Consider the following 72,089-nt stretch of genomic DNA (forward strand, 5'->3'; position numbering starts at 1 on the left):
AATGTGAAATGCAGTTGGAAGCTTCAGATATTGTAAGTAGACTGCTTATGTTTTTATGTTGGTAACGCCACGTAGCGCTCTGTATGAAAATCACTGACTGTGCTGTTTGCAGTCTGTGGCTGGTTGGACTCATTGTTGCAATAGTCGCTTGTGAAGTGTTGGGCAGTTGGATGTGAACAGCACGTAGCGTTGTGCAGTTGGAGGTGAGACGCCAGCAGTGGTGGATGTGGAGAGAGAGATGCCAGAGTTTTGAGCGGACAATCTGGACGTGTGTCTGTCAGAAAAAGGAAATTTGTTTATTGGATGTCACAAAATTATATATATATTGACTTTTGAACGCTATTAAGGTAAATACATTGTTTGTTCTCTATCAAAACCTTTCATTTGCTAACTATGCCTATCAGTAGTTAGTGCCTTCAGTAGTTAGAATATTCTTTTATTTAGATGGCAGTACTGGCGCTCGCTGTATTGCAGTAGTTTGAGTAACGAAGATTTTTGTGCGGTAAGTGATTCATGAAAGGTATAGGTTATTGTTAGTCAGGGCCATTTTTCTGTAGGGATTATGGAAAGTCAGATTGCATTGCGCTAAAAAAATATTGTCTGTCAGTTTGGTGATGATCGGAATAAGTAAAGAGAGAACTGTCTGAGTACGTTCAGTTTTACTCAGCTGTCTTTGTATCAAGTAACGTAGAAGTTCACCATCACAGTAATTCATAATTTTTCTAAGGGGACGTTTCATATGTCGATCCTTAGCCGAGGATACCTGACTGGAATCTTCTGATTTTTTCTTGTAGTTTGTGTAATTAGTGTAGGTATTGTTGATTGCTAGCGCGTAATTGTTGAGAGAATGTCCTTTGTAGCTGTAGTTCTTCGTTGTTGTACCGTAAAATAGTTGTGGCATGCATGTAGATTTGCACCAAGCATTTCGCAGTCACGCTTCCAGTTAATTGGATATTATTTTCAGTGCTATTTTAATGTGTTTTCTTATTTTCCTCTTCAAATTGTGCTTTTCTGTGTTATCGTGTGAAATATTGTGAAAATTATGGCGTGTGAAAAACGTAATACTAGGCTCCAAAGTAAACTGAGAAATCACAGTGAAGACGAGAGTAGTGTGTTAGCGCCACCGTGTAATGAATTAACAAATATTCAGAATAGTGACTCAAATGGCTCTGAGCACTATGGGACTTAACATCTGAGGTCATCAGTCCCCCAGAACTTAGAACTACTTAAAACTAACTAACCTAAGGACATCATACACATTCATGCCTGAGGCAGGATTCGAACCTGCGACTGTAGAGATTGCGTGGTTCCAGACTGAAGCGCCTAGAACCGCTTGGCCACTCCGGCCGGCTCAGAATAGTAATTTGGTAACTGTGCATAGGGAAATGGACCAGGCAACAAATATCGTGTAGGCAGTGAAACAGCTAGTGAACAGGGTAGTATTGTCTATCCATCGGTCGGTAACAGCTCGCCCCAGGGACCAGAAATGACAGGACACAATCTTGCAAATACCGTAGATTCAGGTTTTGTGTCATCACCTTTTTCTTAATTAAATCAAGACACATTTTCTGCTTTTCGAAATACGAATGCTGCCGGTCCAAATACACTGCCAATACACACAAAGAAACACGTTCCAGACACTAATACATTATTAATGCAATTAATGCAACAAATGAAACAAAATCAGAAACAAATGGAACAAAATCAAAAACAATCACAGCAACAAATGGAACAAAATCAGAAACAAATTAAAGAAACACTTCAACATACACGTGAAGGTTTAACTGCTGAGTTGCTTAAAATCGAATCGAAATGTCAAAAAGTCTGTAATGACGTAAAAACATAAATCTGTGAGCATTTTCAACCTATTTTTTCGCGGCATGAAAATGCATTACAGAACCACGAAGCAGCCATAAAAGAACTCCAATTGCACAACGCTACGTGCTGTTGACATCCAACTCCCCAACACTACACAAGCTAAAATTGACTCAGTTGCATCTACCGATTTGGTTATGCAACTTGCAAAAACTCAGGAAAACCTAAAGGACACAGTAGATACCCTGAAACTTGGTTCAGAAAGACACAAGGAGGAAATCAGTTCATTATCAGAGAAAATAGTCGAACAGTCGGATCAGCTAAATAATTTGTCTACGAAGGTAGACGATAATCTGACTGACACAAGACTGGTAGTCTTTACTGACACAGAAGAGTACGAACAAATTAGGAAATAACAAAATCAGAATCAAATTAATATGCAACACAGAAGAGAAATCCGGGAAGTACAAGATCAGTTGGCACAAATAATACAAGAATTACATATTTCAGAGGACACTCGCGCTCCAATATGCGAAGAGGGACTTAGAAATACGGAAAAACCACAAAATAATAACAAAGGGCATTTCGGAAATTATGAAAGAAATTGGCAAGGTGGACCGAATTTTGAGATGTAACAGCGGACACGACGTAACAATGACCGATATGCGAATCGCCGACATGATGATTTTGACTATAAGCTGTTAATTACTACATATAAATTCAAAAATTTAAGAATTCTGGTAACGACATTCATCCACAAGCGTAACTTCATCAATTCTCTCATTGTTTTCCTCTCAACTGGTCATTAGAACACAGATTAGAATTTATGTGTGGATACTTAGAGAACCAGCTGTAAGAATGCGATCGGTCATTCACGATTGTCACAGTGAGGGAGAATTTTATCATACCTTCCTATCAGCATATTGGTCTCAAGCTACTCAAGATCGCGTAAAACATAGCATCATAATGATGAAACACTTTGAACATCCTGCATTCTCTAGTCACGTCAAATATTTTGAAGACATATTGCACAAGAATCAGTATCTGTCAAACCCATACAGCCCCACAGAATTTATTCGCATTTGCTTAATCAAATTGCCTCAACATTTGGCAGGACGTTGCAAAGACGACGTCGAAGGTTTCAGAGGCTTTTACAAGAAATAGAAATTGATACAGACAGTCGGGGGATGCGAAAACAGGAAAACAATCATTACAGGTCACGTCTGTCACAGTTCCGCGACGACAGAAATAATAACTGGACACGACAAGTCTATTCTTACAACGCAAATCGTGACCAAAACTGACACCACCCGTATGACAACCGTTGGCAGAGTAATAATAATTACAGGGAAAGCTCACCTCTCCGCAGTAATGACTATGACAGAGACAATCATAAAAACAGACAATATAGGAACCATAACTATTATTATCAAGGGATTCAGAACAATTTCATACGCAACAGCCCACCGCACAGTTACGACTCAGGGAGAAATTCTCCACCACGTGACCGACAAGAAAGAAATTTCAGAAACTACCGACAAGACGACAGACGATATAATCTTAACAACAGACCAGAATTTAATCAGAACTGTCGGGATTCAAACAGGGCAGGTCCCTCTCGGCAAGGTGAATTTGTAGAAGTTAGGTCTCCTGGGCAAACCTACATTTCTAGCATTTGTAGACTTAGAGAAAGCTTTTGACAATGTTGACTGGAATACTCTCTTTCAAATTCTGAAGGTGGCAGGGGTAAAATACAGGGAGCGAAAGGCTATATACAATTTGTGCAGAAACCAGATGGCAGTTATAAGAGTCGAGGGGCATGAAAGGGAAGCAGTGGTTGCGAAAGGAGTGAGACAGGGTTGTAGCCTCTCCCCGATGTTATTCAATCTGTATAGTGAGCAAGCAGTAAAGGAAACAAAAGAAAAATTCGGAGTAGGTATTAAAATTCATGGAGAAGAAGTAAAAACTTCGAGGTTCGCCGATGACATTGTAATTCTGTCAGAGACAGCAAAGGACTTGGAAGAGCAGTTGAACGGAATGGACAGTGTCTTGAAAGGAGGATATAAGATGAACATCAACAAAAGCAAAGCGAGGATAATGGAATGGAGTCAAATTAAGTCGGGTGATCCTGAGGGAATTAGATTAGGAAATGAGACACTTAAAGTAGTAAGGGAGTTTTGCTACTTAGGGAGTAAAATAACCGTCGAAGTAGAGAGGATATAAAATGTAGACTGGCAATGGCAAGGAAAGCGTTTCTCAAGAAGAGAAATTTGTTAACATCGAGTATAGATTTAAGTGTCAGGAAGTCGTTTCTGAAAGTATTTGTATGGAGTGTAGCCATGTATGGAAGTGAAACATGGACGATAACTAGTTTGGACAAGAAGAGAATAGAAGCTTTTGAAATGTGGTGCTACAGAAGAATGCTGAAGATAAGATGGGTAAATCACGTAACTAATGAGGAGCTATTGAATAGGATTGGGGAGAAGAGGAGTTTGTGGCACAACTTGACTAGAAGAAGGGATCGGTTGGTAGGACATGTTTTGAGGCATCAAGGGATCACAAATTTAGCATTGGAGGGCAGCGTGGAGGGTAAATATAGTAGAGGGAGACCAAGAGATGACAACACTAAGCAGATTCAGAAGGATGTAGGTTGCAGTAGGTACTGGGAGATGAAGAAGCTTGCACAGGATAGAGTAGCATGGAGAGCTGCATCAAACCAGTCTCAGGACTGAAGACCACAACAACAACCACAAGGTCTCCTAATCCCAATAACGACACCCGCCAACAAAGAGACAGTAGACAATGACTGGCACCGCAGGCAGCCATGTTCGCCGGCTGGCTGAGAGAAAAATAACATAGACGCTAAACCTGAGAAAAATTTGAGCATTCTTTACCGATGTATACCACATGGTAATTGCGTCGAAGCTGAAGCTCTGCGTACTAGGAAGAGTAAAGGTTTACACCACATTTCACATGTAAAACCCGTTTATTGAGAGATAATCTGCCTTTTAACTTAGTCTTTGCCACAAAAATTTTCAATTCACGTTGCTAGTATGTTTTATCACACTTAGAAACTGTTAACATGCGACAATGTTACAGAGTCAACTATTCAGCTAGGAACCTAGGGAACTTATTTAGACAGTAATTACGAATGCATTTTTGTAGTGAACAGACGACACAGTGTTATTGTGTGTACATCCTTGCTTGTTCGTTGCACGATTACGTAACGACAATAAGGCTTACATACTTAGAACACATACTGCTAATGAGATTTTAATGCAACATTTTGGTTTACTTGAAAAGATATTCTGGATTTAAAGTACTTTCTGAGGGATACCAGATGACACAGTGATTACTTTATTTGACAGCTACACGATTATACCACGACGCTATTAATGAGTAACAATTTACATTATTGCTTTTGCGCTGTATCTGTTTTATATCTGCACAGTTTTTCTCTATTATTCTGGGAAGTAAAACATGTTTTAGTAGTAACTTTTGTGGTTTAGCTACAACGAGATAGGTATTTTTCGTTACACAAGAATACGTTACAGTACAGTACTTCCTTGGTCACGGTAATGTACGTAAAAACTACGATATATATACGCATAGCATTTCACTTTTTTTTATGACGAGGTAAGTACATTTACTTTTGCAGAACTTTCCTTAAGGAGGACGATAATTACGACACTTGGCACATTTTTACTGTTAAATAATGACAGAAATTATCCTACAGCAAGACATACAGTTTAGCGCTACAGGACACTCATTTGAGTGATCAATTTTTTACCTAAAATATTTTTTAAAGATTTTTGATTTACAAAGATACAAAGAAGGTTTTCTGTGTCAATATGTCGTTGAAAATGACCACGGTTGAAGTTGGACAATTGCACTGATAATAAAAATAATACAACCTACTTGGACCATGTTTTCATTCTCAAAGGTATAAAACATATTAAACGTAGAAAATATAACGTGAAAACAAACTTGTGTCCTAATTATGCACAAAAACGGATCTTACGATCCAAGTTTTTGACAAACACACGCGCACACACACTGACACTACACCATTGCACTCAGTCAACTATTACGAGATGTTTGATGTGCATGAGCGAACATGTCGTGTAGACATTAAATTTGGTGGTTCGTTCTCATGCTTGTCTTGAAACTGGCGTAATAGTCGAAACTGGCCAGTAGTGGAAAATAAATATCAATTACTGTCAAAAGCGGAAAATTTAATTTCAGAAATTGATCTGACACTGGCATTTTCTCTAAAAAAAGTAATAATATGGTGAGAGTCAAGATTACTGGGTGCGGTAGAGAAGTGTCAGTTGGTGTGTATGTGTGTGTGTCTAGATTACGCAAAACTCACTAAGTCAGATAAAAAAAATTCAGGTATCATGTACAAAACTATAAATTTGTAATTATGCACGAATCTATGTACCTTCACGCCTGCATGAACGTATTCATTTACAATATACTGTACAACAGAGCACAAGACTATTACACTAGCTGATAAACAATACGGCACTGCAACAGAAAAACAGCCAAAGTCGCAAATTTCGCTTCAGTTACTTGATGAATAGTTTCAGGTCGGAACTCACTTTCAAATCAACCAGTCAGTCTGAATGGTATTTACCAGACTAGAAGAAATATGTTTCGATAGCAAAAATATACGCATAAAAATTGCAAATGAACAGTTACAGAGCAAATAAAGTGAAGTTTGTAACTTTGCCTGTTTTTCCGTTGTACTGATTAACGTAAGTTGCTGCCCTGTAATTACTCCAGCACACTAGAAGGTTGTAACCAATACTGCATTCCTGTATTTTTACTCTAAGTTCAAATTCGTTTATTGTTGTATGCACATACATATTATTCCCGTGTTCATTTGCTTTGCCTTTAACTATTCGCCACATACCAAGGAAGGATACATGTTTGAATTTCGTGTTCAAAATTTTTTTGTACTGAACAATAGTTCCAACTTGAGAATATTTATAAGCACTGCAGATTGCATAACATTGTTTATGCGTGCAATATCTTCTTCAGATGCGTTAATTTTTCTAGGGACGTCATTTCGCTCCTCTTCTTCTTCCTTTGTTTCTTCCTTATTATCTTCTCTGTTGCAGACTTCCGTAAACTCTGTTGCTGAAGTGAAAGGGGACTGCGTTGACAGAAGATCATCAATCCGAATGTAGTCTACATGAAATGTTTGCATTTTGATTACTTCAGTAAGTGCTGCTGCATTTTCTTGAGCTTCGATGACCACAGAATCGTCTTGTTCTTGACCTCCAAATCCCACTTTGCTGAAGCACTTGGTAACGGACTAGTATATTCTTTCCTTTACTGCCAAGCCAATCCAATTTGCTGCACTCAGAACAGAAACTGACTGTGAAAGGGCAAATGCACTTCTGACTTCTTCAACACTGAGAATACGAAAGTTCGCCAATAATCGCATATAATGGGACTTTTTAAGGTAGCCCTTAATTGTTTATAAGAGTAAATTTTACTTTATTTCCAATTTTGCTGTTTCACATACGTGAAGTAAATGTATCAGGGCTGCAGTACGTAAGGAGTAACGAAAGAGCGTTAAGTTCCCACACTGGCTAGCAGAGGCGGTTGGCCATCTGGCGTTTACAGAGCCAGTGGGAAGAGGCGCCGATGCAGAAATCGCTCGTGAAGTCAACAAAGAGATACGTAGGGAAAGTACATTTATTCAAGCGCGATTCAAGTAATTGCGATTAATAAATATTTGCCAAAAAAGCTGCTTTTGCCACTCAGATATTAGGAGACATCTAGAATCAAATAATTATTATTTATAAATATTTCCTAACAAAAGTTTCCATTTGCCACTCAGACATTAGAAGGAATCTAAAGGTCGTAAATACGATTTTGCACTAATTTTTACAATGCTAGCAAACGCTGACATTAATAAACGTATTAATAACATTGGCATAGCAGAAGACGTACAATCTTAAATGAACTATACCGATTGTACGCTAAAGTTACAGACTGTGCGCCGTGGTCGGCAGTCGTCGATAGGATGCCCTTCGATCTAGTCCTGTGGTAGACCATGCTCTCAATTTGTTAACAGTTAGCATATAACCAGTGTAAGTTCATTTTACGGTGTTTCATAACTAAACGCACCTTAAAGGCATCTCATGTAAAAATTATTTCCACAAAAAATGTCTTCCTGCTTCATTAAATAAAACACAGAAAGTAGTATTGCACTTTCAGAATTAGCCGGTGCTGCTATGGCTCTGCAAGGGGGTATAAAACCACTAGAGCAGCTCCATAGACCAGGTGGGAAGAATTCCTACGCGCCGGCTTACTAAGTCAGCTCAAGGACGGAGCGGCTTAATCACCGCAAAACTCAGTTGGGAAAGCGTGCCTAGTTATCCTGTACGCCCCTTATACCATCATCTACCGGCTACACTGAGACATTTCTGGAGGTATAGTACGAGTGGGTGGTTCTTCCAACTTACATGTGTAAATAACCCCTTTGTTCACGCGCTATGTGGCTGGCTAAACCTGGTGGGAACCAAGCCAATTTCAAGCTTTATAACCCGACTTTCGGGTGCCGTTTGCATTATCTAAGAAAAGGAGAATTTGACGGTTTACTTTTTTTTTTTTTATTGTGGCACTGAAAGAGCCCTGGTATTCTTCCATACGACCACTTACCATCCACGCCTTTTTATTGCTTTGCTATGTGACTGGAAGCTTACTGATCTGCATGTTTTTGAAACAACGCAGTTTTGCTGCCTATCCAATCACCAGTGACTTCTCCATTTCACCTAACATGTTTCCGCACAGCAGTACGGCGAATATTTCCTCGGCCATTTTTCCACCCCACGCCCGGGTTCCCGGGTTCGATTCCCGGCGGGGTCAGGGATTTTCTCTGCCTCGTGATGGCTGGGTGTTGTGTGCTGTCCATAGGTTAGTTAGGTTTAAGTAGTTCTAAGTTCTAGGGGACTGATGACCATCGATGTTAAGTCCCATAGTGCTCAGAGCCAGCCAGCCAGCCATTTTTCCACCGGCGTACTCTAGGCGCGCAACAATGTTACATTGTGAGCCCACGCCCATCAATAATAAAGGAAAGCGAGAAATGACGACAAGCAGAGCGCCCACGAAAGAACCAGTTTCTTTGATGTACCGACATTGCACGTAACTTGTTCGCTGTTGTACAGAACGAAGCGGTTTGATGTCGACACCCGCAGCGCCGAACCTACGTATTTTCTCGGCATTGTCAGAAATGTATGGTCCTTGTGTTAAAAGCAGTCATGAATAAGTAATGTATACTGCAATACAGTTGTAGCGTATAAACTCTTTCCGGCATTATACAATGAATTATTAATTAAGTCTTACAATTAGCATTCCGTTTCCGCGTTTGGAACGTTCCGCTTTAAACAAAAAAATTTACGTATAAAAGTGTATTGAATGAGTCAAGACTGAAATACTAGTACGTTTGGGCTGATTTCCGAATTATACACGTTCCGCTTTGATCAAGTTTAACCATGGTGAAGAACCAAAGAAACTGGTACACCTGCCTAATATCGTATAGGGCCCCGCGAGCACGCAGAAGTACCGCAACACGACGTGGCATGGACTCGACTAATGTCTGAAGTAGTGCTGGAGGGAACTGACAACGTGAATCCTGCAGAGCTGTCCATAAATCCGTTAGAGTATGAGGGGATGGAGGTCTCTTCTGAACAATACGTTGCAAGGCGTCCCAGATATTCTCAATAATAATCCTGCAGAGCTGACCATAAATCCGTTAGAGTATGAGGGGATGGAGGTCTCTTCTGAACAATACGTTGCAAGGCGTCCCAGATATTCTCAGTCTCAGATATTCTCAATAATTTCCATGTTTGGAAGTCTGGTGGCCAGTGGAAGTGTTTCAACTCAGAAGAGTGTTCCTGGAGCCACTGTAGCAATTCTGGACGTGTAGGGTGTCGCATTGTCCGGCTAGAACAGCCCAAGTCCGCCGGAATGCACAATGGCCATCAATGAATGCAGGTGATCAGACAGTATGCTTAGGTACGTGTCACCTGTCAGAGTTCTATCTAGACGTATCACGGGCCCCATATCACTCCAGCTGCACGCCCCTCACACCGTTACAGAGACTCCACCCAGGCGAGACTTAAAGCTTTGTGTCGTGCAGCCATCAAGGGTACAAGAGTCGTCCTTCGGCTCCGAAATCCCATATCGCTGATGTTTCATTCAATGGTTCCCACGCTGACACTTGTTGTTGGCGCAGCATTGAAATCTGTAGCAATTTGCATGACGTTGGACGATTCTCTTCAGTCGTCGTTGGTCCCGTTCTTGCAGGATCTTTTTCTGGCCGCAGCGTTGATGTTTTACCGGATTCCTGATATTCACGGTACACTCGTGAAATGGTCGTAAATGAAAATCCCCACTTCATCGCTACCTCGGAGTAGCAGTAACCGATCTAACAACTGCGCTAGACACTTGTTCTCAGCCGGCCGGGGTGGCCGAGCGGTTCTAGGCGCTACATCTGGTTCCGCGCGACCGCTACGGTCGCAGGTTCGAATCCTGCCTCGGGCATGGATGTGTATGATGTCCTTAGGTTAGTTGGGTTTAAGTAGTTCTAAGTTCTAGGGGACTGATGACCTCAGAAGTTAAGTCCCATAGCGCTCAGAGCCATTTGAACTTGTTCTCATATAAGCGTTGTAGACCCCAGCGCTATATTCTGCATATTTACGTATCTGTGTATTTCAGTAAGGATGCCTATAATAGTTTCTTTGGCGCTTCAGTGTCCATAACCTGCATCACCCTTACAAGCTTTTTAGACAAAGCTCTGAAAGATCTAAGTCGAAACAAAGTGCCAGGAGTAGACGATATTCCGTCAGAATTACTTATATCCTTGGGAGAGCCAGCCATGACAAAACTTTTCCATCTGGTCTGCAAGATGTGTGAGACAGGCGAAATACCATCAGACTTCAAGAAGAATGTAGTAATTCCAATTCCAAAGAATGCATTTACCGACAGGTGTGGACGTTACTGAGCAATCAGTTTAGTAAGTTATGGTTGCAAAATATTAACAAGAATTCTCTACAGAATATAGGAAAAATTGGATGAAGATGACCTTGGTGAAGATCAGTTTGGATTCTGGAGAAATGTAGGGACACGCAGGGTAATACTGATTCTCCGACTTATCTTAGAAGGTAGGTTAAGGAAAGGCAAACCTACATTTATAGCATCTGGGGGCTCAGAGAAAGCTATTGACGGTGTTGACTGGAATACTCTCTTTGAAATTCTGAAGGTAGCAAGAGTAAAATACAGAGAGCGAAACGCTATTTACAACTTGTACAGAAACCAGACAGCAGTTATAAGAGTCGAGGGTCATGAAAAGGAAGCAGTGATTGAGAAGGGAGTGAGACGGGGCTATAGCCTATCACCTATGTTATTCAGTATGCACACTGAACAAGCACAAAAGGAAACCAAAGAAAATTTTGGAATTAAAGTTCTGGGAGGAGAAATGAAAACTTTGAGGTTTGCCGATGACGCTGGTAATTCTGTCAGAGACAGCAAAGGAGTTGGGAAGAGCAGTTGAATGGAATGGACAGTATCTTGAAAGGATGACATAAGATGAACATCAACAAAAGCAAAACAAGGGTAATGGAATGTAATCGATTTAACTGAGGTGATGCTAAGGGTATAATATTAGGAAACGAGACTCTTAAAGTAGTAGATGAGTTTTGCTATTTGGGGAACAAAATAACTGATGAAGGCCGAAGTAGAGAGGACCCAAATGCATATTGGTAATAGCAAGAAAAGCTTCCCTGAAGAAGAGAAGTTTGCTAACATCGAATATAGTTTTAAGTGTCAGGAAGTCATTTCTGAAACTACTTGTCTGGAGTGTAGACATGTGTGGCAGTGAAACATGGACGATAAACAGCTTGGATAAAAAGAGAATAGAAGCTTTCGAAATGCAGTGTTACATAAGAATACTGAAAATTATATGGGTGATCACATAAGCAATGAGGAGGTACTGAATAGGATTGGGGAGACAAGAAATTTATTGCACGTCTTATTAGGACACATTCTGAGACATCAAGAGATCTCCAATTTAGTGCTGGAGGGAAGTGTGGGTGGTAAAAGTCGTATAGTAAGACCAAGAGATGAATACTCTAGTACCTGACGCCACGGAAGTCGAACACGCGCCAGAACAAATGGACGTGGTCAGCCCATAGAGGGCTCCGCGTCCGCAACGGCTGTTCCGCGCAACGAGGGCGCTACCGCTACGCCACGTGCAGACAGCGGCCAATAGCCGCTCCCTCCGGTTTCGTATATAGGGACCCTCTCTGCCCTAGTCCAGCCCCATCAGAGGGTTGGATCCCCTCATTCGAAGGCGTCAGATGGCAAAGCCTGGGCTACTCTCAGGTTGGAATCTCCGTCTTCGAAGATTGTGTCCGTCTGTCTGTCTGTCTGCGCGCCGCTTCCTGCTGTAGCTGTTCGTCCGTCCGTCCGTCCGTCCGCCTGCCTGCTCGCTGTCCGTCACCGCCGTTACCGCTGCTGCCTGCTGTCCGTCCGTCCGTCCGTCTGCTCGCCGCCGCAGCCGCCGCCGCCTGGTCGCCGCCAGCCGGTGCTCGCCGCCGCCGCTGCCGCCGCCGCCGCCGTCGCCGTCGCCGTCCGTCCCTGGTCGCCGCCGCCGTCGCCGTCCGTCCCTGGTCTTTGGCCGTCTTCGTCTTCCTCCGTCCCCGTCCTCCTCCGTCCTTTCCTTTTCGTTCTGTGCGTTATTGTTTCTCCCTGACGTCATGTCCACCCCCACCACCACCACCACCACCGCTACCACCACCGCCATAGTTTACACTTCCCCTTCCGCCGCCTCCACCACTATAACGTGGTGTGCCCAGTCCCACCCCCTTCCTTCCATCCCACCTCTTCTCACTCTACCTTCGCCCTCGCTCTTTGTCGCCTCCTCTCCAGCTTCTTCCTCCCGTTCCTCTGGCTCTGATCCTTTCCCCCCACTCCCCCAGCCTGTCACTGCAGCTCCGGCTAGGGTGGTGGCCCGTCGGGCCACTGTCCTTGCCCAGCTCTCGCCGTCGCCGTCACCGTCGCCGTCACTATCTCCGGCGCTGACTGCTGCGTCCACGCCGGGACCTGTCCCTTCCCACCACCTCCCTATAGCTCCCGTCCCTCTTGTCACCACCCGCCCTTCTGCCGCCGTTAAGCGCCCTAGTGGCACCACCACCTCCTCCGCCCCCAAAAAGGCCCCGCCTCGTCCTCCTTCGCCCCCCACAGGGTGCCATGGATGTCTCCCCACCTGGCCCTGCTCCCCCCACCTCTTCCTCCTCCTCCTCCTTCCCCCCCTCTCTCTACAAATACCTCGTCTCCCGTCCCGATCCTTCCCTTCTTGAGGCCCGGAATCTCTCCCTCCTTCTCCGCCAACACTTCCCTGGTGCACCTATCTCTCTCCTCACTCCCAGACGGGATTCCGTTCTCATCTCCTCCCCCAGGCCCACCCTCCATACTGACATCCTCTCCCGCTTCCCCATCACCCGTTTTGGCCCCAATGCCGGCCTCACCCTGCTCCTTCCCCATCTCCTACCCACCAACCCCAACCCCCACCTCGCCCGCCGACCCTCACCGCCGTGATCACTCGGCTCAGTCCGTCGATCACGGAGGAGGTGGTGTTGGCGGAACTCAAGGCGCATCCCATGCTGGAGGTGCGGGCGGTCCGCCGCATTTTCAACTCGGCCGGCCCCACCCGCCTTATGCGGGTCTTCTCTGAGGACGCCCCCTCCATTGACCGTCTCCAGAAGGAGGGTGCCCTCCTCTTCAACCAGCGTTACAGGGTCGACCCCTCCCGTTCCCCTCCTCAATCCCTGCACTGCCAGAGGTGTCTGTGCTATAACGCGCACCCCACAGCTGAGTGCCGCAAGGCCCCCACCTGCCCACATTGTAGGCAAGCGCACTTCCTCAGGCAGTGCCCTAACCTCCAATCCCCTCCTTCCTGTAATACCTGCCATCTTCCCCATCCCACCTACTCCCAAAAGTGTAAAGCCCGACTCCCTCCGACCACTCCTGAACTCACCATCCCTGTCCGTCCTCTGGACGCCCCCACCCCTCCTGGAAATTCCCTTCGTCCCCCCCCCCCATCGCTGAGGACATCATCCGGTTCCTCACCATCGTCCTCCAGAATGTCCATCCCTTTCAGCGCCCCACACCCTCCAGCAGATCTCCCTCGCCACCCGTTCCATCTTCCAACTCAAGATGTATGCCACCTACTCCAACAACCAGGCCCATTTCACCTTCTCCCGCCTTGACACCCTCGTCTAAATCCCTGTCATGGCGCGACAGCAACGTATCCTTTTCAGCAACATCCGCTCCCTTCCCGCCAACAAGAACCTCTTCCTGCACATCCTTGCCACCCACCGCGTGGATGCCTTCCTCCTTAATGAAACCTTCCTCCAACCCCACCACACAATCCACACTTCGCCCTATCTCCTCCACTGCTCTGATAATCCCCACCCAATTGCGTGTGGCAGAGTTGCTATTGGTCACCGCCGCCAGATCCCCGTTCGGCTCCAACCTCTCCTTCCCGACCCCACCGAACACCTGATCCTTAGTCTCTTCTTCCCCGGCCTTACCGTTACCTGCGCCACCATCTATGTCCGCCCCAACGCTCCTCTTCCCTTCGACTTCCTCTCCCACGTCGACCGTACCTTCTCCTCCTACATGATCGCCGCCAACCTCAACATCCATAGTCGTTCCCCTGCCCAGTTACGGTGGTGGCATCAGTTCCTCTCCACCCTTCAAGGCGACCTCGTCCCCATCCCCCAGCACACCCGTCCCAAATCCAGCTCCACTCCCGATGTTATTCTCTCCTCCCCCAACCTCCTTGGTCGCATAACGGTGGATGTCCTGGAGCCTATTGGTAGTGACCATCTCCCTGTCCTCATCACCATTTCAGGTGGACGTCGCCCCCGACCCGACCTTCGTAATGCCCCTCCCCCTAAGTACGTCCATGACTATTCCCGTGCCAACTGGAATGCCTACCGGGATACCCTCTCCACCCAGGTCGATAGCCACCCTTTCACCTACCACCACCCCGATGATGTCACCCATGCTGCCTCCTTTCTCCAGCAGACTTGTCTGAGGCCATGGAGGCCCACGTCCCTACTGTCGCCATCCACCCCCACCGTCCTACCTTACCCCCACAGGCTGTCCTCCTCCTCCATGAATCCCGCCGTCTCTACAGTGCCTTCCTCCACACGCGTGACCCGGACACACTACGACGCCACCAGCAACTCCAACGACACATTCGTAATTTGCTCGCAGCTAAGAGACGCCGGGACTGGCGACAGACATGCACCCATTTAAATGCTACCCTACCAATCAACTCGTCCAAGTTCTGGTCGGCCTTCCATCGCCTTACCGGAACTAAACCCTCCCCCTATTATCCTCTTCTCCATGATGATCACCCTTTCCCTGACCCCATTAGTAAGGCCAATCACTTTGCCTCCTACCTCTCTGATGTATTTTCCATCCCCGATGATCCCCAGTTCGATTACTCCCTCTTCCCGGATATCCGCGATCGAACTGACACCTCTTCCCCTCCCCTCGCTCCTGGTTTCTAGTACTTGGACAACATTGCACACACGGAACTCAATGCCCCTATCACTACACAGGATCTCTTTGCTACACTCCGCACAAAACGCAACACCACTCCTAGTCACGATCGTGTCACCTACCGTCACCTTCGTGAAGCTCCTGTCTCTTTCCTCTCCACCCTGGCCAGGGTCTACAATGTAGTCCTGTCCACCGGTTACTACCCCGACCTGTGGAAAACCTCCCGTATCCTCATGTTCCTTAAACCCAGCAAACCACCGTCCGCCGTCTCCTCCTACCGCCCCATCAGCCTTACCTCGGTCTTCAGCAAGGTCCTGGATTCTATCCTCACCCGCCGCATCCACCAGCATCTCCGCCAGCACCGCCTCCTTCCCGTCACCCAGTGCGGCTTTCGGCCGTCCTTCTCTTCCGACGACCTTCTCCTTCACCTCACTCATCTCCTTTCCGAACAGCTTAATTCCCGTCGCTCCGCAATCATCCTCTCCCTGGACCTCGAACGTGCCTATGACCGCGTATGGCATTCCAGTCTCCTCTTCAAGCTCCAAACCTTCGCCCTTCCCATTAACTACGTCCGTCTGATCGGCTCCTTTCTCTCCCGCCGTCCTTCCTATGTCACCGTCCATAACTCAGATTCCTACACCTTTTTCCCCTCTGCCGGTGTGCCCCAAGGCTCCGTCCTCTCCCCCCTTCTGTACCTTTTGTACACAGCGGACATGCCGCCGCCGTCAGCCCCCATCCACCTTCTCCAGTTTGCCGATGACACCACCATCCTTGCCCTTGCCCCCACCCTACAGCGCTCCCATCTTGACCGGTTCACCGCCTGGTGCAACCAGTGGTTGCTCAAGGTCAATCCCTCCAAAACCCAGGCGATCATTGTAGGCAAAACCACCCCTTCCTTCCGCCTCCTTGATTTCTACATCACCATCTATGGCCGTCCTATCGCCCTCACTCCCACCCTTAAGTACCTTGGCATCACCCTCGACCGTCGCCTCTCCTGGACTCCCCACCTCCGGACAATCCAAGCCAAGGTACGCTCCCGACTCAGTCTCCTCAAGCTCCTCTCCGGCCGTACATGGGGTCTGGACCCCTCCACCATCCTCCACACCTATAAATCCCTCATCCGCCCTATCCTTTGTTATGCCCATCCGGCTTGGATCTCCGCCCCCCCCCCTCCCTTTTATAAATCCCTCCAAATCCTTGAACGCCATGCTCTCCGCCTCACCTATCACATCCGTCTCCCCTCCCCCATGCGGATCCTGTATGATCTCATCCCCTTCCCCCACCTCCTCCTTTTCCTTGAAAGGATACGGATCCTGTACACCTCCCGTAAACTCGACCCTCCTCACCTGCTCGTCTCCCCGATCCTCAACTACCCCCGCCCGCTGCCGCGCCTGTATTCCCATGTCCCACCCGGTCTCCATCTCTCAACCCTCCTTACCCTCTACCAAGGTGGCTTCCGCCAGCTCCCCCTCCCTGATGATGTTCTCCTCCCCCGCATCTACCCCTCCTATCAACTTTGATCCTCCCCCCACCTCCTGTGTCCTTTCCTTTAGGCACCCTCCCTCCCCCCCTTTCCCTTCCCTACTCTTTCCTTTCCCCCCTCCCTCCTACCCTCTCCCCCAGGCTTCCCCTCCCCCTTCCTCCCTCCGCCTCTCTTCTTTGCCCATGGCATCTCTGCTCTCCCCTCTCCCATTTCCCCTTCCTCCTCCTCCACCTCCTCTCTTGGCAGGTCCCCGGACTCGTACACGCTCAGTGAACATTCGCGCGCCGGAGATCATCGCCATCAGTGTTTCGTGTGTGTGCATCGTTTTGTGTTTCGTGCAGTTACAACTCAACTGTTCACATGTGCCGTCGCCGTTCTCCGTGTTTTGTGCGCCGTGTCTCCAAGTGTTGGTGTTTTTTTCGTCCCACGTGAACGGCTTCTTGTTTATTGTTTTTTTGTATCTCCATTTTTTGCCCGCCGTTTTTTGTATTGTATATATCACCTCTCTGTCATGTTTATTGTTCCACTTAAGGCTGAAGAGCAGCGTACTATGCTGCTGACAGCCCGCCTGTATAGGTGTTTAAAATTACAATAAAGGAAAAAAAAAAACAAAAAGCCCTAGTCCAGTCAGTCTGGTACTCGCTCTGGATTGAGTTTCTATCTCGGCAGTACTGCATTCTTGTAGTTGCTCGTTGTTGTCTTTTGCCTGGCTCTGGTTCCGAGTGAATTTACTTTTGGTGTTTGATGTTGTGGTTTCTACAAACCTCCGTTGTTTATCTCTTCCTTGTTGTGTCGGTCATAGTCGGTTGTCGTCGCTTGTCGTCGGTTGTCGTTGGTCTGTCGTCCGACTCGTCCTTGTGTTTACCCAGTGGTGCATGCTCCACCGTCGGCGGCTTCCCCGCCTGGAGGCTCCGATCCGCAGTCCAAGGCGTTCCTGCAGTTGGTTGTGGTTACTACATTGGCGACGAGGTAAACAGAACATAGGAGTATGGAAGAGAAATTACTGAGTCTCTTAGAGTAACAGCAGCAGCTCATGCGACAGCAGCAGCAGCAGTTGGAGGTCTTACAGACGTCAGTGCAGTTGCTCTCGGACAGGGTCAATAAGTGGGATTCCCTCCCACCTCTTCTCCCAGGTGCCCCGCTTTCAGACACGTTCCCACGTCCGCCGTCGTTCCCACCGTTCAACGACGCAAAAGAGGATTGGGAAACGTACCTGCATCGTCTGAAGCAACATTTCACGGCCTTTCAGGTGTCGGATGACTATCTGCAGCGGTCGTTATTCTTGTCTTGGGCCTCATAGAACACGTTTTTCTCGCTCCGCAAATTGGCACCGTTGGCCGACCCCGTGGCTCTCTGCGTTCACGAGATCTGTGTGTTGCTAACTAACTATTATTCCCAGCAATACCACGTGATTGCGTCTCGCTTGGAATTCCATCAATACCACAAGCAGCCGGGTCAGTCCTACCGTTCCTGGGTGACGGATTTGCAAGGCCTCAGCCGCAAGTGCAACTTCACGTGCACCAATCAGCAGTGCAAGGCGTCATATGCAGGTTCGTTAATTCGGGATGTGGTCGTTCAACTGGCGCCCGATCCAGAGGTCCGCACTGCGGCGTTAAAGTTGGACAACCCCTCGTTGGAAGACATTCTGCGTATTGCCCATTCCTTCGAAATTACTCAGGTGGCGAACGAACGTCTCATGGCGCGGCCCCAGGTGGCAGCGGTCGAGTCCACTTCCCGATCCACTCCTTCCCGCCGTCGACGGGGCGCAGTCTCCAGAGGGCACCGCCGTCGAGATTGCTCGCTGTCTGACGTCTCTATGGCGTCCGAACCGCCGGGCGCCCCTCGACGTCGGCCGCGTGGCCCCCTCCCGTCGTGCCCCCAGTGCTTCTCGGCCCACACTCGAGCTGACTGTCCCCATCGCTGGAAGACCTGAGAAAGAGGGCCACCTTCGATCAGTCTGTCGTAGCCGCTCGACCCGCCCTCGTTCTGTACCGCCCCTGCAGGCCAGCAGGAGGCCGTCCATGCCTTACACGCAGTCGCCTCTCGGACCGACACATTGGCTCAAAAGTTATTCCTCACCCTACGCATCTTTAACGAGGACGTCCGTTTCCAGGTCGATACGGGGGCCACAGTCTCTTTGGTCAATCTGACGACGTATGCACGTCTCGGGTCTCCAGAATTGTCCCCACCCTCTCGGAGGTTGGTCGCCTACGGCCACGGTTCCATCCCTCTCCGTGGGCAGTTTTCTGTTATGGCCATCTACAAAAACGTTCCCCGGCCCCTTCCCCTATTTGTGGTGGACCACCCGTCGGCTTCGGACATTTTTGGAATAGATGCATTTACACGGTTTGGCTTTTCCATCCAAGACGAAGTGCAGTTCGTTTCAACTACGGTTCCGTTTCAGGACCTCGACGATCTGTGCTCGTCATTTTCCTCCCTGTTTTCGGCAGACCTGCGCTGCGCTTCCGGTTTCCAGGCACACATCACTTTACTGCCGAACGCGTGTCCTCGCTTCTGTCGGGCTCGGCCTATTCCGGTAGCTTTGCGTGCGGCCGTCAAACAGGAACTCGATCGGCTCCAGGCTGCGGGGGGTTATCGAGCCAGTACATTCGAGTGCCTGTGCAACACCATTAGTGGTCATCAAGAAACCCAATGGATCGTTTCGTCTTTGTGGGGATTTTGGGGCTACAGTCAATGCTCAGTGTTTGGTCGAAACTTATCCCATTCCTCGACAGGAAGACCTTCTCGCTAAACTGGCAGGTGGCGAGTACTTTTCTAAGAGTGATCTGGCAGAAGCCTATCACCAATTGCCGTTGGATGAGGCATCGCAGGCCATCGTCGTCATCAACACGCCTTTCGGTCTCTCTAAATACAAAGCGTCTTCCGTTTGGCATTTCCTCTGCCCCTGCGATTTTCCAGCGGTATCTCGAGCAACTTACGTAACCAATACCGGCTTGTGTCAATTACCTCGATGATATCTTAGTGATGGGGCGCACGCGCCAGGAACATCTGGGTAACCTCAGTACCTTATTTCACGCCCTGCAGGCTGCGGGTTTACGTTGTCGCCTGGAGAAGTGCAGTTTTTTTTTTTTTTCAACCGGAAGTGGAATGCTTAGGACATTGGCTCAGTAAAGATGGCATTCGCCCTTTGGACCGCAATGTCGCAGCTATCGATGCCCTTCCCCGTCCACAAAACTTATCCAAACTCCAGGTATTTTTGGGGAAAGTCAATTATTACTTGAAGTTCTTACCCCAAGCCGCCCACGTCGTGCATCCCCTAAATCGCCTGCGTCGCAAAGGGGTCCCTTACACGTGGACTTCTGCCTGCGATCAGGCTTTCACCCGCCTGAAGACGATGCTGAAATCTGCCCCTTGCCTTACGCCTTTCTCTCCAGATCGTCCCTTTGTTGTGGCGGCCGATGCCTCGGCATACGGGATTGGGGCAGTCCTGGCACACAGGAATGAGGATGGGTCGGAACAACCTGTGGCATATTCATCCAAGACGTTAACCCCTGCGCAAAGGAATTACTCTCAGATCGAAAAGGAGGCTCTTGCCATTATTTTTGCAGTTCAGAAATTTCACATTTACCTGTTTGGGGCGCAGCTCACCCTCCTCACGGATCACAAGCCCTTAGTGTCGCTTTTCGGGCCCCATTCGCACCTCCCAGAATGGACGGCTCAGTGTCTTCCGCGCTGGGCATTGTTCTTGCGTAATTACACTTACACCATCCGCTATAAGCCCACCAGTCAACACACTAATGCAGATGCCCTGTCACGTCTCTCAGCAGGACCCGATCCGGCGTTCGACCAGCAGAAAGTCCTGTGCTTCCACATCGACTCTGCCTGCCAGGAGACTCTCGATTGATTTCCTCTGACGGCTACGCAAATCGCCGCTTCCACGCGCAGGGACCCCATTCTGCGGCAAGTTCTCCGTTATGTGACCCGTGGTTGGCCTCCCTACCTTACCTGACGTTTGCAAACTGACTTCAGCCCGTGGCGTCACGTCTCACACAGACTTTTGGTGATGGACGTCCTCCTGTTGTCAACGGACTCGGACGCAATCGGGTCATCATCCCTCCGGACTTACGCCACCGAGTCCTACACTTATTACACCGCGGACACTGGGGAATGTCTCGCATGAAGGCGTTGGCTCGACGACATGTCTATTGGCCAGGGATCGATGGAGACATTGAGCACCTGGTTCATAGTTGCACAGTGTGTGTGCGTCATCAGGCTAGTCCTCCACAATCTTTCACGCCCTGGCCAACACCCAGCCAACCCTGGGATAGGATCCATCTAGATTTTGCAGGCCCCTTCTCAGGCTCCATGTGGCTCCTCATCATTGATGCATATTCCAAATACCCACATGTGGTCCGCATGGCGTCCACCACCACTGACGCCACCCTCACCGCCTTGGCCCAGGTGTGGCCATTGAAGGCCTTTGTCACACGTTGGTCGCAGATAACGGGCCCCAATTCACAGCGTCCTCGTTCCAGAACTTCTGCTCCACTAACGGTATCAACCACATTTGCTCTCCCCCCTTCCATCCTTCATCCAATGGTGTGGCAGAACGCCTGGTCCGCACTTTCAAACAGCAGCTGATGAAATCAGTGGAGCTGTCGGCTGCCACCTCTGCCCTCACGTTTCTAAGCACCTACCACACTACACCGGTGGCCGGTCATAGTCCTGCCGAACTCCTTCGCGGGCGACAACCTCGGACCCTCCTCCACCTGTTTACACCATCCCCTTCTTGGCCCCACTCTCGCCCCTCCCAGCGCTACGCCCCGGGCATGGCCGTGTGGGCCTGCTCCTATGACAGCACACCTGCATGGACGCCCGCTACGGTGACGGCGGCTCATGGGCGGCGTGTGACGACCGTACAGACACGCAGGGGGCTCGAGCGTCGCCACCATAACCAACTCCGCCCTCGGGCCCCTGCCTTGATTCCTCCCCCACCACCTGCCCTGCTTCCTGGTGCAGACATATCCCTTGAGGTGGAGCCCTCCCCTTCCACCTTCATCTCCTCGCCGGCTCTGCAGACATCCCTTCCCCCTCGGCAGGGTATAGAGACGCCCTCTGACCCCCTGCCGTCTGGTGACACCTTGATGGATGCCGCAGACAGTCTGCCCTCCCCTCCCCCAGTGGTCCCTCCGGACATCTCACAACCCGTGCCCCCGTTCCGCCCGCCTCGGCATCGTCCGGGACATTTCCGCCCACATGCACCAATTTTGGGGGGGAGGGATCTAGTACCTCACGCCGCGGAAGCCGAACACGCGCCAGAACAAATGGACGTGGTCAGCCCACAGAGGGCTCCGCGTTCGCAGTGACTGTTCCGCGCTGCGAGGGCGCCACCGCTACGCCACGTGCAGACAGCGGCCAATAGCCACTCCCTCCGGTTTCGTATATAGGGACCCTCTCTGCCCTAGTCCAGTCAGTCTGGTACTCGCTCTGGATTGAGTTTCTATCTCGGTGGTACTGCGTTCTTGTAGTTGCTCGTTGTTGACTTTTGCTTGGATCTGGTTCCGAGTGGATTTACTTTTGGTGTTTGGTGTTGTGGTTTCTACAAACCTCCGTTGTTTCTCTCTTCCTTGTGATGTCGGTCATAGTCGGCCGTGGTCGGTTGTTGTCGGTTGTCGTCTGTCTGTTGTCCGACTCAGCCTTGTGTTTACCCGGTGGTGTGTGCTCCACCGCCGGCGGCTTCCCAGCCTCGCGGCTCCGATCCGCAGCCCAAGGCGTTCCCACAGTCGGTTATGGTTACTACAAATACAGTAAGCAGATTCAGAAAGGTGTAGTTTGTCGTAGTTATTCAGAGATGAAGAGACTCGCACAAGTTAGAGTAGCATGGAGAGCTGCATCAAACCAGGCTTTGGACTGAAGACTACAACAACAATATTTCCAGCTTAGTGAAAATGTTTCTGCGTGATTTGCTACTGCTTACCCCTTTCATTATCTTTATTGAATGTCTTTTAATTTTAATTTTCTTTTTTCTTTCGCTTCGCCAGAACCTCGAGCCAAAACATTTTGTTGCATACGCATATTTGAATTTTAAGCAGACATAACAATATTTCCTAAGCATTCTTAAGATATAATAGTATTTACTTTACTTCTTGTTCAGTAGTTTAACACGTTTTCCCATTTCCCGTGATCGTCTAATCCAGTTCTTCGAAACTTTGCGAAAGGTACGTGTTCAATGCTACAGCGCGAAAACTCTAGGATTATATTGTTTCCGACTTTTGTTCTTATGTTTCTAAAGCTCAGTCATACCATTTCTTTCTGATCTACCATCTACCATCTTGCAATTGTCTCTAAACCGTCTTTCTGCTTCTTCTGTTACCACAGAGTGCTTCTGCTGTTAAGAAGTCCATTGTGTTCTTTGTAATAAGGTTAGCACTATTTGAAGAATAAAAGTGGCAGCATTCCAGAAATGGGAATCAGTCGGGTAACAGTTACGTTGAGAAGTCGAATGTGCTGAGTGGCTATTGCACGAGAAAAGTAGTTTCTTTCAAGCAATGCAATCACCTTAGTGGTATATATGGTACTTATAAAGCTTTAACACACCACGATTCTGAACCTCTGACATATCTCAGGAAGTAGATTTTAAAAGGAAAAACCTACATTTGCAGCGTTCGTAGAGTTGGAGAAAGCTTTCGAAAATGTTTACTGGAATACAGTCTTTGGATACTGTGGATAGCAAGCATAAAATACGTGGTGCGAAACCGGACTGTAGCTATGAGAGTCAAAGGACATAAAGTAAAAGCAGTAATTGATCGGGGAATGAAACAGCGTTGTAACCTAACACCCATGTTACTCAGTCTATTCATCGAGCACAAAATAAAGGATATCAAAGAGAAATTTGGATTAAGGTTCAAGGACAACAGTTAAAAACTTTTGAGATTTGTAATTCTGTCAGAGGTGGAGAAAGACTTCGATGATCAGTTTGAAAATAAGTTCTACGTTGGATTGAAGGCGAAGTGTAATTAAAACTGGTGATGCTGAGAGAATCAGACTGGCAAAAGAGAGACTAAAAGCAGTGGAAGAGTTATCATATTTGTACAACAAAATATCTGACGATAGCGGAGGCACAGAGGATATGAAATGCAACCTGGCAGCAACAAGAAAGGCATTTCTAAAAAAGACGAACTTGTCAACGTATGATTTAAATTTAAATGTTAGGAAGTCTTTTCTGAACGTATTTGTAGAATGAAGCCTTTTACGAGAGTAAAACTTGGACAATATGCAGTACGAAGAAGAAAAGAACAGCAGCTTTTGAGATGTTGTACTACAGAAGAATGCTGAACATTAGATGGGTAGATCAAATACGAGATACTAAATGGAACTGGAGAGAATAGAAATTTATTGCAAAACATGGGCAAATGGAAGGAACTGTGTGTGTGTGTGTGTGTGTGTGTGTGTGTGTGTGTGTGTCTGAAGAGAGGTCTGGGGTAAAAACGTGAAGGGAAACAAAGGCCTCAATAGATTGACCATGTTCAGATGTGGGTTGTAGCTGTTATTCATGGATGAGGAGACTTGCACAGGATGGACTGTCGTCCAGAGCTTCATCAGAGCAGTCTCCAGACTGAAGAGCACAACAACAAACCAAGTATTCAAGAACATGTTCTACTAATTCTTTATCACGTTATTTATGGTTACAGATAAAGAAAGCAAAACGCCTTCAGTCACAAATTTTGCATTTCGATCCGTAGCGGCTCATCTTCAGGTGCTTAATCACTCTACATTACTTCATGAATTTAGGCTACTGCTGCTCCTGTCAAGAGTACACAGATGTATTACAACGCGGCACATTATGACCACAACTTTTCTAAAACTAAGACAAACCCGAAAAGTTAATAACTGTTTCCAGCAGTGGTTACATAGTTTTTAAGTACGGTATGAGTAGACATATCTACACACATATACACAACTTTCGTCTCACGTTTATAAATAATATCAAAACAAGTCAAGGAATATCCAGATGTGAACATGTTATATTTCCACATATAGACAGGTGTCGCTATTTCTAGATCTAAGCTTTTAATAGAACTCTTACCACAACCAAAATACGTCAATATACGAGTTCCTGAGGGTACTATGATATAAGGGCCAGTAGACTCTGAAGTTCCTGGCATACATCAATGACTTTCCCAATGCGTTACTCACGTGGAAAAATTTCTCTTTGCTGGCTTCAGCAATATTATAACAGAGGAAACAAATAATACTCATAAGGAAATTTATAATTAGTCAACATGCAATAGAGTGAAATTGAACACAAGGAATACAAATGCCACGAATTTCGGTTAGAAGAGAGAAAATAACACTGTTGAATTAAATGTTGATGGCACCTCTATAGACTTCGAAATAAAAACAAAATTTTTCGGAATGAATATCAATTCTCAGTGGAAGTGGTGGAACACACAAAGATACTTGCAAACAGAATGTAATCAGCGTGTTATGCCCTTAGAGGCCTGTCATTAGTGCGTAACAGCCAGTATCTTTTAGTTACATACTATTCGCATATTCTCTCAGAACCCTCTGTTGGTCGGGTGGATGACATTCGTCATCCAAATTACTTTCCCGCTGAATTCTGTCTGACAGGGATGGACTGAGTTCGCGCCATTTTCAGTACCTTTCAGTTAAGTCTCCGGCTGTTAGCTCCAGAGGTTTTCAGTAACATAAGATACTGTTTGTGAAACATTATTATAATCTGGAGGACACTGGTCATCAGCGCGAGCTCTGCTGCCAAAATCTGAAACAAAGTAAGTCTAAATTACTTTATTGCTTTCCTAGACTCAATCGATCATTCATGCACGTAAATTTAGGAATATTGAAACTGATAGCAACTGCCTTCCGTATTGCCTAGTATTCTCTTTATTTTTATATTCTGGAATACATGTCAAAGGCGAGAAAACCTCAGACAGAGTTTGGTAGAGATCCTAATGTGTGGTTGGAATGGTTCAATGAGCTGAGTGATGAAGATAGCGCTGACTCAGGACTTGAGGGTTGTGTTCATGAAAGCGATCATAATTCACGAACAGAACAAGAAGCGTCGGAAAAAAAAGCTCATATGAAAAAGACACAAATAGAAATTCTGAATTTGTTCTTGGATGAAACCATAATAAGCATCACCCAGCATGCGCTAATATTTACATCAATTAAGTTCGTGGTAACTTCTTTAGGGAAAGGGAAGCTAAAGAAACAGATGCGATAGTGATCAGAGCTTTCATTGGTTTGTTATATCTGTGTGGATCTTTGAGATGTTCTAGAAAGAGTATATCGCAATTGTGGGATAACTCAAAGGGAAACGGAATTCAATCATGTTATTTATGTATGAGTGAAACCCGATTCAGGTTTATGTTGAGATGTCTGAGGTTTGATAATATCTGTGGTAGAGGTGCTCGCAGAGAGACTGACAAGTTGGCTGCTATCAGAGAGATACTTGAAATATTCACGAGCAATTGCCAAAAGTATTTTTCACCTAGTGAATATCTTACTGTTGACGAACAGCTTTTGGCTTTAGTGAAACTGCCCGTTCAGGCAATATATTCCTAGCAAACTTGCAAAGTATCGGTTAAAAGTGTTGCTTTGGTTGATGTAAAATTAACACTTTAAATATAGAACCGTACGTCGTTAAGCAACCAGAGGGACCATATGATGCCACTAATTCAGGTAAATATATTGTTCTTCGAATGGTCGAGCCAGTACAAGGTACAAGCAGAAACATTACTGATAGCAACTGGTTTACCAGTTTGTCTCTAGTCAATAAACATCAGGCGAAGAAACTGACATACGTCGGAAGAGTACGAAAAAACAAAAGAGGGATGCCGAAAGAATTTCTATCAAAAAGAGAAAGGGAGCCAGAATCATCTATCTTAGGATTTCAACAAGATTGTACATTGGTCTCATACTATCCAAAGAAAAATAGAACAGTGCTGGTGTTGTCAAGCATGTATTTCGATGACGCTATATAGCGTTCAACATGGGAACAAAATATACCTGAAATGATTACTTATGATTACTTTCTATAACATGTCAAAAGTGGGGGTGGATCTTGTAGATCAGCTTTTTCGGAAGAATAACGTGTCACGTAATGCAAGAAGGTGGCCTATGGGAGTGTTTTACAATATTTTGAACATTGCAGCCTTAAATGCTTTATGCATATGTAAATACCACTGAATGGCTTCAAAGCAGGTTTAAAAAGCGTTAATGTTACAGAAAAAATCAGCTGGGAACTAATAAAACCTCAGACAGGGTGAAGTTCCCTTATTGAATGCCTTCCATATGAAATTTGGAGGAGGGCTAAATTACTGTTAGGCAGTCAATAAATTGTGGAACAGTCAGAAAAATCAACTGGATCACGTGGAATGTGTTATATATGTGGACGAAATAAGACAACTCGTAGATGGTGCTCTACATTCAGCATCTGGACATGTGTAGATCATCTGTAAGACTCATGTGTAAACTGTGTTGTCAAATAATGTGTTCTTTATTTCAGTATTGTTTGCACTTTGTCACTAAATTACTGTTTGTATATGCTTATTAGTTAGGTCGTTGTTTTGAAATTAACAATATCATGTTCTTTTGATAAGTAGTTGCATTGTTACACGCACCACAATGCTTACTTGGAAAACAGATGCAAATTTGTCATTTTGAAATGTTCAAAAATGGTTCAAATGGCTCTAAGCACTATGGGACTTAACATCTGAGGTCATCAGTCCCCTAGACTTAGAACTACTTAAACCTAACTAACCTAAGGACATCACATACATCCATGCCCGAGGCAGGATTCGAACCTGCGACCGCAGCAGCCGCGTGGTTCCGGACTGAAAGGCCTAGAACCTCTCGCCAGAGCGGCCGGCATTGAAATGTAACCTTATTATATTATTGCACAAACTGTTTCAAACGTTAGAATATATTATACTGTGTACGAATTTTAAATGTATTATGTTTAGATTTAATAAAAAAATCAGAAAATCAGTCATAAAGACCGTTTTAAGTATACAAATAGATCACTCGCTTTGTGGATGACGCCTGTCATCCGCGCGACTGACCCCTCCGTAGCGCAGCGGTAACGTTACCACCTAACACGCAAGGGGGCCCGTGTTCGATTCTTGGCACGAGACTGGGTGTTGTCTGTCCTTCATCATCATTTTCATCATCATTGACACTCAAGTCGCCGAAGTGACGTCAACTAAAAAGACTTGCAATAAGGCGGCCGAAAACCGAAGGGGATATCCCGGTCAATAAATTCCATACGATCATTTCAATACGATCTCACGAATTTTCGCGCGAGTAACAGAGTGTTAACTGAGCGAGGTGGCGCAGTCGTTAGCACACTGCACTCGCATTCGGAAGGGCGACGGTTCAAACCCGTGTCCGGCCATCCTGATTTAGGTTTTCCGTGATTTCCCTTAATCGCTCCAGGCAAATTCCGGGATGGTTCCTCTGAAAGGGCACGGCCGACTTCCTTCTCCGTCCTTCCCTAATCCGATGGGACGATGGCCTCGCTGTTTGGCCCCCTCCCCCAGACCAACCAACCAACCACTCATTTCTTAGTACGGAATTCTTTTCTGGGGAACAAATGTACAAAATATGAATTCAGTTTTCAGACTATATAAATCGGCCATAAGAAAAATAATCAAAAATAGTGGACGAGCTCATTAAAACATCTATTCAAAATACTAGGAATTTTAACAACACCATATGAGCCCATATTAAAAATAACATTGATAACTGCTGCACAAACAGTTCCGCTCATGACAGTGGAGGAAGAGCGAGACTATACTTACATTTACCAAGAAAAAACAAACATAAAACGAATGAGATAGCACTTCTTCAGATACACTGACCATGTATTCAGGAGGGTGGAGGCTCCATCCTGATTTACGTCGTCCATACTTTCTCTAAACTACTTCAGGCGAACACCAAGATGGTTCCCACTATAAGACAACGGCTGGCTAACTGCATTAAAGACACACAATTTGTTTCCATAGGACATGTATCCTGTAATTGAAAAAGAGTCATGATGATATCGCCGTTGGCAAAAGATTCCGGATAAGTCTCCCATTCTGATCTCTGGGTGAGGGTTGCCAAGGGGTGGAGACAATGAGAAACAGATTAAATAGCCTACGAAAGGACAACGTTCTACGAGTCGGCGCGTGGATTGTCAAAAGTCTGAACTTGGTAGGAAAGTTAGAAAACCTGAAGGAAGGAAAATCCTAAAGTTCAGTCCAGATATAGTGGAGGTCAGTGACGTGAAATGGGAAGAAGACAAAGACTTCCGGTCAGACGAGTTCAGGGTAATATTAACAGCAGAGGAAAACGGTATAATCGTAGGATTCGTTATAAATAGGAAGGCAAGGCAGAGACTGAGTTTCACACAATCTGCTTAACGGCTCATGCATCCGAGCTATTGACAAGAACAATATACAGAAGAATAGAAAACTGCAGGTGTGTTAGATGACGATCAGTTTGGCTTTAGGAAAGGTAAAGCCACCAGAGCCCCAGCTGTGACGTTGCCGTTGATAAAGGAAGCACGGCTAAAGAAAAGTCAAGACACGTTCATTGGATTTGTGAACCTGCGAAAAGCTTTCGACAATGTCAAGTGGTGCAAGATGTTCGAAATCCTGAGGACTAAAGAGGTAAGCTGTAGGGAGACGGGTAAAGTACAACATGTACAAGAGTCAAGAGGGAATAATAAGCATGGAAGACCAAGAACGAAGTACTCGGATTAAAAAGGGTGTAAGGCAGGGACGTAGTATTTCGCACCTACTGTTCAGTCTATATATCGAAGAAGCAGTGCTGGAAAAAAGAAGAAAGGTACGAGAGCGGAATTAAAATCCAAGGTGAAAGGATATCAATAATAAGATTCCCTGATGATATTACTATCCTCGGTGGAAGTGAAAAAGAAATACAGGATTTTCTGAATGGACTGCACAGTCTATTGAGTACAGAATATGGATTGAGAGTAACTCGAAGAAAGACGAAAGTAATTAAAAGTAGCAGGGACTTAACATTCGAAATGACGGTCATCAAGTAGACGAAGCTAAAAAATTCTTCTGCCAAGGCAGCAAATTAACCGATGACGGCCGGTGCAAGGAGGACGTCAAAAGCAGACAAGCACTGTCAAGAAGTTCACCCCTACCTAAGAGATGTGTAACAGTGTCAAACGTAGGCCTTAATTTGAGAAAGAAATTTCTGAGAATGTATGTATGGTAGTGAAAGTGTGGGAAAACCGGAGCAGAAGAGAAGTGAAGCATTTGAGATGAGATGCTACAGATCGAAGTTGAAAATTAGGTGGGCTGATAAGGTAAGGAATGAGAAGTTTCTCTGAATATTTGGCGAGGAAAGAAATATACAGTGTGGTCCATTGATAGTGACCGGGCCAAATATCTCACGAAATAAGCATCAAACTAAAAAACTACAAAGAACGAAACTCGTCTTGCTTGAAGGGGGAAACCAGGTAGCGCTATGGTTGGCCCGCTAGATGGCGCTGCCATAGGTCAAACAGATATCAACTTGGTTTTTTTAAATAGGAACCTCCATTTTTATTACATATTCGTGTAGTGCGTAAAGAAATATGAATGTTTTAGTTGGACCACTATTTTCGGTTTGTGATAGATGGCGCTGTAATAGTCACAAACGTATAAGTACGTGGTATCACGTAACATTCCGCCAGTGCGGACGGTATTTGCTTCATGATACATTACCCGTGTTAAAATGGACCGTTTACCAATTGCGGAAAAGGTCGATATCGTGTTGATGTATGGCTATTGTGGTCAAAATGCCCAACGGGAGTGTGCTATGTGTGATGCTCGGTATCCTGGACGACATCATCCAAGTGTCCGGACCGTTCGCCGGATAGTTGTTATTTAAGGAAATTATTTAAGGAAACAGGAAGTGTTCAGCCACGTGTGAAATGTCAACCACAACTTGCAACAAATGATGATGCCCAAGTAGGAGTTTAAGCTGCTGTCGCGGCTAATCCGCACATCAGTAGCGCGAAAATCGGGAATCTCAAAAACGTCGGTGTTGAGAATGCTACATCACCATCGATTGCACCCGCACCATATTTCTATGCACCAGGAATTGCATGGCGACGACTTTGAAAGTCGTGTACAGTTCTGCCACTGGGCACAAGAGAAATTACGGGCCGATGACAGATTTTGTGCATGCGTTCTATTTAGCGGCGAAGCGTCATTCACCAACAGCGGTAACGTAAACCAACATAATATGCACTATTGGGCAACGGAAAATCCATGATGGCTGCGACAAGTGGAACATCAGCGACCTTGCCGGGTTAATTTATGGTGCGGCATTGTAGGGGGAAGGCTAATTGGCCCCCATTTTATCGATGGCAATCTAAATGGTGCAATGTATGCTGGTTTCCTACGTAATGTTCTACCGATGTTACTACAAGATGTTTCACTGCATGACAGATTGGCGATGTACTTCCAACAAGATGGATGTCCGGCACATTGCTCACGTGCGGTTGAAGCGGTTTTGAATAGCATGTTTCATGACAGGTGGATTGGTCGTCGAAGCACTAAACCATGGCCCTCACGTTCACCGGATCTGACGTCCCCGGATTTCTTTCTGTGGGGAAGGTTGAAGGATATTTTCTATCGTGATCCACCGACAACGCCTGACGACATGCGTCAGCGCATTGTAATGTCTGTGCGAACATTACGGAAGGCGAACTACTCGCTGTTGAGAGGAATGCCAAAGGCATTGAGGTTGCCGGACATCGTTTTGAGCATTTATTGCATTAATGTGGTATTTATAGTTAATCACGCTGTAAGAGCATGCGTTCTCAGAAATGATAAGTTCACAAAGGTATATGTATCACATTGGAAGAACCGAAATAAAATGCTCAAACGTACCTACGTTCTGTGTTTTAATTTAAAAAACCTACCTGTTACCAACTGTTCGTCTAAAATTGTGAGCCATATGTTTGTGACTATTACAGCGCCATCTATCACAAAGCGAAAAAAGTGCTCCAACTAAAACTTTCATATTTCTTTATGTACTACACTAATATGTAATAAAAAATGGGAGTTCCTATTTAAAAAAAACGGAGTTGATTTCCGTTTGACCTATGGCAGCGCCATACGAGGTGCGGCTAGAAAAAAACCGGACTGATGCTGGAAAAAACATTCATTTACAATTATTTAGAATTTCATGTTATCTCCTTCAATGTACTCTCCTCCTCGGTCTCTACACCGCTCCATACGAATTTTCCACTGTTCATAGCAATGCTGCAGGTCATTTTCGGTAAGTCCATACATTACTTCCGTCGCTTTTTCTTTTACTGCTTCAACAGTCTCAAATCTAGTTCCTTTCAAAGCTGACTTGACTTTAGGGAAAAGAAAAAAGTCACAGGGGGCCAAATCAGGTGAGTAGGATGGATGATCTAAGATGGGAATGTTGTGTTTTGCCAAAAACGTCTTCACTGACAACGCACTGTGAGCTGGGGCATTGTCTTGGTGAAGGATCCATGACTTTTTTCTCCACAAATCGTCCGTTTTCTCCGTACTCGCTCACGTAGGGTAACCAGGACGCTAATGTAGTAATGCTGATTCACTGTTTGTCCCTCTGGTACCCAATCAATGTGCACAATCCCTTTGATGTCAAAAAAAAAACAATCATCATTGCCTTAATTTCGATTTTGAAATTCGTGCTTTTTTTGTCGTGGAGAACCAGGAGTTTTCCAATGCATCGATTGGCGTTTAGTTTCGGGATCGTAAGTAAAAAACCACAATTCATCGCAAGTAATAACATTTTGTAAGAAGGTGGGATCACTTTCAATGTTTTCCAGGATGTCAGAACAAATCATTCTTCGGCGTTCCTTCTGTTCAATTGTGAGACACTTTGGAACCATTTTTTAACACACTTTGTTCATGTTGAAACTTTCATGAAGAATCTGCCTAACACTTTCCTTGTCAACTCCTGTTAACTCAGACACTGCTCTGATTGTTAAACGGCGATCTTGTCGAACAAGTTTACCGATTTTTTCAATGTTTGCATCAGTTTTTGCTGACAATGGTCTGCCAGTGCGAGTGTCATCACTGGTGTCTTCGCGGCCATCTTTAAATCGTTTAAACCACTCAAACACTTGTGTTCGCGATAAACAATCATCGCCGTACACTTGTTGTAACATTACAAACGTTTCACTTGCAGATTTTCCTAGTTTGAAACAAAATTTGATGTTAACACGCTGTTCTTTCTGTACACTCAACATTTTCCGACGCACAGACAAAACGTCAACTACTTAAAACAGACGCCACGGGCAGACTGAGCGCAGGAGGCAGATGTAACTCGAGCAGTAGGCGGAGCGAGAGTCACGTGACAGGCCACGCGACTTTCAGCCTTATTGCATTCGTTTTATTGTTTCACCAGTACTAGTCCGGTTTTTTTCTAGCCACACCTCTTATAGCGGGCCAACCATAGCGCCATCTGGTTTCCCCCTTCAAGCTAGACAAGTTTCGTTCTTTGTAGTTTTTTGTTTGACGCTTATTTCGTGAGATATTTGGCCCGGTCACGATCAATGGACCACCCTGTATAAGGAAAATACTGACAAGAAGAAGGGACAGGATGGTATGACATATGTTAAAGCATCATGGAGTAACTTCCATGGTACTAGAGGGAGCTGTAGAGGGTAAAAGCTGTAGATGAAGACAGAGATAGGAATACATTCAGCAAATAATTGATGACGTAGGCTGCAAGTGCTACAGTGAGGTGAAAAATTTGGCACAGGAGAGGAATACGAGCCGGGCTCCATCAAACCAGCCAGAAGACTGATGACTTAAAAAAAAAAAAAATGTGCAACCGCTATCCAGTGACTTTGGCACCTCAGTGTATTCGTGTCTCGCAGAGGGAGAGGAAAGAAGCAGCGGCTCTGCTGGAGCGGCTCGTCGAGGCGGCAGGTAACCCAGAAAGGGCCAGACGGCAGCCGGCAGTGAAAGCGGCGAGTATTTCGAGAGCTGCGGCTGGGGCTATTTGTGCGCCGCGCCTCCCGGGACAGGCAGCGGCCGCGCCTCCGCTGGGCCAGGCGGAGCGACAGCCGCGCGGTCAAGTGCAGCTACCTTCCGCCAGCCACCGGCTGCTACCGCTACGCCGGCTCTCACCGGGCGTGTTTCGCAACCGCGCGTAGGGCACCCAGCGCCGCCTCTACCGGTTCCGGCAGTCCCTTCCTCCTCTCCTCGTCCCACTGGCGCTGCACACCGTATCTAGATCTACTGACACCTGCGATGCGAACTCAACCTGGTGCAATTTCCGTGGTAATTAAATCGCAGAAACAGCATTTGAGAGCAATTTTCGAATTAAAAACCTACAACGGAGCATTTCATGCTTATTACGTTAATCATAATATTTTAATGAACAATTTATTATTCAATTAATTGATCGCATTGAAAAACGAAAAGAATTTTCTTTTGGTACTTGTTGTGGTCTTCAGTCCAGAAACTAGTTTGATGCAGCTCTCCATACTACTCTATTCTGTGCAAGCCTCTTCAGCACCGAATAACTACTGCAACCTACAGCCTTCTGAATCTGCTTACTGTATTCATTTCTTGGTCTCCCTCTTCGATTTTTACCCACGACACATCCCTCCTCTATTAAACTAGCGATCCGTTGATATTTCGGAGTATATTAACCGATCCCTTCTGGTCAGTTTGTGCCAGAGATCTCTTGTCTCCCCAATTCTATTCAGTACCTTCTCGCCGACCTGGGTGGCCGAGAGGTTCAAGCCGGCACGGTAACTCAGCGTGTTCGGTCAGAGGGTTAGCTGCCCTCTGCAATAAAAAAACTGAGTTAATAGATCTTCGACGAACTGAAACGGGTGTCTTGCGACGTTCGCACCGAGCAGATGAAACGAACGGAAACGAACAAAATGAGATTTAAAAAAAAAGAGGTTCTAGGCGCTACAGTCTGGAACCGCGCGACCGCTACGGTCGCAGCTTCGAATCCTGCCTCGGGCATGGATCTGTGTGATGTCCTTAGGTTAGTTAGGTTTAAGTAGTTCTAAGTTCTAGGGGACTGATGACCTTGGAAGTTAAATCCCATAGTGCTCCGAGCCATTTTAACCATTTTTTTTTCAGTACCTCCTCATTAGTTACTTCATCACCCTGCTAATCTTCAGCATTCTGTAGCAGCACATTTCGAAAGCTTCTATTGTCTTTTTATCTAAACTGTTTATCATTCATTTTTCATGCCACACATGCCTACACTCCAGACAGATACCTTCAGAAAATACTTCATAACACTTAAACTTACATTCGTTGTTTACAAATTTCTCTTGGTAAGAAACGTTTTTCTTGCCTTGGCGGTCTACATTTTATATCCTACATACTTCTGCCGTCTTCAGTTATTTTGCTGCCCAAATAGCAAAACTCATCTACTGGTTTAAGTGTCTCCTTTCCTAATCTAATTCCCTCAGCATCTACTGATTTAATTCGTCTATATTTCATTATCCTTGTTTTGCTTTCGTTGATGTTCACCTTACATCCTTTCAAGACATTTCCCATTCCATTCAAGAGCTCTCCCAAGTCTTTTGCTGCCTCTGACAGAATTATCTCAAACTTCGTATTTATTTATTCTCCCTAACTTTAATTCGTTCTCCAATTTTTTCTTTGATTTCCTTTACTGCTTGTGCTATGACCCTGCCTCATTCGCTTCTCAACCACTGCTCCCGTTTCATGCCCCTCGACTTTTATAATGGAACTGCTTCTGCTGAATGATGTCACTTGTTGGTGTCTGCACCTGTTCAACATTGCTGGGTGTCATTAATGGAACTTCTTCTACTGACATAATGTCACTTGTTGGTGTCTGCACCTGTTCAACATTGCTGGGTGCAACTGATGGAACTGCTTCTATTGAAATGATGTCACTTGTCGGTGTCTGCACCTACTCAACATTGCTGGGTACCACTGTTGGAACTGTTTCTACTGAAATGATGTTACTTCTTGCTGTTTACACCTGTTGACCATTGCTGGGTGCTACTGCTGGAACTATCAACTACTTGTTTTGTTTGAATCATTGAAAGCATTTTATGTGAACATTTGTATAAACTGATTTTTTGTGTATTGTGTAAACTATTATGTAAAGTCACATGTATGAAGGAATTTGTATTGCTTACTGTATTTTATATATTAGGTTATTGAAAGGTCAGTGCAAAGCCAAAATTTTATCTAATTATGTGATATTTACGTATTAATATTATCTTTTATTTTTGTCTGTATTTTTGTGGACGAATTTGGTGGTGTTTTCACCACCAATGCTGGCAAAAATACCATCAAATTCTGGCCCGTGGAGGAAGGGCATATGAAAGGTGGCTACACTGAGCCACAGCGCCAGAGATTGCGCCAAAGAGTTTTATTCCGCCGCCTCCACTGGCAGTGCTTGTCGAGATGTGGCAGTAGTCAGTGCTTGTTGAGAAGTAGTAGGAGTCAAGTCGTTGTTGAGATGTCGTCGTAGTGAGTGGTTGTGCATATCTTGCTGAGAGGATATTGATAGCTGTACTATTTGAGCCCATGTTTTATGCAGTTGTTTGATGGGCTAGACAGCAGATGTTGTTCGAATGGAGATATTGTAATGATCAGAGTGCTTTTCGTCAATATATATGAAGGTAAAAAAATTCCCTTTTTTTTCATTATTTCAATGTCTTAAATAATGCGACATTACAGGTTCAGTCAACAAAGCATCTGGCTCGTGTTCTTGTATTAGAGTGTAATTCTGGTTTTCTTGCGCAATTATAGTATTTCTATTCTTTTTAATTACTTCAGTATAAATGGTGTTTAAAATTTCTTGTCTTATTGAAGAAGAACCGTGCCAGATGTGTACGTTGAATCACACTTCCACACACAGAACAGCTACACTTGTGTTTTGTTGTTTCCTAGGTTTTATAGTTGCTGGGGACTTAATTAAATAATTGTGTTAACGGAAATTTTCTTTCATTCTTTGTTGTTGTTCTATGCAGTCAGATTGCGTACTAAAACTAGTCAGGGCCCACCGTTTACGAGACAGCGTAACCGAACAGACAGCTACTAAATCAAAAAATTAAAAGTATTTGCATTTGATATTTATTTAATTAAGCCCCCATGCACCAGTCATCACGAGGCAGAGAAAATCCCTGACCCCGCCGGGAATCGAACCCGGGAACCCGGGCGCGGGAAGCGAGAACGCTACCACACGACCACGAGCTGCGGACGCCGGTGTTTGTCTTTCCCCTAATGGAATATGCTTCTAAATCCTTACACTTGTTCTCTAGCCACTCCTGTTTCGCTATTTTGCACTTCACGTCAATCTCACTTTCTTGACATTTTTATTCCCTTTCACCTGCTTCATTTGCTGCATTTTTATATTTCCTCCTTTCCTAAATTAGATTCATTTTATCCCTCGTTAGCCAATGATATCTACTAGGCCTTCTCTTTTTACCTTTTCGATCATCTGCTATCTTCATAATTTCATTTCTGAAAGCTATCCATTCGTCTTCTACTGCATTCCTTTTGCCTGATCTTGTCAATGGTCGCCTAATGCTCTCTCTGAAACTTACAACAAACTCTGGTTCTTTCAACTTACCCAGGTCCAATCTCCTTAATTTGCGACCTTTTTGCAATTTCTTCAGTTTTAATCTACAGTCCATAACCAATAAATCGTGGTCGGAATCCACATAAGCACATGCAAATTTCTTACAATTTAAAATCTGGTTCCGAAATTTCTGTCTCGCAATTACATAATCAACCTGAAACATACTGGCATCTCCGGCTCTCTTCCACGTATACATGATTCTTAAACCAAGTGTTAGCGACGATTAAATTACGCTTTGTGCAAAATTCTACGAGGCTGCTTCTTCTTTCAATCCTTCCCCACCCCCCCTCCCACCCCCGCTCCCCGGTCACTGCTGACCTGCTGTTTTTTCTTCCCTTCCTTTTCCTACTATCGAATGCAGTCCCCCATCATCATTAAAATTTCGTCTCCCTTAGCTATCTGAAAAATTTCTTGTATCTTATCATATATTTCTACAATCTCTTCATTATCTGCGGAGCTAGTTGGCGTATAAACTTGTAATACTGTGGTGGGTGTAGGTTGCATGTCTTTCTTGGCTGCGATAATGCATTCACTATGCTGTTCATAGTAGTTTACCAGCGTTCCTACTTTCTTGTTCATTACCGTATTTGTTTTTGTATTTATAACCCTTTATTCACCTGACCAGAAGTCCTGTTTCTCCTGACACCGAAATTCACTAATTCCTGACATATCCAACTTAAACGTATCAATTTCCCTACTATATTTTCTAACGCACTTGTCCGATTAAGGGATCGAACATGACACGCTCCGTCCCGTAGGATGCCACGTTCGAATCTCCTGATGACGACATCCTCCTGAATAGTCCCCGCCCGGAGTTCCGAATAGGGCACTCTTTTACCTCCAGAATAATCACTGGACTATATAGAAGAGCTGTATGCCGTCGGTAAAAATTACGGCTGTAGCTTCCCCTTGCTTTTAGCTGTTCGCAGTACCAGCACAATAAGGGCGTTTTGGTTCACGTAAAAAGGGCCAGATTATTCAATCATTCAAACTGTTGCCTCCGCATCTACTGAAAAGCCTGACGCCCCTCTTCAGGAATCACGTATTCGTCTGGCCTCTCAACAGATGTACCTGTGTTATGATTGCACCTACGGTACGGCTATCTGTATCTCTGCGGCACGCAAGCCACCCCACCGACTGGAAGGTCCATGGTTCATGGGGAATTGAAACTTCTGATTTTAAATTCTTCTTTCTTTTTATGGCGATTAGTTTCTACCAGTAAATCCACCCTCTCCCGATACTTTAAAGAATCCAGGGCCCACGTATAAAACAGCTACAAACGTCTCTGATTACTTTACGAATCATTTAATCTGTTAAATATTTGACGTTAACCTTTTCCTGCCCGACGGAACCTAAAAGACCCGTTCAGTTTCTACATTCATGAAACACTAGGGATCAAATGAAACTATTTGTTTCCAGAGACCTTCTTGAGGTCTCATGTCTGTGACGTATATACGCGGATTGAATGGCTCTGAGAACTATGGGACTGAACTTCTGAGGCCATAAGTCCCCTAGAACTTAGAACTAATTAAACCTAACTAACCTAAGGACATCACACACATCCATGCCCGAGGCAGGATTCGAACATGCGACCGTAGCGGCCGCTCGGCTCCAGACTGTAGCGCCTAGAACCGCTCGGCCACTCCGGCCGCGGACTGAATGGACGAAAATAAATTTGTACCAAGGACAATATTCGAATCCAGGATTCCTGCTCATTGGACAGATGCACGTGCCGGCCGGAGTTGCCGAGCAGTTGTAGGCGCTTCAGTCTGGAACCGCGCGACCGCTGCTGTCGCAGGTTCGAATCCTGCCTCGGGGATGGATGTGCGTGATGTCCTTAGGTTAGTTAGGTTTAAGTAGTTCTAAGTTCTAGGGGACTGATGATCTCAGCTGTTAAGTCCCATAGTGCTCAGAGCCATTTTTTTGACAGATGCGCTAACCACTGCACCACGCTAACACAGTGACTTTTTTATAACTGCGTGGACTACACCAATGTGTCCTCAGACCAAATTCCCATTCAGACTGAGGCCCACTTGGTACTCACCAGGTCGAATCCCAGCCATGGTACAAATTTTCATTTGTCTGCAGAGAAACATGATAGATGTTTAAGACTTGAGGAGGAAGGTGTGCTGAGTAGTCCGCGCAGTTGTGCGAAATCATTGTGCTCCAGTGGCGTAGTGTTAAGCACACTTGCTAGTGAGCAGAAGACGCAGATTCGAATCCCGGCGCTGGTACCAATTTTCATTCGTCGCTTCAGTCATGCGTATATCCATATAAACAGTATGAAGTTGAACAGATGCGCTCACTTCCTGTCAGGACGTCTGTGTACCTCTGCTATAACACAGGAAATTCTTTGGCTGTGATAGTTCAATATTTTTGCCCATGGAGGACAGTAAGCGACAGTCATAGCGTTATGTTGTTCATTTCGTTCAAATGGCTATGAGCACTATGCGACTTAACTTCTGAGGTCATCAGTCGTCTAGAACTTAGAACTAATTAAACCTAACTAACCTAAGGACATCACACACATCCATGCCCGAGGCAGGATTCGAACCTGCGACCGTAGCGGCCGCTCGGCTCCAGACTGTAGCGCCTAGAACCGCACGGCCACTACGGCCGGCAGTTCATTTCGTCATAAGAGTTTACGACAGGGGCAGTAGGTGGAGGGGGGGGGGGGGAGGGGTGAAACTCATATAGGGACTTCCGCCAACACTGTATTCCTCATGACGACTTTTTGTGTGTATTGCGCTCTTTAAATTGCACTGTTTGTACTGTATGTATGTTGCTCGTATTCTGGTTGATTTATGCACGTATCCGTAATACTGGCGGAACAAAAGCTTCTGTATTTGTTTTTGGTTCACATAAAACAGAAACAGCTTTTCTCACGTGGCGTTCTGTGGACTTAAGTATACAGCACTTGTTATTGCTTAGCAGTCCGTGTGCGAACTGTTCGATTTAAATGCATTGTAAGTACATTGCTTCGAATCTACTGTATTTTTGTCTGCATCCATTTTCCCTGATTTCTCGCATTTAATACAAAACTCAATGTTACCAGCTTTTGACAGAACTGGTATTCAGCTTTATTACATCTTGTCCCGAAATGGGTATGTGATACTGCTGTGAATGATGTTGCTTCTTGGCGCTGAGTGCCACGCATTTCACAGTCTTTTTTCAGAGTTGGGATGTAGATGAGTATGCTTCGTAGTCTTACTGACTAGGTCATTCTTCGGTGCAAATGCTACAAATGCAACGCTAGCTACAAAAATGTATTCACACCTTATTACCAGATACTACGAACAATACAATCATATTACACTCCTGGAAATTGAAATAAGAACACCGTGAATTCATTGTCCCAGGAAGGGGAAACTTTATTGACACATTCCTGGGGTCAGATACATCACATGATCACACTGACAGAACCACAGGCACATAGACACAGGCAACAGAGCATGCACAATGTCGGCACTAGTACAGTGTATATCCACCTTTCGCAGCAATGCAGGCTGCTATTCTCCCATGGAGACGATCGTAGAGATGCTGGATGTAGTCCTGTGAAACGGCTTGCCATGCCATTTCCACCTGGCGCCTCAGTTGGACCAGCGTTCGTGCTGGACGTGCAGACCGCGTGAGACGACGCTTCATCCAGTCCCAAACATGCTCTATGGGGGACAGATCCGGAGATCTTGCTGGCCAGGGTAGTTGACTTACACCTTCTAGAGCACGTTGGGTGGCACGGGATACATGCGGACGTGCATTGTCCTGTTGGAACAGCACGTTCCCTTGCCGGTCTAGGAATGGTAGAACGATGGGTTCGATGACGGTTTGGATGTACTGTGCACTGTTCAGTGTCCCCTCGACGATCACCAGTGGTGTACGGCCAGTGTAGGAGATCGCTCCCCACACCATGATGCCGGGTGCTGGCCCTGTGTGCCTCGGTCGTATGCAGTCCTGATTGTGGCGCTCACCTGCACGGCGCCAAACACGCATACGACCATCATTGGCACCAAGGCAGAAGCGACACTCATCGCTGAAGACGACACGTCTCCATTCGTCCCTCCATTCACGCCTGTCGCGACACCACTGGAGGCGGGCTGCACGATGTTGGGGCATGAGCGGAAGACGGCCTAACGGCGTGCGGGACCGTAGCCCAGCTTCATGGAGACGGTTGCGAATGGTCCTCGCCGATACCCCAGGAGCAACAGTGTCCCTAATTTGCTGGGAAGTGGCGGTGCGGTCCCCTACGGCACTGCGTAGGATCCTACGGTCTTGGCGTGCATCCGTGCGTCGCTGCGGTCCGGTCCCAGGTCGACGGGCACGTGCACCTTCCGCCGACCACTGGCGACAACATCGATGTACTGTGGAGACCTCACGCCCCACTTGTTGAGCAATTTGGCGGTACGTCCACCCGGCCTCCCGCATGCCCACTATACGCCCTCGCTCAAAGTCCGTCAACTGCACATACGGTTCACGTCCACGCTGTCGCGGCATGCTACCAGTGTTAAAGACTGCGATGGAGCTCCGTATGCCACGGCAAACTGTCTGACACTGACGGCGGCGGTGCACAAATGCTGCGCAGCTAGCGCCATTCGACGGCCAACACCGCGGTTCCTGGTGTGTCCGCTGTGCCGTGCGTGTGATCATTGCTTGTACAGCCCTCTCGCAGTGTCCGGAGCAAGTATGGTGGGTCTGACACACCGGTGTCAATGTGTTCTTTTTTCCATTTCCAGGAGTGTATATTCTAAGGGGAAAAAAAGGACGCACGACGAAGGAACTGCACAAAAGGGACGGAAATCTTAGATCTAATGTACATGTACAAACAAACAAATTATTACAGTTTTAGAAAAATTAGATGATTTATTCAAGAGAAAGAGCTTCACAAATTGAGTAAGTCAATAACGCGCCGGTCCACCTCTAGCCCTTATGCAAAATTCGTCTTGGCTATGATTGACGGAGTTGTTGGATGTCCTCTTGAGGGATGTCATCCCAAATTCTGTCCAACTGGCGGATTAGATCATCAAAATTCCAGCCTGGTTGGAGGGCCCTGTCCGTAATTCTCCAAACGTCCTCAGTTGGAGAGAGCTTCGGCGATCTTGCTGGCCAAGGTTGGGTATGACAAGCACAAAGACAAGCAATAGAAACTCTTGCCGTTGCGAGCGGGTGTTGTCTCACTGAAAAATTAGCCCAGCATGGCTTACCGTGGAGGGCAACAAATGGGGCGTAGAATATCGTCGACGTACCGCTGTGCTGTAATCGCGCCGCGGATGACAACGAAATTCGGCCAAAACTGAAGTAATAGATAATAGATAGGTGATTAATGTGATTTTTGCATTAAGGGGCTCGGGAAAGGCTCAAAATCATGAAAAGTTCAATTTTTACTTTTTTGCGTTTTCTGAATCTGCAGACTATTACCTTTTAATAGATATATAATTTATTCAATTCCGAAGACTACAACTATTTTTAAATTTTTTTTTGAAATGTGTTCTACATGGGCGTGACCCACCTTGGCGCTGTTAAACTGCTGTCAAATGGTGTTATTATTAACGTCCGTGTTCATCAGGTACATTTTAGTGATGTGAGATAAAGTATTTGTTGTGGCTAACCTATTTTCAGAGACTTAGCAGCACCTGAACTGTTGAAAAAGTGTATTGACGGAAAAACTCAAAACCCCAATGAAAGTGTAAATAGTGTTATATGGTCGAGAATCCCCAAGACTGTATTTGTTGGAATAGAAACACTTCACTTTGGTGTGTATGATGCTGTTGCGACTTTCAATGATGGCAACATTGTAAGGTGCAAGGTATTTAGAAATATGGGAATGAAGATAGGTTCTAACATGGTACGAGCGATGCTTGCTTTAGACAAGGAACGCCTTCGGGCTGCAGACAGGGCTGTAAAGAGTCTAGAAATATAAGCAAGAGTAAACAGGAGGAGGAACAAGAGGAAGCTGGAGGAGGAGTTTGCAGAGGATGAAGATAATCCATCCTATGGACCTGGAATGCACTAAAAAGTTAATCCAATCTTTGTCGCTCGATTCCCAAAACTTTTATTTTTTCATACTAATTACATGTTTTCTAAGGATCTTCCAAACATATTTGTTTAAAACTTTCAGTAAATGTTACACAGTACCTTCTGCATAATTTAACACAGCTTTTTCCCAAAAAACTGTATATTTTTGAATATATAAATAAAAAATTGCAAAAAAATGTTGTGAATTTTCATTACAATTGAAAAAAAATCATCTTTAATAACTGAACTAAAATTTTGTAAAATCCCTGTGTTAAGTTGTAGCCCATATTCCAATAAATAATCTGTAAAAAGTTCAACTTCCTACCTCAAATACTTTGTCAGGAAAGATGTAATTTATAAGCGTTATTTTAACATTGCAAGTATAGGGCGTTCCGGAGCCCCTTAAATATTTACACTCTTTCCGGGTGATTAGACAAGTAGGCTCTAAAAGTAGCATAAATATGTGCACGTTTTCAAGGAAGCTCTAATGGTTCAAATGGCTCTGAGCACTATGGGACTCAACTGCTGAGGTCATTAGTCCCCTAGAACTTAGAACCAGTTAAACCTAACTAACCTAAGGACATCACAAACATCCATGCCCGAGGCAGGATTCGAACCTGCGACCGTAGCGGTCGCGCGGTTCCAGACTGCAGCGCCTTTAACCGCACGGCTTCAAGGAAGCTATAAAAACAAACAACGAATATAGCTACCACTTTTTATGTGGTCTAAAGTGTACGTCAAAGCGCACTGGTGGAGGCAGCAAAGAGCCAGAGGAGTTTTAATTTATTACCATGATCGTTTTTGTGCCATTATTCCCATATTCAGATGGCTACCCTTGTTTTAGTATCGTGTCGGGATCGTCAGCACTGAGTCACTTGCACCTGTAGTGCATAAAATTAAGTACTTTCCTTCAGGGAGTTATCATAACCGTATAAAATATCTGAAAGGACAATATTTTCCGTCTTCAACTGCAATAAATGATTATTTTACACTGTTGGCTACATTCAACGTCTATGCCATTTTCAAGGGATAATTGGCAGAAAGACGATATGGCACCAAGTTGTCCAGCCACCAGCGTATTGTCGGCAAATATAAAACTCACAAGTAACCCTGTATATAATTTATATACAAGCAGTTTAGTGGCAGTACCAGCAACGAGAAACCTACTCAGTGCGAGTCAAAGAGCGAGCCAAGATCCCAAAGATGTTCGGCTCACATGCGGTTCCTCTTCGTCGAAATGTCTTGGCTCAAACTCGTCTAGGAGTTGAACCGCATGTGTCGCATTACACGCCCTAAATTAGACACTTGTGACCCTTCGGTTAAATTGTCTGGCTGATGGCAAGTTTGCGAAATTTTATGAAACAAAGTTAATGTAACATATAATAACTGTAATAATATTATCGGAATCTAAATTAACGACCCATAAAGGATGTAGGCCACATAGTTGCGATTTGGTTAGAATAATGTTTATTCAGAAAGAAAACTAACAGCGAAAGTGGTCGTATTTAGAATTACTATTACACTCGAGCGCATATCCATTTGACACAGTTCGAACATTCACAATCTCATCGCGAAATACAAGCTATCTAGGCGAGAAGTTAGAGTTCACACCAGGCGCGCAGCTGCTCACCGCTCAGAGAGTTAAGTCCCGCTATACCACACAAAGCGAAATTTTCTAAGTCGTTTCACTTCCTAGCTACCTAAAGATCGACTGTCTGTTTTCGCGTCTCAATCCGAACTGTCCCTTTGATGTCTCCAGCCGAACTGTCCGCTTCCGCGGTTTTAACATATTTAAATAATCAAAGCTTGACCACTTTCACGTTGTAAATAAAGTAACAATAATATCCATTACATAATAAAGGTTAAATTCTTTTACATAAAACCAATAAAATATCCTTCTTAACTTTGAATATCACGGCCAGTAGCCTTGCACCAATGTGCTTTCTGATAAATAAATAAGGAACAAAAGTAAGTATTATGCACTAAACTTAACAACAAATATTCTATTACCTAATGGTTCAATAAGATTTCATGCTGTCATCGTTCAATGTGTTTTGTGTAGGGCTAATGATTATCTGATGCTTAACTGAAAATAATGATTATTTAAATTTACTATATCTTTTAAACAAATAAAGTTACAAATGGTGCAAATGGCTCTGAGCACTATGGGACTTAACATCTGAGGTCATCAGTCCCCTAGAACTTAGAACTACTTAAACATAACTAACCTATGGACATCACACACACCATGCCCGAGGCAGGATTCGAACCTGCGACCGCAGCGGTCGCGCGGTTCCTGACTGAATTGCCTGGAAAATAAAGTTACAGAGTTGATATTTACAACATTTGTCATTTTAATGATGCGCTTCTATATGAAATGTCGATCGTTAAGATCGAACAAAGCGTTCAGATTTTAGCATTCAGGTCTTTGTTACAAATTTGTGAATTTCACTTTAACAATAAATCCTAAACTATTATAGATTTGATCAACATTCAAGTTTTATTGTGATCACCAAGAAAATTTATGAAGGATGGTAGATTAAAATTACTGAGGCTTCATTCCCTCCATATTACTACAGAATTAAATAATTTCCATAAATTTTTCCCTTTATTGTCGACCTTAGGTCTGCCACATTTAACACTGCTACATCTCCCTGGCCACAAACACCTTCTACTGGGTTTCCCTATGACGTAGGTTCTCGTCCGTCTCACTTGCGCACTACAGCACTTAGGCCTCAATAGACAGACGCCTCTGAGTTTCTCCATCTTGTGGTGAATCTGTGCGCTTTGTGGCACTCGGTCCTGGACGACAGGTTTCGTTTCACAATTCCTGTAGGCTGACTCTTTTGGCCATATATTTAAATGAGAGTGCAGCGCTCTTTAACTCACAATGGTAACAAAACAAACTGCCACAGCAGTGATAAAATTAGGTAGTAAAATCAGCAACCTGTTTGGCTATTGCCGCTTTCATGAAAACGGTGATCAACTATCTACAAAATCTGAATAAACATTCTCTCACTTGCTACCGTCCTATCAAATTAACAAACCAACTGTCAGTTTTGCAGTGTCTCTTCACAACGTTTTATTTATTCTCTGGGTATCGATATCAAAGACCATGACGCAAGCGCACTGTTTTCATAGTTTTCGGAGGCCAAAGCGGGAGTGCAGCAGCGTTGGCTGGTGCGAGCTCTCGGTCCGGTGCCCGCCTATGATCGAGAAAGTGAATACGTGGTCCACTGGAGTGCCTCGGGTAGCAGCCAGCGTGTGTACTGGAGATGTGGCCACCACCGTGAGCGATGAGGGCAGCTTTGAGTCTGCCCCATGAGTGCAGGCTCTTTGTTTGTCTGTGACTTCTCAGTGACGTTCACGCCGTACCTCACCTATATGCATATCGTGACGTAATCGGCACTGAATTCAGGCTGCCTGCCTGTCATTTCTTTGGTGCCGTGTACCAAATACGTAGCCCGGATGGAAGCTCTGGACTCACCAGCAACGGGTGTAAGCTGTCGGCTTGCTACTTTCTTGCGTCTGTGAGTGGGGTACGGCGCCTGCGTAGATGCTATGCATTCAATGTCTCTGATGATGTGTGTGTTAAAGTGACACAATCAGATTAATATGATGCCCAGATGCAGCTAAAAGATGTCGATCACGTGTGTGAGCGACACTCTTTTGTTGCCCATTGTTGTTCGTATGCCCCTTGCGTGTGTATTTTTTTCTGTTGTGTTTGAGGTCACGTTTTGCTCTCGCTGTGTATCTCAGTATATGGGGCTTTCGTACAAGTGAGTGACCTTTTTTCGAATGTGAAACTTTTCTTGTTTTCCCCTGCTTAGTTTGTCTATATGTGCCTGTAAGTGTGTGTTTTTAATGCTGCGAACGACAGTCATGTTTTATTGAGAACTTAAATTGTGAAGCTTTCCGACATTCCAGCACCGTTAAATATTTATTGCGCTGGTAGTGCTGAGGCTGTGTATTAGATGGTTCCAGATATGTGAAACAATTGATCTCAGTCTGCTACCGTTGGATTCTGTAAGACCGGCCGGTGTGGCCGCGCGGTTCTAGGCGCTTCAGTCTGGAACCGCGTGACCGCTACGGTCGCAGGTTCGAATCTTGCCTCGGGCATGGATGTGTGTGATGTCCTTAGGTTAGTTAGGTTTAAGTAGTTCTAAGTTCTAGGGGACTGATGACCACAGATGTTAAGTCCCATAATGCTCAGAACCATTTGAATCATTTGATTCTGTAAGGTTTAGTGCATCAAGTGCGCCACAGCTGTGATGATTTCGGTATGTGTTAAGCTAATTAATGTACATGTCATGTATGCAGCGTTTTGTGTTGGATATTTATTTTAAAGAATATCTTGTCTCCTTGTAAATGTGTCACCACTTGATTCTGTAAAGTTTAGTGCGCCAGCTGCGCTAAGGTAAATCTGACTGATGTACGTGAGTTATGTATTTTTTTCTTCTCTAAACTTTAACGTAAACATTTATTTTAAATGCCTTTCACGATTCACAACCAGAAATTATCACTGATTCCAAAGTTGCATTAAGTGTAAATTTAAACGTTTATTATGACAGTCTTTGTTTCACTGTTAACCATTTGCATTCCGTTATGTCACCAACTTCGGTGAATCAATGTGCCTTAATAGTAAGCATGACTGATTTTATTATGTTTTCTGCATAATGTGCATGAACAGTACAGCAACAAATAGTTTGCTACTAGCCATAAGGCCAAATACTCATTTTCACATAATTTAATGTTACAAAGTATATTGCAGACTGAAGATGTATTGTTAACATTTCTTGTCTTACTACAAAAGTGTTATAAAATACTGTTGTGATCAGCCACGGAGCAGTCGCTCTTACAATTATATGTACTGTTTAAATTTGCTCTTTTATTAATAAATGATGAATTGAAAATTATCCAGTGAAACCACCAGCACCATCGACTCCCCAACTCCCACGCTTCCTGACTCATCACTCACTGAATCAGTTCCAGTTCTCTTTCACTGACATACCACGGAACGTAGCTGTTAGCCTCTTTATACATCTGCTATTGATAACAACGTGCGCTGAGAGGTAAAACTTTTCTGTCAATGCACTTTTTCACGCCTGTCCACTAGAGCAGGCCTACATATCTTACATCCACCCACACTCATATCATGTAACAAAAATGTAAATATAGACAAATTCCGAGATGCTACTCCAGGCGGGTGTAAAAATTAATGTGCGCAACGAAAAATAGTAAACGTTAAAATGATGATTTGGCTCTGTATGACTACCCCCATGAAGCAGATCTTAGGATCTCTTAATGCTCTTTTTTAACTTGTTTATTACAATCTAAACATAAATCAATGATGAAGGCAACTAATACTACTAAATGATAAACGTTGTCGTTCAGTATATATTTATTATAGATTAAAATCAACACTTTAAGTACAGTTGTCTGTATTTCCTAACTCAAATTGCACTACTTGCCATTAAAATTACTACACCACGAAGCTGACGTGATACAGACGTGAAATTTAACCCACAGGAAGAAGGTGCTGTGATATGCAAATGATTAGCTTTTCAGAGCATTCACACAATGTTGGCGCCGGTGGCGACACCTACAACGTGCTGACATGAGGAAGGTTTCCAACCGATTTCTCATACACAAACAGCAGTTGACCGGCGATGCCTGGTGAAACGTTGTTGTGATGCCTCGTGTAAGGAGGAGAAATGCGTACCATCGCGTTTCCGACTTTGATACAGGTCGGATTGTAGCCTATCGCGATTGCGGTTTATCGTATCGCGACATTGCTGCTCGCGTTGGTCGAGATCCAATGACTGTTAGCAGAATATGGAATCGGTGGGTTCAGGACGGTAATACGGAACGCCGTGCCGGATCCCAACGGCATCGTATCACTAGCAGTCGAGATGACACGTGTAACGGAACGTGCAGCCACGTCTCGATCCCTGAGTCAACAGACGGGGACGTTTGCAAGACAACAACCATCTGCACGAGCAGTTCGACGACGTTTACAGCAGCATGGACTATCAGCTCGGAGGCCGTGGCTGCGGTTACCCTCGACGCTGCATCACAGACAGGAGCGCCTGCGATGGTGTACTCAACGACGAACCTGGGTGCACCAATGGCAAAACGTCATTTTTTCGGATGAATCCAGGTTCTGTTTACAGTATCATGATCGTCGCATCGTGTTTGGTGACATCGCGGCGAACGCATATTGGAAGCGTATTCCTCATTGCCATACTGGCGTATCATCCGGCGTAATGGTATGGGGTACCATTGGTTACACGTCTCGGTCATCTCTTGTTCGCATGGACGGCACTTTGAACAGTGGACGTTGCATTTCAGATGTGTTACAGCATCATGATGGTCGCATCCGTGTTTGGCAACATCGCGGTGAACGCACATTGGAAGCGTGTATTCCTCATTGTAATACTGGCGTATCACCCGGCGTGATGGTATGGGGTGCCATTGGTTACACGTCTCGTTCACCTCTTGTTCGCATTGACGGCACTTTGAACAGTGGACGTTACATTTCAGATGTGTTACGACCCGTGGCTCTACCCTTCATTCGATCCCTGCGAAACCCTACATTTCAGCAGAATAAAGCACGACCTCATGTTGCAGGTCCTGTACAGGCCTTTCTGGATACAGAAAATGTTCGACTGCTGCCCTGGCCAGCACATTCTCCAGGTCTCTCACCAATTGAAAACGTCTGGTCAATGGTGGCCGAGTAACCCGGCTCGTCACAATACGCCAGTCACTACTCTTGATGAACTATGGTATCGTGTTGAAGCTGCATGGGCAGCTGTACCTGTGCACGCCATCCAAGCTCTGTTTGACTCAGTGCCCAGGCGTATCAAGGCCGTTATTACGGCCAGAGGTGATTGTTCTGGGTACTGATTTCTCAGGATCTACGCATCCAAATTGCGTGAAAATGTAATCATCACATGTCAGTTCTAGTATAATACACTCCTGGAAATGGAAAAAAGAACACATTGACACCGGTGTGTCAGACCCACCATACTTGCTCCGGACACTGCGAGAGGGCTGTACAAGCAATGATCACACGCACGGCACAGCGGACACACCAGGAACCGCGGTGTTGGCCGTCGAATGGCGCTAGCTGCGCAGCATTTGTGCACCGCCGCCGTCAGTGTCAGCCAGTTTGCCGTGGCATACGGAGCTCCATCGCAGTCTTTAACACTGGTAGCATGCCGCGACAGCGTGGACGTGAACCGTATGTGCAGTTGACGGACTTTGAGCGAGGGCGTATAGTGGGCATGCGGGAGGCCGGGTGGACGTACCGCCGAATTGCTCAACACGTGGGGCGTGAGGTCTCCACAGTACATCGATGTTGTCGCCAGTGGTCGGCGGAAGGTGCACGTGCCCGTCGACCTGGGACCGGACCGCAGCGACGCACGGATGCACGCCAAGACCGTAGGATCCTACGCAGTGCCGTAGGGGACCGCACCGCCACTTCCCAGCAAATTAGGGACACTGTTGCTCCTGGGGTATCGGCGAGGACCATTCGCAACCGTCTCCATGAAGCTGGGCTACGGTCCCGCGCACCGTTAGGCCGTCTTCCGCTCACGCCCCAACATCGTGCAGCCCGCCTCCAGTGGTGTCGCGACAGGCGTGAATGGAGGGACGAATGGAGACGTGTCGTCTTCAGCGATGAGAGTCGCTTCTGCCTTGGTGCCAATGATGGCCGTATGCGTGTTTGGCGCCGTGCAGGTGAGCGCCACAATCAGGACTGCATACGACCGAGGCACACAGGGCCAACACCCGGCATCATGGTGTGGGGAGCGATCTCGTACACTGGCCGTACACTACTGGAGATCGTCGAGGGGACACTGAATAGTGCACGGTACATCCAAACCGTCATCGAACCCATCGTTCTGCCATTCCTAGACCGGCAAGGGAACTTGCTGTTCCAACAGGACAATGCACGTCCGCATGTATCCCGTGCCACCCAACGTGCTCTAGAAGGTGTAAGTCAACAACCCTGGCCAGCAAGATCTCCGGATCTGTCCCCCATTGAGCATGTTTGGGACTGGATGAAGCGTCGTCTCACGCGGTCTGCACGTCCAGCACGAACGCTGGTCCAACTGAGGCGCCAGGTGGAAATGGCATGGCAAGCCGTTCCACAGGACTACATCCAGCATCTCTACGATCGTCTCCATGGGAGAATAGCAGCCTGCATTGCTGCGAAAGGTGGATATACACTGTACTAGTGCCGACATTGTGCATGCTCTGTTGCCTGTGTCTATGTGCCTGTGGTTCTGTCAGTGTGATCATGTGATGTATCTGACCCCAGGAATGTGTCAATAAAGTTTCCCCTTCCTGGGACAATGAATTCACGGTCTTCTTATTTCAATTTCCAGGAGTGTATATTTGTCCAATGAATGCCCGTTTATCATCTGCATTTCTTCTTGGTGTAGCAATTGGTTGGTTGGTTGGTTGGTTGGGGAAGGAGACCAGACAGCGTGGTCATCGGTCTCATCGGATTAGGGAATGATGGGGAAGGAAGTCGGCCGTGCCCTTTCAGAGGAGCCATCCCAGCATTTGCCTGGAGTGATTTAGGGAAATCACGGAAAACCTAAATCAGGATGGCCGGACGCGGGATTGAACCGTCGTCCTCCCGAATGCGAGTCCAGTGTCTAACCACTGCGCCACCTCGCTCGGTCAGGTGTAGCAATTTTAATGGCCAGTAGTGTATTAATCAATTGCCCAACTCTGCCCCTTATTATGACTGTGCGGTCTAATATCACTAACGCGAAATTACTAACATCATCTACGTACCAAACACTAGAGACACTACTTTCAAAGATGATCTACGGTGGTGTGGAACCTCAGTGGAAATAAACTAACGTGTTCACAGATGTTTAGCTTTTATACCCCTAACAAGCCGAAGTATTTGCGATATCACCATATGTACTGCGTCCGGTGCGTCGAAGTGGTGGTTCTCGTACTCATCTGCGACTATGGAAGAACTCCAGCCACAAATAAACTCTTTCAAACACCAGGAGAGCAGAAGACGGTTCTCCTACTAATATACTCTGATACTGTCTTCTCCTCTTTGTGTTCTACAGACACGGAACGCGAACTCCCAGCCACAAGGACGGAGTTCAGGTAACGTCTCAACGTAAGTATAGGCAGAGGAAGTGCTCCCAATTACTGACCACTGCGTACTCAACGGCGACTCCCAACCCAGAGGTGAAATTCCAGAATCGTATAGGTTCGCAACAGTACAGTGCCTAACTTTTCTAACTATAAATGCTCCTGAGAGCAAAGACAGCAAGTCCGTCTGTACCAACAAAGCTGACATCGAAAGACCATCACACACGGGCGCTCACAACGGAATACCTCGTCTCTCCACCGCTGGCCTCTCCTCAAGGCTCTGCTCCCCACCATCGTAATTCCGAAAACGAATCACATTCCCGAAACCACGGAATTATTATCCCTCTCTACAGATTCTTTCGATCGCCGACCATCCATATTTTAGTCTCTTGTCGTCCAGCGCGGAAAGTTTGCAAGGAAATACCTATACTCATATAATGGTACGCTTCTGAGTTAAAATCCTTGGAAATAACCGAGCCTTTGTCAGCTGCGGAGCTAGTTGGCATATAAACTTGTACTACTGTGGTAGGCGTGGGCTTCGTACCTGTCTTGGCCACAATACTGCGTTCACGATTCTGTTTGTAGTAGCTTACCCGCACTCCTATTTTTTTATTCATTATTAAACCTAATCCTGCATTACCCCTATTTGATTTTGTATTTATAACCCTGTATTCACCTGACCAGAAGTCTTCTTCCTCCTGCCACCGAACTTCACTAATTCCCACTATATCTAACTTTAACCTATCCATTTCCCTTTTTAAATTTTGTAGCCTACCTGCCCGATTAAGGGATCTGACATTCCACGCCCCCACCCGTAGATCGCCAGTTTTCTTTCTCCTGATAACAACGTCCTCTTGAGTAGTCCCCGCCCAGAGATCCGAATGGGGGACTATTTTACCTCCGGAATATTTTACCCAAGAGGACGCCATCATCATTTAACCATACAGTAAAGCTGCATGGCCTCGGGAAAAATTACGCTGTAGTTTCTCCTTGCTTTCAGCCGTTCGCAGTACCAGCACAGCAAGGCCGTTTTGGTTAGTGTTACAAGGCCAGTTCAGTCAATCATCCAGACTGTTGCCCCAGCAACTACTGAAAAGGCTGCTGCCCCTCTTCAAGAACCACACGTACCAAGTTACTACTACACAAAAGTACGCGAAAGAATTCATTTGCAAATACTATTTTAAATATATACATTTTACATCAGAAGGAATGTCTTTATTTTTAATGTTTTTATACCAGTTGTAAACGATAATACTTATGTGTTTTATGGTTGACAGCCCATATGGTGATGGCTGGAGAACTTACTGGCTCGTCCTCCAGCATGTCAACTACCGTTTGGCATCTGCAATCACAGTAAAATTGATAAAATATGAAATACATAATTACAAATACTTATATACACTGTCAAATTGATGACTATTAGTTAAGAGAAACGGAAAACCCTGTCATTCCTTTGCAGTTGTTTTATTACAGTTGACTCGCACAGAGAAGGAATGTCTTTATTTTTAATGTTTTTATACCAGTTGTAAACGATAATACTTGTGTGTTTTATGGTTTATAGCCCATATGGTGATGGCTGGAGAACTTACTGGCTCGTCCTCCAGCATGTCAACTACCGTTTGACATCTGCAATCACAGTAAAATTGACCAAGAGTGGAAAATAAAGAATAGTCACAGTAGAAAGCAAAATACATTTTCAGTTCAGGAATACTGAAGAGGTGTAGGGAAATCTGAACCGAATGGAAATAAAGAAAAGAAAAAAAAACAACTTGGACCTCATTTGAGAAACTCATGCTGTATTCAGGAGTAAGTTCGTCATGTGTCTCAAATGAAACCAGTGTGTACTGACTGCCATAACTTATGAAAGTGAAACATAGAAACAGTCTCAAAAGCTTGAAAAATTAAGGGTTGACCAACGAGCAATGGATAAATACACGCTGAGCATAACAATAAGGACAGAAAAACAAACAAATTGATAAGAGGAAAGAGAAAGAAATGAATAAATTATCGTGAGCATGCAGTAGGGATGAGTTGAGCACATAATGAAAGGAAACGATGGGGATAGACTAAGATGATGCTGTGCTGGATTCTCTGTGGTAGGAAAAGACACAATGAATAACCTAACAGCAGACGGATTGACGGCGTAAAGAAACAAGCAGGACAAACTTATATGCGAAAAGCTGATGATCACAATATATGGAGAAGTCTCGACGAAACTAATCGTTTATTTCGATTCCACAATACCTCCATGGCGTAGGGATTGTTAAGGAGAAACCATTTTCTAATGTAGATTAAAGATGTCCGATAGTCGCAAATTAAAACGTCTTGAGATGGTATTTGAACAGTGACTGCCAATGATTAAATATGCTGCGAGGCTGTGGTTAATATTCCTATCTGCTTAAAATGTCACCCGCAACATGAAAGTATACGAATCCCACATATAGATCTATGAATTATGAATGACTATTTTATTTAAAGTGAAGAGTTTCTCCAGAATATTATCCCATAGACCAGTGAATATATGTTAATTTTGTGAGACATACGCACCCGAAGTTGGCAACTTTTCTGATGGCGAAAGTATACAGGATCTAAATGTTTTGCAGTGTTAGTATATTTTTCTTTACAGTTTAAGTTAGCAATTATTTGTACATCCAAGAATTTAGAATTTGGTAAACGGCAATTAACTGTTTTGATGTTTCAAGATGAACCGAAACCAACAAAAAGGTTGCAAATCAGTTTATCTATGGATGACAGGCATAAATTGTAAAACTAGATACAAATAACGTATTTGAAGCTGGAAGCAAGTAAACAGCCTTTCTACCTTTGCGGAACACCTAATAAAGATGGTCTTGAACCATCTAACATGGAACAAGACGTGAAACTTATTACAACGTAATAACAAAATATAGGAAAACATTCACATACAAAGAGCCGTTGCAATGAACATGAAAGTAATAAAAGATCACATCAATTTAAGTAACAACTCACTTTTAATGTCAGTCACTAAAGCAGTAACAAAAAACAAACACAATGTAGCGTGACTAGACAATGACTTACTCAATCCCCCAGCTACAGACACTTTAAAAAATAGTTATTTGCGATTCCCCCTCACTCAGAATCCCCTCTTGTCCAATAACAGACACTACCACAGACAATAACACACGCACGCACATAGTAAAGGTACAAATACCAAACTGCTTACAGACACCTCAACACAAAGAAAAGACGACCAAAATATACACAGTGTTAAGTGGCAACACTACAGACAGTAAACACACACAACTAGCACACAGTGACAGTGAAGTGTTCAAGTGAAATGTGCTCGAACGTCCTGGTGTACGCAAGACACCTAATTACAACTCCAGTGCGACACTTACGGAACAATAAAAATCATAACACAGTAAGTAGAACAAAATACTACTTTAATCTTAAGAAACTTGCATTCCGAAAAGTTGTTTCTTCTCTAAAAGTAAAACAATACCAAAAGAACTGTAATACAGCAGGAAATCTAGACACCTTATATAATGCAACTGAGGCGTTCTCTGGAACCACGACTTACCTGAAATCTATAGAGATCGAGATAGAGAACATCAAACGTTTCAAATAATTTTTTATTCCGTTCAGACACTCGTACATGGACTAAATTTCTGTTAGATTTAAACGAAATGTTGTGGTTTCACAATATGTGATGAGATAGTGTAATATGTAAGGATTACTGACTGATTTCAGTTTCAGAAGTTTATGCAGAAAAGTCTCAATTTTTACGTATGTATAGGAAACATGTATTGCAAGGCACTGACGATTCTTCTAAATAAAAAGAAAAATAGAAGTAACTAAGTAACAGCAGAGAACATAAGAAATTAAGACGGAGAATGTCCGAGAAAAGCAATGGTGCCTTTATTATAGTATATCTTCCAAGTAACAAGTTTCCCTGCTCTCCCATCTCATTCTGTTTGACTTTAAAATTTCTGTTTATCCACAAGTTTTTAGTTTAGGAAGGTGATTCCACACTTACGAACAACCCAGTATTTAAGAGGTGGAGTCGAGTTGTATCTTGTGATGTAGTAAGATGTGTTTAGGTCGTGCTGTATGCTGGCAATAATTTTCTTGTATTATTTTTCATCTATGGAGAGATATTTTGAAAATTCATTCAGGAGACATCAAAAGGTACTGTCAAAACGCATTTGCCGAGACGTCCAAGTGTAGTAATTTGGTCACAGATTTAGAATCTGAGATTTTTATGATGATGTAACAATGGGTGATTCACTGATTTTTCTTCAAAGATGGATAGCAAAAGTAGTAGGGCAAGGCTGCCATAAGCGCATTTTCTTAGTGCGGTTGCCTACACCAGGGGCAGGTATGCACTCAAGGGCAAACCTATTGTTCTCCTTGGATTGACAGGTCATTAACCTACTGTTCTCCTTTGCTTGACAGGACCTTAACCTATTGTTCTGCTAACAGGAATCTTTTGTTTGATTAAAAGGTTCTTAACCGATTGTTCCCTCACCCCTCCCCCCCTCAGGAAAACTCACTCCCTCACTGCTACAGCTACACTTTCAGGTCTGAGTTATTGGAATACCCCTCTCACTCTTATCAATTTGATTGACTACTTAATTAAATTGATCAATTAATTAACATTCCCTCCCCCCCTCTGGTAAAACCCCTCCACGTCCACCCTCCCTCCAGGAAATCGGCGGGAAAAAGACTCACTTGATCGGTTATTTGGAAGAAATTAGATTGTAGTGCATGGAATATTGTTTAAACTATTTAGACAATGTATAGAGTATTGTTTATTTATGGCAGTGTATGGAATATAATTTATTTATTTAGTTAAAGAATTTGTCCGGAAATCGAATGATGTGTATGGAATATTGTTCAAATACTTTAGACAATGTGCGGAATATTGTTTATTTAAACAATTTAGGGGATTCAAGGCAGTGTTTGGGAATATAGTTTATTGATTTATGTAAAGAATTTTTCACGAAATCGATCACCACCCACGCTGCCCTATCCCCACTCCCCTCACACCCTCCCCTCTCCCCCTGCCATCCTCTCCCTGGAAAGTGGCGGCTCTGCGGTGGAGAGGAAGGATCACACGAGGGGGGGGGGGGGGGACATTCAAGGGTACATTACTGTTTTATAAAAAAAAGTCAGTTTACTCTTGGTCATCATTCTCTGCTTTATGCAAAGATGAAGGTCTTGAGAGAAGTAATTACATCGATTGCATTTCTTCTTTTATTCCGATTGCGCAAGGAATGCCGTCATGAAACACACATCACACGTAATTACACAGTTAAAAACATTTTGACCGAGAAGCACGCACCGCCTGCCGTCCCCTGTCCACTGGACCACACAGGCCGCTAACGCACACGCTCCCAGGAGCCGGCATGCATCGGCGGCCCCCGCTTAGTGACGACACAGCTGTCAGCTGCCGAACCAGATGGAGGTGTCAGTTCGGGTCCCGCAAGGATGAGGCGGCGGCATCGCTTTGATACATGAAACCTGAGAAATACCTGTCGAAATACATGTTCACCTAGGCACTGTTGCTGGCGCGATGATGCAGAGCAGCGGGTCGAGTGCTGAGAGAGATGTTTGCATAGCGGACCGCCCTCACAGGCGCAGCTAAAAGGTTCTCTTTCAATGTTGTACTGACGTTTCATTTCTATGTAAATAAGAGCCAAGTCTTCCTCTAGGAAATCTTAAAGTGTCAAAAATAGTTAATGGTTGCTTTTATAGGAGCTTTCGTGATATCTCAGCTTGCCTGCATGGAAATTCTGGTCCTAACAGGACCTGTTTACGATAATAGCCCAGAAAACACCGAATGCGTTTTTCCTGATGGTCCTAACAAGACATCACGTGTTCCCTTCCTGGAAATCGTGACGTCCTGCTTCCAACATATGTCTCAGAAATGGTAAACGTTCTCACTGCTAAAAATCCTCATCATGTGTGTGCATGCTCACGAAAGCACTGTTAATTACAAAAGCATTCGTGTTGTTTGGAAAGAGAGCACTGTCTAGGAACAGACGGGAAAATCGGATCAATTACGCAAACAGAATTTGAAGCACTGTCCTACAGAAGAAAAAAAATAGCTGGAATTTTCAGTGTCCTGCAGCTACTGGTCTGGACATGTCCTAATGCCACAGTGGCAGATGAGTGACTATCCTCCAAATTACTGATGTTGCCAGTGTGGAAGCACTATCCGCCTTTTTTTCAGCAGACGAGACTTTCAGCGGCAAAAAAATATTTGGTACAGATCGCCGTATTGCACTGACAGCTAAACCCTGCAATGTGGTCTACACATCATTAATACACCCCACGTACTCACCGCTCCGCTGTGCAGCGCCGTCGGAGGAAACCGCCGCCGTAAACGCGGCTGATGACCGCAACCGCGGAAGCGCATGTCAAGCAGTGAGAGGCCAGCCGGCCGTGGGCGATCCCTACACCCCAGGAGGGCTTGAGTGGTAGCAGTTTGAGCACTATCAATACTCCCAGTGCAAATACTCGTCGTACTGAAGCTTCTCAAATTTCCGCAGAGTAGATACGCAACACATACGGTCCCGAAGGCAACCGGGTATTAGTTCACTATTCGCCAGCCCATGGGGAGCCACGAACCAAATCGTCATAAATCGGAAGCTTTCTTGGACTCTCTGAACTGTTGTACATAGGATGGGCAATTCCATCTCGGAAAAATTGCGTCCACTGAGATACTGCTTCCGGCGCCGACCAGCTTGCTTGCTGCTACGCTTTCTACGAACGGTTCCAGTCTCACAAGATTTTTTGGGAACCAGACACATATTTATCAGTGTATCTACAATTAAATATTAGGATTGCTGCCGCAGTCTGACACCGAGCAGTGTACTGGATATGTCTCCCTTTACGGTTGTGGTTCTGGAATGACTCTCAGTATCTATAACAAACTTAATTTTCCACGTAAAAAAAAAAAATCTTTCATGTACTGAATCTATACCACCCTCACGATAGGACACGCGGTAGCGACCACCAGACACTCGCACATATACCACAAAGACTGTTGTACAAAGGCTGGGTCAGTTCCGCTCAGCACAAAGGGGTCACTGTTTCTGGCCCTGACCTGCTTGCTTGCTTTCTGCATCCATCTTCAGACTCTGGGATTACAAGAACACATGTATTTTCACATGGTCTGCCAGAATATTATACCATATACGCGATACTTCTCGATATCAACTCATAGCAGTATATCAGACTAAGAACAGCCGACCAGTTGCAAAGGATAAAGTAATCTTTACCTAGGTTTCAATAGATATAAATCTATCTTCTTCAGAAGACGCCTGAGGACAATGAACATCGTAATATATATTAAGGTATGAAACATGAGTCAAGAATAAAGTTTAACATATATTAGGAAAATATTGTATTACAAGATGTGAGAAAGATTCTTGGTACTTACGGTATTATAACAACATGAAGTGATATGTCCTTATCGTTTAGGCAAACATCTGCATAGTTACATTAATCATATAAAATATAGCCCTGACAACAGGGTTTGTCAAACAAATAAAATAGGTACATAGAAGTTGCAGAGCGCCTAAGCGACTGAGTAAAATCGGCCAGCGTAGTAGCACAGCGGCCAGGGCAGGTGGCGCTCATGTCGCGAACTATGTGCCGATAGGCGTACTGAAGTAACATTTGAAACATCAATTTTAAATGCGTTCTTAAATAGAGTGATAATAAATAAATTGGCAAGCATTTGACACTCCCGTTATGACATTGTGGGAGGTATAGGAACAATAACGTAGATACATACATCAAAAAGACAGGTGGCGCTTCCGCCGTGAGTTACATGCAGTGGTCTATATAGCCAAAATATAAAGTTATATTACCATATTAGTGAAGCCCGTAGAACGTATATAAGTCAAACCATCAAGAACAATCAGTAATGGCTTTTAAGAAAATTACGAGACCTGGTCTACAATCCAGTTACTACGTAATATAGAATAAGAGAAAATTACATGAGGGCCGCTGTAGTGGCATCCATATATCGTGAAAAGAACACATTATATAAACGATAGTAAACTGGAGGATTTGAAAGTGCATTATAGCTTCCTGAGGAAATAGACTACTGAGGTTACTAACATTAATGTTATATATTACACAGTACGGGTTTAAAGCCTTCGAAAAATTGTTTACAGGCAAGGTTCAACTGATCATTCAGAATATTGCCGTCTTTGAGCTCTAGATGTTTAAAAATAAATAGCTCTTCCCACAGATCTAGTCTCCGTCCTTTGACCTGTCTATGTAGGATAACCGTGTCTTCTAACTGTTTAGGCGTATGGCCGGTTAACAAGAGGTGTTCAGCAAAGGTAGAGTTGCGAATATTCGTTCCTTTTTTACCTAACAGATGTTCTTTATATCGTGTTTTCACAGCTCTGCCGGTTTGACCAATATAATAAGAGGGGCAGTTATTACAGGTTAGCTTGTAAATACCTGAATTAGAAAACCAATCGCTGGCAATCTCTACTGACTGTACAAGATTTCTTTTTAAACTGTTATCTGTAGAAAAGGAGACGTTACAGTTATATTTTTTATTCAGAAGACGTTTAATCCTATACGATAAGTTACCCAGGAAAGGGATGGAAATAAATTTTTTAGTTTCTGTGGTATCCGTGGGGAGAATATTTCTCAAAGTCGAACATTTTTGGGAGGTTTTCTTATTGAGCAGGTAATCGATCATATTCTGGTTATACCCATTATTAACCGCAATCGCTTTGATGACATTCAATTCCTTTTTTTGATCCGCAGGTGATAAAGGAGTGGTTACCATTCGGTGAATGGCGGAATGAAAAAATGCCAATTTATGAGCTTTTGGATGGGTTGAGTCAGCACGAATGACATTATCAGAATATGTTTCCTTGCGGAAGATATTAAAATGGAAGGAATTATCTTCTATAGAAATTGTTAAATCGAGAAAATTAAGTTCACGTTTATCATTTTGAAGTTCTTTTGTGAAGGAAATTTTTTCATGTAAACCGTTGAAAGTGTTAAAGAGATGCTCTAACTCATGATCAGTGCCATCAAAAGCAATGAAAATGTCATCAACATACCGTGCATAATAGCGGATTTTGTGGCGTAAGTCTGAACTTGAATTGAAGAACGTTGTTTCTAGAGCGTTAATGAAAACCTCTGCTAGAATACCGGCGAGGGGGCTACCTCTAGCCAAGAATCTTTCTCACATCTTGTAATACAATATTTTCCTAATATATGTTAAACTTTATTCTTGACTCATGTTTCATACCTTAATATATATTACGATGTTCATTGTCCTCAGGCGTCTTCTGAAGAAGATAGATTTATATCTATTGAAACCTAGGTAAAGATTACTTTATCCTTTGCAACTGGTCGGCTGTTCTTAGTCTGATTTACGTGGAACCATTGCTGTAGCGCAGCTATGTTTAAAGTACTGAAATCATAGCAGTATGCTACAAATTGTTTGTGCAACATAATTCCCAATATATAGATTGGAAATTGTTTCTCTAGAAACCTGAAACTTTAGCAAGGTGGGGCGTGCTGTAAACCATTCAGTAACCAAAAACTTATCCCATCTGCGAGGACCTTTATGTGAAAACTCGAAAACGATAAACTGATATTTCCACCCGCGAATACCGATGTCGGTAATGTAAGAAATTCCAAATCATCCCTATAATTTACAAAGTCACCTAAGGTGTTTCTCATATCTAGAAAACCACCAAACGTGTCTTCCGCCCATCTCTCACCTGCTAGATACACACACCACAATCAATGTCCTCACAACTACATAAAGGCGCGAAATGTGTAGAAGCAGTCAACCGGACGATTTACGTGGAAGGAAATAATGTTCCAGAGCAAACACATATCTATATTGAATCTTCTCAAATTTCCACGCGATCACGAAAGCTATCCAATACTTACTAAGTGTTAGTTCGCTATTTGGCCAACTAGAGGACGACATGGTTAAGTCAGCTACTTCCCTGCATCCCACAGGCCTCTCCATTCGGGCAGCTCTTACCGTTAGCCAGAAACGAGAATTATTCCCGCCACAGGCCACCAGCATTGCACGCCAAGCACGCATAGACAGAATCATCCTAGCAAACCGGTTACATATACATTTTATCATTGTACTTACAATTAAATATTACAATGGCAGTGAACAAAGTATCGGAAATAGACCCTGCTGACGGCTGTAACTCTGGAAATATCTGTACCCTTGTTACAACTTGACATACTCTTCCCTTTGCTGTCACAGTATTCCACGTCAAATCCATACCATCCTTACAACAGGCCATAGTCATTTCCTTCTCACATGTCGGAACACACACACATACTTATTTTATAAGCCTGTTCTCATGGTGAACCTATCATGAACCCCTACTACTAAGTATAATACTTGGCCAATAACTCACTGCTGGCGATACGAAATAAAACTGACTGAAAATCAGCAATGGGTGGACATGTCTCATAAGTTTTTCTTGCAAACAGTACTACTGTGTCTTAGAAAGAGTGGCGTAATCGTCTTACAAACCCCCATGTGTTAAAAAAACACGATCGCAGCGACCATATTACTATCGCAATCGGTCTTGGCTCTACAGTTGCATACAAGTAGCCATGTTAAAAGCTCTATTGGCTTTGTAAATCGAGGTATAGCATTACCTCCGAATGAAGTGACTTTTCCAGACAAATACCGCGACACTGAATATAGACGGTGATCGCTGGAGTGTATATTATCAGACCAACAGTGTGGTTACACATAGCCGACGATGCAACCCCGAGATAAAATCGCTGAATTTAGAAAGTGAAATCGGCTAAGGAACATGGTATGAAACCGGTATTTGCAACTCCCTCATGCCACCGCTAGATATTTCTCTAGTATTTGTAATCCATTCTGCCTCGATGCCATGCCAGAGGCTCTGCGATGTATCCACTCTGTTATAGGTGAAGGGTGATCAAGAAGGATAACAAACAGTAGATGGTGTGCTGATTGAGGTCGTAAGAAATGTACACAGGCTTTTGAGATCTCTAGTGTTACACTCTCCAGTAGAAACGATGTCTATGATTTGGAATCAAGTCTTTCCATTCAGCCACATACCTGCGTTGTATCCGATGGAGAACTCCTTTAATGATTACAGCCACTAGTGAATCATATTTCTAGTACTCTCATATCTCGAAACGACTCACCTTTCTCGAACCTGTCTGCTGTAGTAAAATTTTAGATAGTCCTTATGCCTCTTTCAACTGCTGCCATTTCTGCAGCCTTGTGCATGTAATCGTTTCAGTTTAAGTAGGAACTGAGCAGAAGTCTGAGAGAGCTGTATCCACTACCTTCTGCAACCCGTGCAGAAACAGAGTGACCTGAGTTAGTGCGACAGGACTGTGTTTTGACCATTCGGTGGAAATGGGATCATGTTGTCGTAGCTCTGCCAACAGTGTACAATGTGTAAGGCCAGCGCCAAATGAAACCTGCTCCTGCAACGAAAGGTAGTACAAAAGACAGTACGGGAACCGGCGGAAGGACGAGGATTTTGCTACTGCATTGTGGTGCATAATTTACGATCTGTCTCTATGTGGATGGGAGTCACAGAGCATTCTCACAGTCTTAGGATAAAATTAGAGACTGAAAGATTTCCTCACATTGTCTTTGACCAACCCACCCTGTAGCAGCGTTACCGATTTAATCTGCAGCTGACCAGAAGTAGACCACTACATTCCGCTTCTCGAGAATGAATGGAGCTAGCCGAATTCTCGCCCATCCAAGTGCACAAGATTTTTCCAGATGCGTCCATGTCAAGGAAGGTAGCATCCCTTACCGGTGTATAGTAACATATTTGAAAGTGTTGTGATGTAATTGCAGACGGTTAAGAAGAATAAGAAACGACTCATTTTTGTGCATGTTGGAGCTCCAGACGGATGCAGTTCGAAGCATTTTTACGTAAATCAACCACGCTATCAACTCTAAAGTATTGTTCCAGAGTCTGGGATCAGTACCACAAAGGTACTGGTAAGAGAGAACATAAACACACGCACTCCTAGCGCTACAAGGTTCGCACTTAAAACAGGCTATAGTGTTAGATCGCTCCAGATTCCGACCTAGTAGACGTATAGAACGTAACATTTTTAAATTTCAGATGTAAGAAATACATATCCAGCGCATGACATACATCCTTCTTGCAGGTTTCTCTGCAATAAACTGTGGAAACAAACCGTAAAATGAAAAAACTACTTCCTTAAAATATCGATTCTGTGTGATACGTGCTCCAGAGATGTATAGCATCCACGGTTCACATCCGATCATGGTTCAGAAATTATACTATGCCTGCATAAGTCCCGTATAAAATGTTCGTTAATAACGGAGAATAATCCTTAGAACGAAACACATAAATGCATAGCAGCGACGTTTGGCATGTGAAATTACACGTCCTGCTGCCACTATCTCTGTAAACAGGACATCTGTCAAGCAAATGGGGATTGCAGTGCCTCACAAACACCTATCGCTAACGTAGAATCATCTCAGTTATGAAACTGAAGTCGTGATTTTATATCCAAGATGCGACTGGGGAGTGGGGTACATCGCAAAAATCTTTGTTCGATTAGAGGAATGTGTCACATTGTATTACACATGAGGTGCAAGTCCTCTGATGACCGAAAGGTTTACTGTTAACGATCGCAAGTAGACACTGCTGTAAGACCCACACAGAACACGCGGTTGTGTATGAGTCTAACGCAGGCCTTGTCACAGAACTGTCGCACCCTGACAGAACATCGGGAAAAAAAATGGTCAAATGACCTGCAGCAACTTCTCCATCTCTCTTCCTCTCTAGAATGCATCATCAATCTACCATTAAATCGTACCTCGTTACCACTCCATCTCAACTGACCATCCACTCTATGACATCTTTTAATGCAGATGCAAGTAAGTTTACAGGCAGATGGTTCTCTGTTTTTCCAGGAAAGCATCAAAGACAGCAATCTCATGTGTACCAGTATTACCTCAATAGACATGCAGTAGAATGCTGACTCGACGAAAAAAAATGACGGTTTCCTTGGTTCCTGATGCTTCTATGCCAATGTTTTCCCGTATTCCTCTTGCTGTCGCACACTCGTTCACAAGCACAAGCATTCTTCTACACCAACCAGAAGAGACACAAGTTAATTCTCAATTTCCCCGCATTTCGGTGTATTTTCTCTCAATTAAACGTATTTTCCGCAATTCTATCGATTCTTTTATGTCACCTCCGCCCCTTGCGATCATGACTTGACGTCTTTCCTGTGTTCTAAAATTGCTTATAAATGTAGTACAGCTGCCAACACCTAGCGAAAATGTACTGAGGCGTAGTACAGCACTGTACTCGTTTGCTTCCAGTCGCCTCCACCCCGCATATTCCACATTTGCATTGCGTTTGCTCTGTTTTCAGTATGTCTGTGTATGTGCATGTGTCGCAGATGGCTCCCAGGACTCGCAGTAGACCCGAGTTAACATTCGAGTGTGGATCCACCACACTACTAGTACTGATAGCGGTCGAATTACCACCATCCATGCCCTCCAGGGGTGTGGGGGTCGTCCACAGCCAGCTGGCCTCTCTCTGGCTGACATGCACTTCTGTGGCTGCAGTCATAGGCCGCGTTTACGGCGGCAGTTTCCTCCGTCGGCGCTGCACAGCGGCACGGTGCGAACATAGGATGTATTTGATGATCTGTAGACCACTTTGCGGGGTTTAACTGTTAGTGCTACGGCGATCTGCACAAAACAGTTTTTTGCTGCTGAAAGTCTCGTCTGCAGAAAAAAAGGCGGATAGTGCTTCCACACTGGCAGCATCAGTAATTTGGAGGATAAATTCAGTAATATCCAATCAGAATGCTCCATTCATTCACAAGACGTCCTTTGTGCTGCGGCATAGGAGTCTCTACAAACTGATTCAAAGAAGATGGAGGCAAGATATCTACGGAAAGTTCTGAGAAAGCAAGTGTTCAAAGACAAGTTGAAGCAGACCATTCATCTCTGGTGGGGATATCGTCACTCATCTGCCACTGCGGCATTAGGACATCTCCAGACCAGTAGCTCTAGGATACCGAAAATTCCAGTCATTTTTCTCTTCTGTAGGACAGTGCTTCAAATTCTGTTTGCGTCTGTGCATAGACAGTGCTCTCTTTCCAAACAAGAAGAATGCTTTTATGAATAACGATGTGCACAGATATGATGAGGGCTTTTAGCAGTGATCACGTCTATCGTTTCTGAAACATATGTTCAAAGCAGAACGTCACGATTCCAGGAAAGAATAACTTGATGTCTCCTTATGAGCATCAGGAAGAATGTATTCGGTGTTGTTCTGGGCTATTTTCGTAAACAGGTCCTGTTAGAGCAAGAATTTCCATGCAGACAAGCTGAGACATCACGAAAGCTCCTAAAAAAGCGACAGTTTTCTGCAACACTTTAAGATTTCTGAGAGGAAGACTTGGCTCTTATTTACATAGAAATGAAACGTCAGTACAACATTGAGAGAGAACCTTTTACCTGCGCCTGTGAGGGTGATCCGCTATGCAAACATCTCTCTCAGCACTGGACCCGCTGCTCTGCATCATCGCGCCAACAATGGTGCCTAGGTGAACATGTATTTCGACAGGTATTTCTCAGGTTTCGTGTATCAAAGCGATGCCGCCGCCTCATCCTTGCGGGACCCGAACTGACACCTCCACCTGGTTCGGCAGCTGACAGCCGTGTCGTCACTAAGCGGGGGCCGCAGATGCATGCCGGCTCCTGGGAGCGTGTGCGTTAGCGGCCTGTGTGGTCCAGTGCACAGGGGACGGCAGGCGGTGCGTGCTTCTCGGTCAAAATGTTTTTAACTGTGTAATTACGTGTGATGTGTGTTTCATGACCGCATTCCTTGCGCAATCGGAATAAAAGAAGAAATGCAATCGATGTAATTACTTCTCTCAAGACCTTCATCTTTGCATAAAGCAGAGAATGATGACCAAGAGTAAACTGACTTTTTTTTATAAAACAGTAATGTACCCTTGAATGTCCCCCCCCCCCCCCCTCGTGTGATCCTTCCTCTCCACCGCAGAGCCGCCACTTTCCAGGGAGAGGATGGCAGGGGGAGAGGGGAGGGTGTGAGGGGAGTGGGGATAGGGCAGCGCGGGTGGTGATCGATTTCGTGAAAAATTCTTTACATAAAACAATAAACTATATTCCCAAACACTGCCTTGAATCCCCTAAATTGTTTAAATAAACAATATTCCGCACATTGTCTAAAGTATTTGAACAATATTCCATACACATCATTCGATTTCCGGACAAATTCTTTAACTAAATAAATAAACTATATTCCATACACTGCCATAAATAACTAAACAATACTCTATACATTGTCTAAATAGTTTAAACAATATTCCATGCACTACAATCTAATTTCTTCCAAATAACCGATCAAGTGAGTCTTTTTCCCGCCGATTTCCTGGAGGGAGGGTGGACGTGGAGGGGTTTTACCAGAGGGGGGAGGGAATGTTAATTAATTGATCAATAATTAAGTAGTCAATCAAATTGATAAGAGTGAGAGGGGTATTCCAATAACTCAGACCTGAAAGTGTACCTGTAGCAGTGAGGGAGTGAGGTTTTCTAAGGGGTGGGGGGGAGCTAGAGGGGGCGGGTGAAGTATAGTTTAAGAACCCATCAATCAAAAGGAAGTATCCTTTTAGCAGAACAATAGATTAAGGGTTCAGGGTACTTTTCCAGCTCAATATTATTTAAAAATCAGCACCTATTTAGTTCAGGCACTGTTTATAATATGTGTTTTACAGATTTTTTGTTGATATCATGTAATGCACCACACTTCCTAAACAAATTAGAAGTATTTTGAATATTTTGAACTTGCTTAGGGTTATTTAAAAAATTGCAAAGAAACTTATGCAGTTTTTTGTCCAAAATGCGTCCTCAACTTGAGGTACCATTTAATCCAATGTTATACACTTGAAGGAAACCAAATTTTTACCTTATGGTTGAGGTACTAGACCTATTTAGTTCCACCTATTATGTATATTACAGCGATAAAAAAATATCACATCTTACATTTTAAATTTTATAATTTTTTTCCTAATAAAATGTTATTTTTTCTATAATTTAATTGCTACTGCAATAAAGCTTAATTCTACTACATAAGTATGGATTATTGCAAGTTACAGAAAAAAATTAGAGCAATGCTTTATAAACTTTAGGAAATATTTGTACCTTAGTTCTGAAAAATACAACTTGCAGGAAATTGCGAATCCAGATATGAGTCCAATTGAACTGTGCCTCAGAACATTCCTCAAGCATAGTCTTCATCCTGCTGCATTTCTTCATCTTCAAGCTTCCTCTTGCCATTCCTTTTAGCACATCTTGCTTCTTTGGTAAATTGAAGAGCGAATCTTTCAGCTTCATGCACCCGATGTCTGTCACATGCAAGCAATTGATCTTCCATATTAGAGCCAAATTTTATGCCTAAATTTCTCAGGACTTGCAACCTTCCTATCACTCCATCATTGAAACATATCACTGCATCTAGTACACAACATTTAATGTATTTAGTCCTACAAAAACATTCTTGGGTAATCTTTCCCATATGCAATGGCTGAGACTTTTATTTGTATTCTGAGTGCCCCCTGAAGACATAAGACATTTACTAAGCAAAACAGGGTCACTCAGGTCTATAAAAATTGGTTTTATTTCATTCATAACTGGATCAGGAAGAGAATGTTTATGATGGTATATTTGACCACTTTCTTTTGCGTTTTGGTAACAACACCAGGGATCTGATCTGCTCCTTTCGGGCAAAGTCTATGAACAGGGTGGTAATCTGTGGACAACTTATGAAAGTAGGTGGTCCATACAGCTTTTCTCATTGCTGTAACATCATTCAGGGGTTCAGTTCGTCTAATGGCCTGTCTATAATAACTCTGAATTAGATCTATTTCAGTTTGTGTCAATCTGCCTCGGCCAGACAGAGATTTTCCATCAGATAGCAACTTTCCTTTCATTTCTCTTCGTAGCTTCCTCAATCTAGCACCCATCCTCTTTTGCACATGTCCACAACACTCCAGTTTTGTTATCAAGGTATCACCATAAACATTTTATTGAAAACTTTAGAGTCCCCATCACCTAGGTACTTTGTATATCTAATGTTATAAACGAGCACTGACCTCTGAAATATTTGTAGGGCTCCATCACACTCCAAACCTCCACTATAACCATCATAATTCTTAGAATGCTGATGTTCAATATGTTCTTCAGTGTTACCATGGCAAGTGTGGCAGTACTTAGATAAGCACTCAACATCCACAACTTTTCCATTCTCTAGAGAAGTAGCACTCACAACACCATTCAAGGAATGATGTCCTCGATGTTGCCATGTCCCATCAAGTGCAACAGCAATGTCCTGGTTCCACTAACATTTATAGTTTCTTGTACTGCACGTTTCATAGATGCCTTAGACACAACTGTCAAGGCACCTAAAAGTATTTTTGACTTGCTGAACCTACTGGGAAGAGAAAGTAGGTCGATCAAACCATAAAACGTTTGAGCAGCCTTTTTCCCTTTTCCTGTTGCACACACTACATACACTAACTTCAAATTCACATCATATGAATTATGCACAATGTTCGAGGTAGATTTATTGCAAGAGCAACACGGAACAACTAATTTTGACGCTAAACCCTTCCTGTTACATTGTTGTTCAGTTATTTCCAAGCAGCCTACACTACCACATAGTTTACATTTCGCCACTTCCTTTATCAAAGAAGATAATATGCCCACATCGACAACAACAAATTCACTAGAAACAGCGTCATTGTTAACACAAAAATTTGAATCACCAGGAGGTGTGCCATGTGAGAGCTTTTTCCCTGAAGAATTGATACATAGGCTACTTTCAACAGTGTGGCTTGCTTTGTTTGTGAAATGGTTACCACAGAATTTCCTTTTATTGAATTTCTTGATATGTGTCGTAGTTCATATTTATTGCACATTAAAGGATATGTACTTCTACAAATATGTGTAGCACTTTGGCAACAAACTTTCAGTAACACAAAACACACTGCTTCAGCGAAACAAAAGTAAATACTAGCAAAGATATCATTTACAGAGAATAGAAACCTGCACTGTTACCAACATACACAATGTATCATATGTACAATCGCTGGGAACAGAAAGTTCACCAATTCTTCACGAATTAATACTGGTTTCTGTAACAGAAATAAAGGTGGCATGGTGACATACATGACCGTAACTTTGAAATTTGGTCTATGTAGGTCATTTTTCATTTGAAACCCTATAATGTATATATCAATGTAATGAGGAAAGACTATAGAACTTAATAATGTCATAAAAATTTAGATTTTTCCACCATTTATAAGTACCCTGTATCCTTAATGACCTGTCAACCAAAGGATAATAGGTTATTGATCTGTCAATCAGTTGAGAACAATAGGTTGCCCCTGAGTGCATACCTGCCCCTGATATAGGCAACCCGCACTAACGAAATGCGCTGATGGCGTCCTTGCCCTACTACTAGCATACGTGTGTGTAAGAAAGTAAAGAGAATTTGTTCAGGTTTTTCCACTATTAATGTAATGTGCATTTTTTAATATTTCAAGTTTTAAAATATTTTGTCTTAGCGATGTGAACTTTTTTTAATACAGTTACTTTATTGTTTTTCCATCAGTCAGCATTTGTCTCTTTATTTCGAGTTCGACATATATAATTTTGGTTTCTTGAGTTCCTCAGTGATAGAACTTTAACTGACAATGATCATTGCGGCAATGAAATTTATTAGCACAGCAGTTTCGCGGATGTCTCTATAGTTTAAAACATGCACTGCATATCACTTTGCTAATAGTGTGAATTTTCAGTAAATATAATTATACATTACCAAACAAAAGCAAACCAATTAGCCGCTTTGAAGGTAGAGGCCGAACTACAGCTGTGGGGATGGGTCGTTGAGTGGTGCTTGGGGGTAGAGCACTTGCCTGCAAAATGCGGAGATCCTGAACACCCTGACTGGCACACAGAGTCCACATGGTAAAGCTTCTAACTTCCACCTTGACCTATAATTTTTTATTTATTTTTTAACAGTATTACACAAGTACTGACATTCACTTAATGAAATGTGATCATTGGTGAGCAAACTACTTCCACACAATTCGTTTCGCGTTTGTCCAACATCAGATATTCTAACATAGAAGCTACATTGCCATGAAATAAAAAATTAACAGCAATGAGATGCCGTATGAAGAAGAACAAACATTATTTACAAGAAAATGAACACATACCGAATACATCACGTTGTTCAGATGAACTGAAAGAAGATATTGACTCCATAACAGTCAGAGACAGACTGTTAATGCTAGTAACGCGCATCACCATGAACCAAACCTACCTATAGGGGGCACTAGTTTGAAGGTGGCACCATCAGCGTCAAATAGCAAAGTACAATGTGTTATTTACAAC

The sequence above is a fragment of the Schistocerca americana genome, chromosome 3, assembly GCF_021461395.2.
Source record: "Schistocerca americana isolate TAMUIC-IGC-003095 chromosome 3, iqSchAmer2.1, whole genome shotgun sequence".
In the NCBI taxonomy this organism is placed as follows: Eukaryota; Metazoa; Arthropoda; class Insecta; order Orthoptera; family Acrididae; genus Schistocerca; species Schistocerca americana.